The sequence below is a fragment of the Meriones unguiculatus genome, chromosome 7 (genome assembly GCF_030254825.1).
Source record: "Meriones unguiculatus strain TT.TT164.6M chromosome 7, Bangor_MerUng_6.1, whole genome shotgun sequence".
In the NCBI taxonomy this organism is placed as follows: domain Eukaryota; kingdom Metazoa; phylum Chordata; class Mammalia; order Rodentia; family Muridae; genus Meriones; species Meriones unguiculatus.
In genome coordinates this window covers 428-71877 of record NC_083355.1, presented here as the reverse complement: position 1 = coordinate 71877, position 71450 = coordinate 428, and the positions used below count along the sequence as shown (strand labels likewise).

Sequence of the window (71450 nt, the reverse complement as noted above, 5' to 3'; positions counted from 1 at the left end):
CTGAATTCTCCTTGAACTCCATGTTTTTGTGCTTTATTCTTTCCCTGGGTGCATGTTCACTTTAAAAAAATACCAACTATTGTTTTAAAAATTTTAAATCCCGACCGTTTTATTTTACCAATAAAAACTCAGGAACCAAATGCTGGGGTGAAAACCTGCTAGCTCAGAAAGGCAGAGAAAGCACCCAGCTGACCTTCCTTCTCAGCTTGGGTCATGATGGAAAAAAACCCAAAAGACTCACTAGCTCAGCTGACAGCCCGGGAGGGAAAGGCTAAAAAAACCCAAGGCCAAAGCCTTAAAAGTCAGGGAGCTGTGGAGATGAAGCTTAAGCTAAAGCCAGAGCTTGAGCTAAAAGCTCTGCTTCTGCTACATGCCGCCTTAAATACCCCTCGACTCAAAGTCCCTCCTTCTCAGCTGGTTTCTTGCTCCACCTCTTGACCTAGGATTAACTTCATTAATTATTAATTAATATTGATTAATATTAATTAATATTAAGTACAGAAAGCTCTTGGATTAAAGGTCTATGCTAGGGTTGGCTGAACTACACCATAATCACCTGTTTACAATAAACAGAAAGTTATTAGATTGAAGGTGTATGATAGGGCTCAACTACTCCAAACAAGAAACAGTGTTTTACCATTCACAATTTAGGGGTTAATAATGGGATTAAATATCCTGCAACACCCAACTCTGCTCTACCCTGGCTAATCCTGAAATTCCTTTCTGTATCAAAACGAAGTATCTATCTAGTTCTACCTGCATTTATATTCCTAAAAGACACAAAAAGAAGCAACATTCTCAAGCTGCTGTGGGTGACACCACGGGGCTGTTTCCATCCCTGCCTCCACTGATGTCTTTTCTGGGGTTCAGTCGGGATCCATTATCTGTTTTTTTTCTCTGCTCTATTCTTGGCTTGCATGTTACTCTGTATTGTTTCCTTTGCTCCCATTTTCTGTCCAAAGACACAAATAGTTAAGTGCCATTAACCCCAAATGTAGAAACACCTCAGAGTTTTCATACCACATTCCTGGGTCAGATAGAACACAATTGAGAACTTGTATGGGGTGAAGGCAAGCTACTCTTTTGCAGCCAGGATAGGCATCCTGAGACTCTGGTGAGGTGAACCAGCTCAGGAATAATTTCATTCAGAAGTAGATTGTGGAACCAAAACACTTCAAGATGATTCCAAACTCCATAAAGGTACTATCTATTCCTTTCTACCAGTTGATCCTCCATCCATCTAAAAGAATGACATTTATCTTTCCTTTTTGCTCAAAAATTTCTGATGACTTTCTATTTATTTTGAGCAACTTAAGGATTTTATAATGACTAGCAAACTACACAATCTGTCCCCAACTGCCTGTAAGTATTCTGATGTCATCTTAGACCAAGTCTGGCTTGTACATTCTGCTCCAGGGTTACTAGCTTCCTTAGAAAAACTTTAAAAACCCTGGCTATGCCTCAGAGCATCCAGCTATTTCTTTATCCAGCAATGTTCTTATGCCATATATGTACACATCCCCTGTCTTATCTCTTATAATTATTATTTATAACCAAATTATATTCAAATTAAATTATTCTCTATCCTTGAATAGGTTTACTCTTTACAAAAATCCAATAGACATTTAAAAATCCATGACAATACCTCAGTGATTTTTTTTCTTCCAAAGATGAAAAAAAAAGTTTTACTTTGCATAAAATGAAAGAATAGCTTCTTGTGTCTATCATAGCACTTATTTCATCATGTATTATCACAGTTAATACCATTTATTCATTTCTTCTGCAGAGGGCACACTCTTTTCATGTGGTGATGATCTCTTTACAATGAATGCTCCACAGTAAAACCAAGTTTCTTACATGTGTAAAACTATGGCTGTCTCATCAGTGTCTATACTGCCAATTCAATACCATTGCCCAAACTTTTGCATAGCTTTCATGACAACTAAGCACAGCTCCAACCATTGTGGACCTAGTAAAGAGTTGAGGTTTTAAGTCCTTTTGCAATTACATGGCATTATTTAGATAAAAACAGAAAGTTAAATTTCCACAAATATTCTTTAAACATCAGATAAGACCCTTAGTATGTGAAGCCACAGTGCTACTTGCACTTCAACCTGTCCTAGGTTCTCCCTGTTATGAGAGGCATGTGCTTTCTCTTTAGATGATAAGGCCTATTTGACATTTGCCTTTCCCTTATGACTTCAAATCTATTCATGTTTTTTGCTTCTTTCCCCATGCCATTACCTCTATAGAAATGTCTCCCTCTATATTATCCTTTTAACTATTTTTTTGAATTGACAATTATCCTCATCTCTAACAACTCCTGAACCACCTTAACTTAGTTATCAATTAATAATGAGCTGAAATACATTCCTCCCCTGGTGTGTGTGTATGGGGGGAGGTGTACTTTTGATACTCTTACACCTACCTTCCAAGTCTGGGATAATAGATGTATACCATACACCTGATACCTGCTGCCCAGGTCTTTTTCATGTTAGGCAAACATTCTACCAGAAGAGCTGTATCCTTAGTCCTTATCCTTATCCTTCCTAACCCTTAATATCCATTCATAGTTCTATGATGTCATCATAGTTCTATGATGTCATTCATTTAAAAAGTCCATATATTTTAATTTAAAAATTATTTAAGTTGTTCTGTGATAGTTAGTTGATATTAAAAATTAAGTAGTATTTGTATTTTTCCACTTAAACATAAATGGAAAATATTATCAAATGCTTCCTTGTTGGAGCCTTATTTTCCATTCTGATTTTGAAATAAATTGTGATTAATGACATGATTAATATATGGAATATATACGGAATCCTGATTTCTCAGAAGTCTAGAATGTTGTTTCTGTTCCTATGACTAAAAATATTTGGTGCATGGGAAGACATAATTTTGTTAGACATAAATTTAAGGCCTGGGAAATGCTCAAAAAAAGAAAGGTGTTTGCTGCCAACAATGGCCACCTGATTTTGATCCCTGGAATCCACATGGTAGAAGGAGGAAACCAACTCCCAAAAGCTGTCCTTTGATCTCCAGACTTTGGTCTTTGCACATATTATTATGTATATAAAATAAATAAGTATAAAAAATAAATTTAAAGTGATATAGTATTGTTATCTGGTTTCTACAATGTGACTTGCTATTTACTTCTTCAAACTAAAATCCAATGCAATACAAACTATTAGTCAAAAAATAGTTATAATAATTTACACACTAAAGATCAATTCTTTCTAAAATTAGAGCTAGCCATTCTTAAGTTATGGTTATGAAATCAAGCTGGCCAAAGATAAACTAAAATTTACAAACAAGTTATTTCAAGTATTCCCAACATCAAATACAATATTTCATGAAGTATGAATAATTGTATACCCTTGAGAAACATAGTTAATCGGTTTTTTTTAAAAAATGCATTCAGGTTGTTTGAAGTGTTTATTTCCAGGGCTGGGGGCTGTAGCTCAGTGATAGAGTGCTTGCCTCTCATGCACTCATCCCCCCCAAAAAGGCAATAAACAAACAACAAAAAAACATTTCACTTATCTGTAGCCTTTTTATTTCTTGGAGTATACTGTGCTTTTGGTTATTTTAATTTGGGAGATAGTACAATTGTAGTTATATACCACATTTAAATGTCATGCTATATATGAAATGAGAAATCAACCCTGGACTATGATGGTAGACAAATTTGATACAATCCAAGTATTATATCTAAATGTTTTTTCAAATTATTTCTCTCTTCTGAGTACTGTTTTCCTGCCTATTCAGGCTCATCTTTATCAGACCCTAAGAATGAGCCTTGTTAATATCTGAGTACTCTGAGATAAAAATTAACCTAATGCCTAATACCCTGAAATAAAATAACACTTGACTTCCACAATGATAAAATATGATGGTTGGCCAACAGTGAGAACTATAAATTGAAAATTCTAGAAAATAAATCATACTGTGTGAAAGATTTTATTAGGTAAGCTGATTGACCAGAACTTTTATGTATGCAAGGAGTTGGTATGTTTTAGATGAGAGTCAAATTACCTTGAGCCATCACTAATACCTTTAAGAGCTACTCATTATCCACCTTTCCATTTGACACAATATCCTTGTCACTATTGTGTTAATCCATTTGTAATATTTTAGCAGACCATTAGCTTTCAGCAACACAAAAACTAAAGATGTCATCAGACAGCATCTGAAACCAGTAACAGGTTTGTTGTAACTGTTTAGTGCTTTGTTGTAACCTGCCTACTTGCTGCTTCCAACCATGTGTTTGAAAAGAGCCCTGCAATTTTTCTTTTATTTTTTTTTTCTGTAACTATAAATACTTCACAAGACTGTTACAATGTTGTAATGTGGTATTTGGGGTAACATGAATCATGTTCCTGGGAACTAATCATTCACATTTGCCCCCAGGGAAAACTTATCTCTTATTACCTTTGATGTGAAAGGACAGAGGGTTAGAGAGAAGCAACTGTCACCTAAGAAACAACAATGATTGTCATGAAACCACCATGATTTTACAGGATTTCACCCATGGGACACCTCTTCAATAATATCTGTTCTGATTCCTTCTCCAAGAGTGTGTGTGTGCATGTTGTGTGTTTTGCAGATATGTGTGAGTGCATGTGTGGGTGTGCCTACTTGTATATTAGTGGAGAAGTGGAGGATGATATCAGCTATCTTGCTCTATCACTTTTTTTTATCTTATTCTTCTGAGGCAAAGTCTCTCTCTGAAACTGAAGCTGGTCTTGACTAGAAAGCCCAGGAAGCCCTTTGTCTTTTCTGTACCCTTTCCCAAAAGCTGTGGTTACAGACTGCATGTATTACAGAAAACGGGAGGTGTCCCAGTATGATACTGAATAATTGGGGTCTCCTCTTTGAGTGCTTACTTTCATTAACAAAAGAACTTAAAAATAGACTGAAAGAGAAGCTCATAAACTTTTTTTTTTTAAGTTTAAAAGAAACAAAACAAAACAGGGCAAGCAAGCTGAGAATATCAGCAGCCACCAACAGGAAAGGAATGTAGAAGGGAAGTAAGGAAATCCATACTATTTGAGGCAAGCTGACTAGAGGTCAGCTACAAGTCCAGCAAGGAGCAGGGCTTCGGAGAAGGTGTTAGAAGGAAGCTTGATAGACAAACAAAAGTGAACTTAGATTCTTGCCAGCATCTAAAACAAAGATACAAAAAAAGAAAAGGAAAGATTATGTTTTTCTTAGTCAGGACCCTGAAATGTGAGCAGACACAGCAGAAGCCCATGGGATTGTACTAGCATGCAGGAATTTGGGGAGGGAAAAGACATTATCTTATTAAGGGAATAATTATTATTTCCATTTCTTTAGCTTAAGGTGAACCCACTGACCCAGTGGTAGTTCAACTTTCTTTGGTAATGGGTCATTGGCTTGCCCAACTGGAATATTGCATCTCTACCTAGGACAGGGAGTTCATTCTCTTGGCTAGAATGAAATAGTTTTCTCTTTGTGGGCCTTTAATGCATAACACAATCATGTGGCCACATTTAGTTTCATATGTTTTCTGGGATCCAAACTCATGGCCAAAACTTGCTGTATTCTGTCTGTATAGCAAGCAGCCTTACCCACTAAGCCATCTCTGTAGCCTCCCAATTCTCTTGTGTTTACTGAACAGGAGCAGGAAGAGGAAAAGACAGTAACATTTCTTTTTCATGTGAGACAGAAGTAAAAAGTATTTCCCAAGGTTTAGTGGCCTTGGTGGCAGGTATATACCTGTAATCCAAGTTACTGGAAACTGGGGGTGGATTATCAGAATTCAAGGCCTGTACACACTACAGAACGCATTCAAAGCTAGCCTGGCAACCTGCTAAGACTTTTAATAAAAAATAAAACAAGTGTGGATCATGTTCTAGCACTACTTAGTAGAAGAGTGCCTTCTGCATAAGTGCAAGACTCTAAACCCAGTCCCTGGTACTGAGGAAGACAGGGCAAGAATTCAGCAATAATTACAGCAGGAACAGGGGCATAGGCATGTGACAGAAAACCGCTTGACCAGAAAAGACAGACATATGGAGGTGGTGGTAGAGACTTATTTTTTAGGGAAAAGTCTCCTATCATACTCCCTTTGGTCCTACTGAGCTGACCACCAGCAGTAGTGTGGATGAGACTGTGGAGGTTTTTTGGAATAAAACTATATTCTCTCATCTTGTCCTAATCTAATCAAGGGGCCCAAATTGTCTGGGAAGACAAAACTGCCCAGGCAAATATCCTCAGCAAATATTGGCACTGCTCATTTACTCTTTATTGGACCAGTACCCTAAAGGTAGGATAAGACAATTCTAACCCAGAAAATATAATTAGTCAGCCTGCTGCTTTGCGTGGTCTAATTTAATCTGGGCAGCTGTGCCAGGAGCTTGTATTAGCATGACACTGGGAGGTGGAGAATACAATTACCAAGCAATAGAGCAAGGAAGTAGCAAAGGGATCCTGACCAGTGTGTGCCTGCAATGGGGGATGCAGTGGGGGCAGGGTGACATAGAGGATGAGGATTCCCTTGGGAGAAGGCAAAAAGAAAGCGGCTTCTGGCCAGGGATCAATAGAGACATTAGTTTGACTTTGGAGAAATTACACGTAAGTGTGATTTCATGGTTAGGTATGTGTGCATGCTTGATGTGTGTGTGTGTGTGTGTGTGTGTGTGTGTGTGTGTTATAGTGATACTGGAGTGTCTGGAGAGGAGGATTTGTTGCTGAGAACTGATCCATTCTGCATGATGAATCTGAGTCTGAGAGTATATGGAACCTTTCTGGGTCAACCTGGAACTAGATTAAGAGTTGGTGGAGCAAGTTATGGTTGAATTGGGGCAGAAGTCTCAGATACATTTCAGTGCATGAAACTCAATGTTGAAAGCAGAGTAAGATCTGAGAGTTGCACACCTGCTATTATTCCTTTCTGTTTAAGGCAAAATAATTGTGATTTAAAGAGTACTCCTATTAGTTCACTCATACAGAGAAGCCTCCAGCTACTAATTTGCTTCCAGGGTTTACATTGTGTTGCACTCTGGCTAAGAAGCTTATGCTTATTATCATACAGAGTTTGTATAAAGCCAAACAAGGTATTAAATATTATAATCCACCCATTCAACAACTGAGAAAACTGAGGTTCAGGAAAATACAACAAAATTCTCAGTCATATAGTTAGTAAATGTTAAAGGCAGGGATTTAATCTAGGCCAGACTGATTCTAAATATGCTTACAATTACTTCTCCATTTATACATGAGGAACTGGGCCTCATAGCAAAAGAGCCATTTGCATTAGCTGTAAATTTGACTTAGTGTCAGAACTGAAAATAGACTTTCATCTCATGAGTTTGCTCTTTTGTGGGGTACCTTTTGGAAAAGAGGGAGAGTATTGCTTGCCAGAGGTAGAGCTGGATATTCAAGAAGAAACAAATGGAAATAAGGTTTCCTTACCTTTGATCTAATGCTTTCCAGAATGTAAGTGACAAGGCTATAATAGCTGTGCTATTAACTTATTTACTAGAGCAGATTTACATAGCCCCTATTTCACTCATACATTCCTTTGAGATGAATACTATTTCTGTTCCTTGTTATATGAGAAGACAAAAACTTCAAGATTCTGGAGTTTGCCCAAATTCAAATACCTGGTAAATGAAAGAAATTGTAGTACATTTACACAATGGAATACTACTCAGCAATTAAAAACAAGGAAATCATGAAATTTTCAGGCAAATGGTGGGATCTAGAAAACACCATCCTGAGTGAGGTATCCCAGGAGCAGAAAGACACACATGGTATATACTCACTTATAAGTGGATATTGGATATATAATATAGGATAATCATACTAAAATCTGTACACCTAAAGAAGTTAAGCAAGAAAGAAGACCCTGGGTAAGATGCTCAATCCTCATTCAGAAAGGCAAATGGTAGAGACATCGGAAAAGGAAAAAAAAAAAAAACAGGGAACAGGACAGGAGCCTATGACAGAGGGCTTCTGAAGGACTCTACCCAGCAAGGTATCAAAACAGATGCTGAGACTCATAACCAAACTTTGGGCAGAGTGCAGGGAATCTTAAGGGGGAGATAGAAAGACCTGAAGGGGACAGGAGCTCCACAAACAGAGCAACAGAACCAAAAAATCTGAGCACAAGGGTGTTTTCTGGGACTGATACTCCAACCAAGGACCATTCATGGAGATAACCTAGAACCCCTGCACAGATGTAGCACACAGCAGTTCAGTGTCCAAGAGGGTTCCCTAGTAATGGGAACAGGGACTGTCTTGGACATGAACTCAGTGGCTGGCTCTTTGATCACCTCCCCCTAACGGAGGAGCAGGCTTACCAAGCCACAGAGGAAGACAATGCAGCCAGTCCTGATGAGACCTGATAGACTAGGGTCAGATGGAAGGGGAGGAGGACTTCCCCTATCAGAATACTGTGGGAGGGGCATAGGAGAAGAATAGGGAGGGAGGGATTGGGAGGGGATGAGGGAGACAGCTACAGCTAGGATACAAAGTGAATAAACTGTAATTAGTAAAAAAGTAAATAAATAAATTTTTCAAAATGCAAAAAGAGGAAAAAAAGAATCAAGACTTAAATTCAAGACTCTGAGAAGCATACTGCCTCTTCCTGCATGGTGTCAACCCCACCTCTATATCCCAACAGACCTGCAAGGTTCAACTATCCTTTGAAAAGGAAAAATATACTATACTTCTAAGGTCAAAAAAAACTTTAGGTCAGGCCTATTGACCTATGATACTTGAAAAGCGGGGAGGGACCAGGCATAGTAGCACAAACATTTAATCTCAGTACTCTGGAGGTAGAGGCAGGTGGATCTTTGTAAGTTAGAGGCCAGCTATCCTGGCCAACATAGTGAGTTCCAGAGCAGCTAGGACCTATGAGGACCTAGAACCTTGCCTCAAAAAAAAAAAAGTGATATGGCTCTTAGGTACTGATTGAGAATCACATATTTTTATCCTGAGAATTAACATTTCTCATGGCTCTCAACCTGTCCCCTGTTATGTATAAACATTTATAGTAATTCTCTCTCTTTCCCTACCTGCCTCATGGATTATAAGAAAGGGCAGAGGAAGTGCCCAGTTTTTCCTTCTGCCTCATTCAATGAGATTATGCTACTCTTTTAGCTTTTTGCCAGTAGCAATTTCTCTATTGTCCTTGGGAACCACTGGGAATGAGAGGAAAACTTGGCAGCTTCCTCTACTAGAAGAAGGGGGATGCTCTCTTGGGCTTCTAAAAACAAGGCCAGCCTTAGTCCTGATAGCTCAGCTGCATAGCATCTGCCCTACACCTCTTCTCTAGGGTCTCTGCCAATCTCCAGGGCTCTGGCAAGAGAACCCAAACAGGGCACAGATGAGTCCTTTCTCCTGGAGCCTGTGGACATCACTGAACCACTGCACATAGCCTATTAGCGGGAATCCAGAACTGGCGTGAGTGTAGAGACATCTACAGAGCATGGGCAGCCTCTTAAGGGCCACATCCCTGAAGAAAATGGACAGTCCTCCTTCCAGAAGATGTTTTTCTTTTTTTTTATTCATCAATATATTTTATTTTTTATTATTATTTTAATTTTATATTAGTTTATTTACTTTACATCCCAAGAGTGCCCCTTCCTCCCCTCCTCCCAGTCTTCCCACTTCCTCTCCTACCCCCTTCACCTCTCCCTTTCCCCCCAGAAAAGGGGAGCCTCTCACCCCATATTAACCTTCCCAGAACATCAAGTTATATCAGGACTGAGCAGATCTTCCTCCCCTGAGGCCAGGCAAGGCAACCCTGCCAAGGGGAAGTGCTCCAAAAGCAGCCAATAGAGTCCATGTTAGAAACAGGCCCCACCCTCCACTCTGCCTTCTGTGGGGGTTTGTAGTCATGCTTTCTCTCTCTCCTATAAACTACATATTTTTCTTTTAAAATTGTTAAGCTTTTTTAAGTATTTTAAAGCTATATAAACACTTCATTCTTTATCAAACTTTCAACTTACAACTACTAGTTTTGGATATTTTTTATGCTCAATGAGAAATCATTAAAAATTGAGCTTATTGGGATAAAGCTAGAGCTGTTTGGAAATAGCGCTGTGAAAGGAGAGGGGAAGGAGGCAAGGAGAAAGGGAGAGAGGGAGAAAGGAAGGGAGAAAGGGAGGGAGGGAAGAAGTTTTTTATACCTCTAGCTCCTACACACCATCAGCTTTTCTTCTGCCTGAAACCCTGATACTGGGTTCAGAAAATCTTTAAACCTTGAGTCTAAGACATAAAATCTCAGTAGATTAGGTGAAAATGGGCCTATGCTTCCAAGATGAGACAACCCAATCCCTGATTAGAGATTTTGATGTTTTTCTTGTGCAAAGCACAAACTGTGCAATCCCATGCACTGAGAACTGTAGAGCTTGCTTGGTACGATGTCACATCACATTCTTCAAAACTGTCAATGTTATGAAGAATGAAGAAAGATGAAAGAATAATTCTGGACTTTAAAAGACAAGAGAAACCATGCATGGAGAGGATCTAGACCCTCTGTTCAAAGGAAGCACATAGACTGCTCAGTTTCCAAGCAGGTTCCCTAATAAGGGCTGCAGGAGCTGTCTCTAATATGAACTCAGTGGCCAGCTCTTTGATCACCTCCCCTTGTACGGGGCATGCAGCCTTGCCAGGCCACAGAGGAAGATGGTGCAGCCAGCCTTGATGAGACCTGATAAACTAGGGTCAGAAAGAAGGGGAAGAGGTCCTCCTATCAGGGGACTAGGGAAAGAGCATAGGGAGAGAAGAGGTAGGGTGGGTGGGACTGGGAGGAGACAAGGGAGGGTGCTGCAGTGGGGATACAAAGTGAATAAATTGTAACAAATAAATATTTTTTTAAAGACAAGAGAAATGAAAATTGCATGTAATACATGATCCTGACATAATTAGGGAAGTTTTGTCATGCGTGTGTAGTGTATGCATGTGTACAATATTGGCAGGGTTGTGCTCCACAGTGAGTGAATGTATGAACAAGGCTTGATATTGAGATCTTCCTCAATTGTTTCTCCGACTCATTTTTGTCTCTTGACATGCTCTTATTGAACCAGGAGCTTACTGTCTGGATTAAAATGGCTATCCTGCCTTAACAGGCCACAGAGGAAGACAATCAGGTCCTGATGAGACCTGATAGGCTAGGGTCAGATGGAAGGGGAAGAGGACCTCCCCTATCAGTGAACTTGGAGAGGGGCATGGGAAGAAATGAGAGAGGGTGAGATTGTGAGGGAATGAGGGAGGGAGCCACAGCTGGGATACAAAGTGAATAAACTGTAATTAATATAAAAAATGAAAAAAATAAATAATAAATAAAATGTCTATCCCGTTAGGTCCAAGGATCTGCCTGTCTCCACCCACAATCAGTAAGAGTGCAGGCATGAAGTGTCACGTGCAGTTTTACTAGGGTGCTGAGGATCCAAACTCCCGTCCTCATGTTTTCTCAGGAAATACTTAACCCATTGAACCATCTCTCCAGCCCAGAAAGAAAAATTTATTTAAGTCTGTAAATTAAAGTTAGATAGCGGTATTGCATCATAGTGAAATTTCCTGATTTTCATAATTATAGTTTAGATATGGAAATCACTACCTTTGTTCTAGGCTGGATGGTAAAGGGCTATAATGTCTATAGTACATTCTCAGAATGTTCAGGAAAAAGATATTAGAAAGCAAGGTATTAATATTCATAAATTATGACAGACATAGATTACAACCTCTGTAAGTTTGAAATACTTTGAAAACAACTAGATACTTCTTCCAAGTTCAGATCCTGAGACAAGGCACTGAGTTCCCTATATTTGGCCTCACATCATGTCATCTTAGAATTCACTCATTTCCCACTGACAGTGTAGCCATTTGATTTTCTCTAAATGTATCCAGCCCTTTCCATCTTAGAATGTGCTCTCACTTAGCATTCCTTTATCTAGTCAGTCTTTTTTGTGCTTCCTTACTTTAGAAATTCCGTTCATCCTTGGACATCATTAATTAAATATAAGCAATCTAAGAAAAAAAATTCCTTTAGTTGTCTATTTAGCTGCAAATATGTCCCCTCCAGTTACTCGAACTCGCTGTCCACATGCTGCCAGAAAGTTTGAGGTCAACCTAGGAAGTAGATGTCTGCTGCTACCTGGTGGTTATCAACAGTACATCAGCTCAAACTTTTTTTTTTCCTGGACTCAAATTTGTAGGAGGCAAAAATCTGATTAAATTTTTTTCATTTAAATTCATTTGTTGAACCCTATAGCCATTTAAAAGACTGTTTTAATAAGAGTTAATGGAGGTCAGTTATTATCAAGTAGTAGTCACTAATAAAATTATTATTATAAGCAAACAAACTGCAAAGAATCTCTTATTTCATTTTATCATTTTACAACTAAGAAACATAAAATCTGAATGGGAAGCAGAGCAAGGCCTGAAGAGCTGGCTCTTGTTCTTCACCCCTTCTCTGATTGCACATCAGAACTGAATGTGAGCTACAGCAAATTAGAGCACGTATGTGTAAATGGCTTTAAGGTATATAGATCACACCCATACCCATCCTTTCATGACTCTGGTCTTCAAAGACCCACAGGACAAGACACAGGGGGTGGAGGCTGGGAGTGTGCTTGGGCAGAACAATTGCCTAATCCTTACACTCAGTCTCACTTTCTCCAGCTGGAGATTCACTTCCTTCCAGGTTCTGTCCTTGCCTTTGAGGCCATCTCTCTTCTTTCCTCCTGTCTTCTGTGTCCTCTGTGCCCTCTTTCTCAAAGCTTGACAAAAAGAACTCTGAAACAAGTCTCCTCCACTGACCCCTCTCAGCAGCTCCTGCAGACATCTTCTGAGCAAAAATCAGCTGTCGTCTCATTTCCTCGAAGGAACTGATCCAAGACTGCATTCCACAACACTCCTCCCCTTCCTCCAGCTCTCCCCACCCCCAACCCCCTGCATCCATAGTGCTCTGCTAGCCTTAGAGAAGGTGATGCAGATGCCTGTTTCTGGCTGAGCATTCAACAGTCACTTATTCTTGGCACACTGACAGTTCTGAGTCTGCATTAGCTGCTTCTTCCCATTTCAGAAAGAAGCTTCTCTGATCAGCATATTTTGAAATCTTAATCTCCAAGGTGATGACATTAAAAGACAAGACATTTAGGAAATGATTAGCTTATGAGGACAGAGCCTTTGTGAATTAAATTAATACCCTTATAAAAAACAAACTCTAGAGAGTTAGCTCTCTTTTGTTATCATGTGAAGACAATAGATAGCTACACATGAACAAGGAGGCAGCAGCCCCTCACCAAACACAGAATGTACCCTGAATTTGAGCATGTGTTTTCAGCCTTCAGAAATGATGAGAAATAGATTTCTTTTGCTAATAAACCACCTAGCCTGCTGTATGACACTATTTCTAAGTCGCCCTGAACAAACATCTACTGACCCCAGATAGAGAACTGAGAACAGACCAAAGTAAGGATGCCATCAAAGTCCAACACTGTGAACCAGTGAGTTTTATTGGGTTACTTACAGGAATATTAGTGAAGAATTATTTACAGGAACAAAAATGACTCAAAGTTGGCCACATCACCAAAACCCCACCCCAGTGTGTGTGAAGCTTATGAAAGTTGAAAACCTGAAGCACACTGCACAGCCTGCAGGCAGCTGGTCAGGTCTGAAAATTTTTTTCCAAGTGGTTTCCCTGATCTCTGCCTCTTCCAGGCAACTCGGATAGTGTCAGGGTATCTCTCAACAGTTCTTAGTGCTTAGTAAGTTTGAGGCAAGAGGAAACTAGAGGGTCAGTGTCAATTTCTTGATACCTTTGAGTTGTTTGCTTCATGAGCTTTAATAAGCTTCCTTGCAGGAAGGAATGTTTCAGTGGGCTTTAGAACATTCCAGTCTTTAGAAACTTCTCTTTATGAGAAAATGTTTTATATTTTATCTCAGAGTAAATTGCCATACAACATAGCCCAAATGGACTAGGAAAGTGTCAACTCTAAATTGCCTGTTTTTCTTTCTCTCTCACCTCCTATGAGTAGTTACTTTAAGCCTTTTTTTTTCTTCTAGGTAAAGAGATCAGATTTGAAACTATTCAAGTCCATGATTTCTCCAAATAGAAGGTTGTTTGTTTTGTTGTTGTTGTTTTAGTTGGTTGAGATTTGGGGTGAGGGGTGTTTTGTTTGTTTGTTTTTGTAAACTCTCAGGGTAACTGGCTCCCATACGATTCAATCCCCAAATGGTCCTCCTCCACTGCACTACCATCTCATCCTAGGGTTGGTATAAAACACAACTTAGGATTTCAATAAGCTCGAATACTTCTGAGCTGAAGAGAGGCTGTTCATGGACCATCAGCCAATCAAACAGTGCAACTGAATACAGCCAAAGACATAAGTAGCAGTATATTGTCCAGAAAAGGCAAAGCAGGGGACAACTTTCCAAAACCCTCAGTCATACCTCAAACAAAGACAAAGCAGGGCTGGTGAGGTGACTGGGTGAGTATACCACTTATGCACAAGGTCCCATAAGGTGGCACGAGAGAACCTAAAAGTTGTAATCTAAAGGCCACATACACCTTCGGGCACACATGCCTGTACACATGGGGGGGGTGGAGGGAGGGAGAGAGAAAGAAAGAGAACAAGAAACAGAAACAAACACAAACACACCCAGTCATTCAAAAAAATTTAAGTGCTTCATTTTCCTTGAAGATGCACATTTCAAATTTGTTTATGAAAATATGCAAGAAATTAAGTTTTAAATAAACAATCTTGACCTTTAAAATTTTTGCATTTCTCCAATTTACCTGATCACAGAACAGTAAAATAAATAATAAAGAATGCTTCTCTCTTAGATACTTGTGCCCATGGAAGTGTGCATGTGTATATACTTACAGGCACTTGGAAGGTAGCCGGTATCACAGCTTTAGTGGACTTATCCTGATTTCTGAAAGAATATCTTGTGACTGACTGCTCTTCAGTTCGGCCAGACTTTGATTCATCTAGACATAGGGAAGTGCTTCCCTGTACTGAGAGGGGGGAATTCAAGAGAAGGGATAGGCTAGAAGTGTGAGAGAGTCCCACTTCTCAAGATCTTTCACTCCCAGAATAGAGAGGTAAAGACATCGGTACCTAGACAGACATATATCTCCTTGAAAGAAACTCCTGATGAGCTGCCGCTCTTTCCTTCTCCCTGTTCACAGTGTTTTCCATTGCAGCCCAATCTGGCCTAGGAGTCACTATATAGTGCTTGGCAATCTTTTTGCTTTTGCCTCCCAAGTTCTAAGATTGTAGTCAGGAGACCCCATCTGGACTGCCTCCTACTCTGGTCCTTTGGTACATATAAGAAACGAATCACTAAACATCTCGCATGAGCAGTTAAAAGAAACAGATTTCTACACAAAGTATCTTTTTTTTTTTTTTCTTTCACAGGAGCTCAGCTCTGAATGGAGCAGATGTCATGCATCTGGGCCTAGGCAGGGGGGCCCAGCTGCTAAACAGAGCAGAGTTCTAAGCATCAGCTTCCTTATCCTGAAGCAGCCTCTCTGGGCACCTGTCCTGGCTGTGCCCCAGGCCTGACCCTAACCCAACCTTCCAGATGAGCCTTAGCTCCTCAGTTTCAGACTTGTGCCTGGTCCCTTCATCTATCTTATGGGCACATCCGAGCTCAGAAATGGTTCAAACATTGCAAGTCTACAAATACTATTCAAAGGTAATGTATATTTAACTTGAAGTGAACAAGAATCTTTAATACATTTTCTGTTACCTTAATAATTTTTTGCCACATATCTTTTTAATATCTTCATTCTCCATAATCACATAATAGGTGTCAAACAATGAAGAAAAAGTATAGATGCTATAGTTTTTTTTTACTGAATAATCACTTTAATTCAATAAATTGTATAAATCTTTAATTTTAGCAGCATTCACTTATTTCATAAATATATTGAATTATTTATTAATATGATAGAAAGCTTCCACCTATTGGCTCTCTTTTGTTAGCTCACAAAACTGGAAAAAATGCCTTATTTATTTACGCAAGCAAAACATAATATTGACATACTGGATATGCTTTCAAAATTTACAAAAATAGTGTAATTACATCAGGCTTTAACTGCAGTGTTACTCTCTTAAAATACATTTTTGGTAGTAATGTAGCTACCAGAAGAATATATTTTTTTAAAAGGTTCTCTTTTGCAGACTAAAAACACTTAAAGCATATTTTGCAGTGTCTTTATTACAGTGATGTCTCAGTAGATGAAAAAAATTTGTAATGTGGCTGAGCTCATATATTTCCTGGTACTTTGATGTCATTTATTATTTTCCTCTTCTCCATCATGCAAAAACATGTGTAAAAGTCATTGCGCTAAACCCAAATGACTCAGTCTGGACTACAGTCCTTTTAGTTCCAGAGACACCAAAATATAAAAATACTAGTAAGTTGTTGTTCACATGTGTATTCTAAGGGGGCTAGAGTTATACTGAATGGAGTTAAATTTCAAAAAAAAGGTAAAAAAATTTAATAGAAACAGCAAAATTGAATTTAATAGAAACAGCAAAACTTTTTAATAGGAACAGCAAAACTGAATGACCACAGCACTTGCTAACTTGCATTTTACATTTCAAAATGTCTACCAATTACATTTTTATTTATTCAGTGAAATTCACCATGGCATTTGATGTATAAAAAGAATATTTTTCCTTTATTCATACATTTTAAATCTACATTCCATCACTTTTTATTGTAAATGAGATTTATTTTTATTAAAGTTAATTAAAAGGTAAATCAGGCTTATATGTAAGGTGTTTTTCTTCTTTCATTTTTAAGAGAAACTCTCTCTGTATTGCTAACTTTAAGTTCACAATGCTTTGGCCTCAGTCTCCTATTGTTGTATTACAGGAGAGTCACATCATCCCCAGCCAGTTTTCATCACTGTTAAAAAGAGGAAAAAGTCATGACTTTACTGCCGGTTTGACATTGTGCTCCTTCAACTCCCTGTTGAAACAATTCTTTTATAGCTCCATCCCTTCAAATATAGACACACTAACAAAGTAGTGTTTCTAAAATTCATCTTCAATAAAATAAACAGCAAAATAAAAGACAAAATACACATGTATTTGGCATTTACATATTGCACAATTGTATATGCATTCACGTCTATTTTAATATTCATATTAGGATGCATTCTAAAGTACTTATATTTTGCAAGTCATATATATGTGTATGTAAGTGTAAGCCAGGTCTGGTGACTCATGTTTTTAATTCTACCACTTGGGAAGCTTCAGCCAAGAATTGCCAAGAGTTTGAGGTCATTCTGACAGTGAGTTTCAGACAAGTTTGGATTGTAGTGTAAGATCTTGTCTTTAAAACAATGTACATATTTGTTCACATATTTTATATCAAAAGAATGTCAGGTATTTACTTACATGTTGTATATGCTATATGAAGATTTTGTGTATTGTGGCATAAAGTGTGAAGCCACTGGCACACACATACAAAAAAGATGCTATAGATTTTAAAGCCAAGAATATCTTAGTGTATTATTTCTCTTTGTTAGACAAGGACATTGACATTCAATAAAATAAATCAATTGGCATATACTTATATTTAAATCAGTCAGAGGATGGAGGCTGCCGATGGAAGATGGAGACTAGTTGTGAGAGACAGTGAGACCTGACTGAGCCAGAAGATAAGCACAGAGAAACACTCTAGAAAGCACAGTCTTGAGCTTCATGTTTCAGCAATTGATTGTAGAAGGAGAAAACATTTTTTTTCTTAAAAAAAAAATCAAGTAGTAATTTTCTTTTTTATTAAACAAGAGCTCTAAAAATTATTTGTGAAAAGGCTTGTTTAAATGGGACATAGCTGAACAAATTAAAACATTTCATTTTAGAAATATTAAGACTAGCTATGATCACTGAGCACTTTCTTTGGGATGTGCATAATGAACATTATAGATGGCTTTCTCCCTCTATCTTTGAAACCACTCCTTCAGGAAAACCATCCCCATTTTGTAGCCAGGAATACCAAGGCCTGTAGCTGTTAACATGTCTATAACTATAGAGTCACTAAGAGCTGGACTGTCACTCCAAAGCCTGACCTTCTAGTAATGAAACTGTATATCAGTGTTAACAAAATGTTAACATTTTGGCCAGAACTATTATTATTATTATTATTATTATTATTATTATTATTATTTAACAACTACATGCTTTCAAAGCCATCCAGTATCTTTGTCTTTGAGAAACTAAACACCAATATCAGTATCCTAGCTCTGTGAAAGCTAAAATTTCTTCATATGTTTTCATATGATATTAGATATGGCTAAGCTCCATGTCCAAAACGTATAAAAACTTAGTTAAAGAAAATAATGAATTCTATCAACTTACAAGTTTTTTTCTCACAAGCATGAATTTTATTTATTTATTTATCTATTTACTTATTCACTTTTTTGTTTATCTATTATTTGTTCATTTTATTTATCTATTTATTTATTTATTCACTTTACGTCCTGCTCATAGTCTCCTCCCTTCTCACCTCTCAGTCCCACCCTCCCTTCCTTCCTCTCCCCCATCCCCCTCTCTATTCCTCAGAAAAGGGGAGTCCCCCTTCCCATCCACCCAGCTCATCAAGTCATATCACGGCTGAGCATGTCCTCTTCCCCTATGGCCTGGCAAGGCAGTCCCTTCAGGGGGGAGTAATTGAGAAGCTGGCAAGAGAGTCCATGTCAGAGAGAACCTCCACTCTCCTTACTAGGGAATGCATATGTGGCCTGAGCTACTCAGTTACATCTTTGTAGGGACCTTAGGTCCTGTCTATGCAAGGTCTTTGGTTGGTGCTTCAGTCTCAGTAGGCCCTCTTGGCCCTGGTCAGTTGTCTCTGTTGGTCTTCTTGTGAAGATCCTGTCACCTTCAGGTCTTTTTCTCCTGCCCCCTCCCCCATTTTTCCACAAAGTTTCCTATGCCTTGCCCAATTTTTGGTTGTGACTCTCAGCATCTGTTTCAAGGAGCTACTGGATGGAGCCTCTCACAGGACAACTCTGCTTGACTTCTGTCTGCAAGCATAGCAGAATATCATTAATACTGTTAGGGGTTGGTTCTCTCCCATAGGGTGGGTCTTGGGTTGGGCCAAATAGAGGAATTATAGCAGAGACTGAGGAAAGGTCCAACCCAAGAAACTTAGAGTTTATATAAAATTTAAGAATGTCTAAAATTTTACAGATAATTTGTAGATGAAAAAAAGACTATTAATGAAGAAAAGGGAATGCCAGGTTTATATTTTTACATCCATATGAGTTATTGATCAGTAGGGCCCAGAGGTACCTATACAGGCTATTGCATTACTTTTATTTACCCACTATAACTATATGGTAATATCCTATTGCAGAAGACACCACATACGTTAGTTGCAAGATACAGAAAACTCAATCAATGGACCCAGAATCTCCCTGATGGCAGGCATTCAAAATTCTGGAAGGTTCTGTGAAAGTTAATAGGAATTAAAAGGCATCAGTGATCTTATTCAGCATAGACCCTGCATGATATAATATTAACCTTCCAGGCAGATGTGTCCATTTGGTACAATAATAACAAAACTACTTATGGGATTAATTAACTGTTCTCTTGATTGGATCTGATGTCTTCTCCAAAACTCATGGCCTAGGTAAATCATAATCTTCATGGGAGAAGTATTGATGACGTTGTTTGTCTAAATGACTAAGTTATCAAATGCCTTCTAAATATTTATAGACTAGTGCTGCTCCCAACCTTAGTCAGAGAAGCTTCTTAATTGTTCAGTTAGTAGTTGTTAATGCAGAGGTACATCACTGTTCAAAATGCCGAGATAATGAACTGTGAGTGTTCAGCTATAAAGGAACATCTGTATCAGTCTCCATCCCAAAGCTCAGGGAACTTCATTGAAGAGGGAAAGAATGTAGAACCAGAGGATGTGGGTGGGGCTGGAGAGATGGCTCAGTGGTTAAGAGCACTAGCTGCTTCTCCAAAGGACCTGGGTTCAATCCCCAGTAACCACACAGCAGCTCACAACTGTCTATAATACCAGTTCCATGGGTTCTGACACCTTCATACCAATGTACCAAGGATGTAGAGGAATGGTATGAAATACTGTCTTATGGACTGTTACACACATGAACCTAATACAGCAGTCATTACCAATGCAAGATTTATAGACAAAACCAAAACAGCTAAAAATTCCAGCATAGACTGGGGCCAGGATTCCCAGGGCCCCACCCCTAGCTGAAGAGCTGTTTAGCAATTGATGGCTGCTGAAGGGGGAGAGTCACTTTTCTTTAGGAGTGTGACACTACTTGGACTACTTAGTGGTCTAAAAATAAATGATAAAAGGAAAATATGAAGTTGAAAGTTCTATGTTGTAGGGTGGTCTTGTGAGGAGCTGGAGGGTGGGAAATGAAGGGTGGATATGATTCATATAGAATGAGTAAATGCATGACATTTTCAAGAATAAACTGAAGGAAAAAAGATGAAAAGAATAAACTAAAGAAAAAAGATAAAAATAAAATCCCACAGTGTTACAGCTGTACTTAAATTGTATATGGCTGTTTAAGGAGGTTGCCCTATTGGAATTTGAAATAAAACTTAAGGCCATATTAAAAAAGAAACTGTCTTTTCTTTTTTAAATCTACAATCTTAAAATTAAAAGAGAATGTACAAGTGGAACATGTACATGCAGTTACATTTAGCATATGAGAGGAGTACTTTGTACAATTCTTATTCTGGTAAGTGCTTATAAGTGTGCAGGGAATCACGGAGCTGTCTTGGCCTAGCTGCCTTGAGAGGCGTGCATCATAGGTTTTTCAGGTAAGAGTCTATAGCTCCTGGGACATAATGTGCCTTCCAGTTCCTGAAAGACTAATGTACTCCCTCAGAAAGTGAAGCATTCAGGTCTCTTTCTACACCCCCTCCCGCTTGGAAGTCTAATTGACAGGACAATTAGTCTTAGACATTAATCTTTTGTACCCTGTTATAGCTTGCAAACATCATTGTATCCTGATAACTACAATTGTATTGATCATGGCAACTTCCATCATATTCTGTTTCTGATAAAGGTATAAAAAATCAGATTGCTCTTAATAAAATTGCCACCACCTCAGTTGTGCTGTGGCTCCTCCATCCTGGCCTGATATATCTCATTGAGGCATGCCTAGTAAGTAAGCACAGGTGTTTACATAAGTGTAATGCTTCATTTCAATTGTCAGTTTGATGAGACTTGGAGTCATGTAGGAAACAAGCCTCTGGGCATGCCTGCAGATGGTTATCTTGATAGATTATTGAGGTTGGAAGACCCACCCACTGTGTGCAGTACCTTTACCTGGATTGAGATTCTGGACTATCAAAGACACAAAGAAGAAAGCCCAACAGGAGATGCTAAAACTGTGATGGAGGATGGTTAGTGCTAAATGATACTCAGGATGAAAGTAAAAGAGGGAAACTCTTCTAGAGTTCAATAAGGACCCGTGAAACTGAAAAACAGCAAACTAAAGACAGATTCAGGGTACAACAGACTTTAAAAGATACAACTCTTCAAAATGTATTGGAAAAGTAGTTATTTCCTAGAATAAAGAAACCTGAAGTAGGTTTAAGCATAATAAGCAAAGTATTAAGAAATGAACAGGACCAGTATGATGGCTCAGTGAGTAAAGGTGCCTTCTAATAAGCCTGATGACCTGAGTTCAAACTCCAGAATCTATATAGAAGAAGGAGAAGATGATTCCTTAAAACTGTCCTTTAAACTTCACATGCAGGCTTGTGACATGAGCATGCACAAGCATGAGCACACACACAGGGGTGGGAGAGAATGCATGCACACACACACAAATAAATTTAGTTAAAAATTTAAAAGAAATTAATGCATAAAGATTGATTTCTCTAATAGTATATAAGAAGCTCCTGAGGAATTTACCTGAATGTGAAAGAGTTATGAAAAGCCCGAGTAGGGAGAAGTCCTCTTCTTTGGGATGATTGTGAGTAGATTTTTATGGAGAGATAAGTCTCATTTTTAAATCCTTTTCCATTTGGCTACAGGAGTAGATTCTAACTACTTCTAACTATACTGGAGGAAGACTTCTCCAGATTTCCATCATCCAATGGACGATACCCCTCCCTAAGTGGTAAATGGAACAGCACGGCAGGCAGCCCTCTCAGAAGATAGCTTCCCCGCCTATAGGGCAATAAATGCTTTGTTCTTCAGTCTCCTAGGCTAGAGCAGAGGATGTGGCTGGCTAGGAGGCGGGGACAGTTCAGATGCATGTGTAGATGTGTGTGTGTGGTCTCACATCCGCTTCCTCTTTTGAGCTGACAGTCACAGTCTGTGATATGAACTATCTCACTGTCCTTGCCTCTGGCACCACTCTTGAGAGGGGCTCAGCCCTATTTTGAGAACTTTCTTACCTCTGGTAAGTGTAGCTTTTATTTCGGTTTTAGGGTGGGGCTGATATAGAACTATAGATAGTAATAGAGAGAAGGATATGGGTCTGGGGAAAAAAATCTAGCTTCCAAGGAAAGAAATGTGTCAGGAAACAAACTCCCATTCCAGTCCCCAATTCTACAGCCTCATCATGGGACCGATTGAACAAAACTGTCTCTTTCCTGGCTACCTCCTGGCCAACAGATATGATTGTTCTAGAGTTGTGAATCATGGCCTCATTTGATGAACTGAATTACTATTCACAAAATTTCATCTTCTCATGAGAGTCCTTCTTGGCATCTTGCTGAACTCACATGTGTGGTCATTTCATTCTATTTCCAACTACAAAAAGTTCTGAAGGAGAAAAGCTTTCTGGTTTGATGACAAGTCCTGTTCTAGTGTCCATATCTCTGAATTTGGGAATAACTGAATCTGGCCTGACCTTGCTCTCTTTATATTTTAATTTTTAATTTTTTTAATTATTACAATTTATTCACTTTGTATCCCAGCTGTAGCCACCTCCCTTGTCACCTCACAGCCCCACCCTACCTCTTCTCTCATGCCCCTCCCCAGTCCACTGATTGGGAAGGTCCTCCTCCCCTTCCATCTGACCCAGCCTATCAGGACTGGCTGCATCATCTTCCTCTGTGGCCTGGTACAGCTGTACTCCCCCAGGGGGAGGTGATCAAAGAGGCAGCCACTGAGATCATGTCAGAGACAGCCCCTGCTCCCCTTACTAGGGAACCCACTTGGAGGCTGAGCTGCCACGGCTATAGCTGAGCAAGGGGTCTAGGTTATCTCCCTGCATGGTCCTTGGTTGGAGTATCAGTCTTTGCAAAGACCCCTGGGCCCAGATTTTTTGGTTCTTGTTGTTCTCCTTGTAGAACTCCTGTCCCCTCCAGGTCATTCTGTCTCCCCCTTTCCTTCATAAGATTCCCTGCACTCTGCCCAGAGTTTGGCTATGAGTCTCAGTATCTGCTTTGATACCCTGCTGGGTAAGCCTTTCAGAGGTCCTCTGTGGAAGGCTCCTGTCCTGTTCCCTGTAGTCTACTTCCAATGTTTATCCTGTTTGCCCTTCTGAATGAGGATTAAGCATCTTCCCTAGGGTCCTCCTTGTTGTTTAGCTTCTTTAGGACTATAGCTTTTAGTATGTTTATCCTATATTGTATGGCTAATATCCACTTAAAACTGAGTATATACCATGTGTGTGTTTCTGCTTCTGGGATACCTCACTGAGGATGATCTTTTCTAGATCCCACCATTTGCCTGATTTCCTTGTTTTTAATTGCTGAGTAGTATTCCATTGTGTAAATGTACCACAATTTCTGTATCCATTCCTCTGTTGAGGGTCATTTCCAGATTCTGGCTATTACAAATAAAGCTGCCACAAACATGGTTGAGCAAATGTCCTTGTAGTATACTTGAGCCTCTTTTGGACATATGCCTAGGAGTGGTATAGCTGGATCATGAGGTAGCGCTATTCCTAATTGTCTGAGAAAACACCAGATTAATTTCCAAAGTGGTTGTACAAGTTTACATTCCCACCAGCAATGGAGGAGAGTTCCCCTTTCTCCACAACCTCTCCAGCATGTGTTGTCACTTGAGTTTTTGATCTTAGCCATTCTGATGGTTGTAAGGTGAAATCTCAGGGTCGTTTTGATTTGCATCTCCCTGATGGCTAAGGATGTTGAGCATTTCATTAAGTGTTTCTCTGCCATTCGGTATTCCTCTATTGAGGATTCTGTTTAGCTCCATACCCCATTTTTTAATTGGATTACTTGATTTGTTGGTGTTTAACTTCTTGAGTTCTTTATATATTCTGGATATTAGCCCTCTGTCAGATATAGGGTTAGTGAAGATCCTTTCCCAGTCTGTAGGCTGTCATTTTGTTCTGATGACAGGACCTTGTTCTTTTTAAACAAGATCTTTTTCTTTAGAATCTCCAGGGAAAGATGTGGAGATAAAGTATAGTGAGGTATGTGAAAGTTATTATGTAGGAGAATTTACAGAGTTGAAAACAACAGACCAGATTACTAAAGATCCATGGTTTACATTTTGTGAAGACTAGATATTTTGTTCCATCTCTCAGCTAGATATGTTGACTTCTCAGTGGCCTATGTAATACTGAGGCTGGAGTCTCCAACACCCTTTGTTTCAGAGTAACCACCCATCTGTATTGCTTGGGAGGCATGGAAATAACATTCACACTGGGGTTTTCCCACAACCTTGTGCATTTCAAAGTTCATCCGTGGGTGGAAGAGGCAAGGTAGATTTAGGGCAGAGGCCAACCAAGATAAAAGTGTACTGTAAACGTTTACCAATATAATAAGTACCTAGAAACAATACCCAAGGAAATACTTGTGAATTTGTATATTAAAAAAAACATCCTTAATGAGAGGTTTTGTACAATTCAGAGGGATTAGTGGTTGGAGCCTTTCAAATTGTGTGCCCAGTCTTCTGATTCAGCAGATGTTCAGCTTGAGTGGTAAGAGACATGGATATGTATTCTCCTGTAACATGAACCACTGGTGAAAAGAGGAGAGGCCAGGTTTATTGGCTGTCTGCTACTGAGAATGTTATTATAAATAGCCAGATTAAGCTATAGTAAGAGGGACAGTAACAGAGCCAACAAGTGATTTCTTCTTCGCAGGCACTCATACCATTTAGAGGCTGTTTATAACTATACTAATAATGTTCTCTTAGCTCCTTTGACCCTCTGAAAGTTAAGATATTTTCCTACGATGAAGTATTATATAGTTGTGGAGAGACAACACAGTCCTTTTAGGTTCAAGGTCTGAGATTCAGATTCTAATAGACAATGAAGAGAAAGTTTGGTCTTGGTCCATGTCATGACTCAAGCTTCACTCTGAGCCACAGTAGGGGAAAAGATGCAAGCATTTATATCTACTTGCAGAATAACAGCTGTTTTTATTTCAACCTAGGAATCAGGGAAAGTGACTAATCCAAAACACACAGTACTGTACCCAGCCCATACCCAGGCCCAGTGAGAATGGCCAAAACACAGATATGGGCTGAGAAAAGAATTCTGTCAAATAAGCTGAGAGATGAGAACAGTATGTATGTATAATGTGTAATAAAAAGTGGGAAAATGAGAGCTGGAATGAAATAACTTTATGATCTTAAAAATAAGACATTGAATTAATGATATCAATATACAGGAATCTCTCAGTAGTCAAGAAATCTCTTTATTCATCCTAAAGAAGTCTGAATAAAGCCATGTGTAATTAGCCAGGATGAGCTCTTTTCTTATCTTGGTAGCCTACCCAGATTTCTTTAAAATGGCATCTCTCACACACCAACAGCACAGAATGACTTCTTCCAAATATATGACTTTAATATCCCTCAGAGTCATTTATAAACCTTCCATAAAATTCACTCACATCTGAATGTTGAAAGGAATGACAAGAAAAGAATGTAGATGGTTTACTTTTGGTATTCAGCTAAACTTGTTTGTTGGGGAAAAAGCATAAAAAGAGAAAGACAAAGAAATTGTAACTTCTTTAGTAAATATACTTTATTAAAGTCATATTTACTAAATAACACCCTATTTTTCCGCACTCTAAATAAAGACTGAAGTGCTGAAAGGCATGAAAAAGGAAAGACAAAGAAGTTACATTGTGTAGTTTCTACTCTTTATCTATTTTCCAGCCCCTGAAACAGGCCATAGATATCTCAGAATGCTCCAACATCATAGGGACAAGTTTTTTGTTTTTGTTTTTGTTTGTTTTTTGCTTTTTGTTGTTGTTGTTGTAGATTTTGTAGGGGGTTTGGGGTTTTTGTTGATTTTTTATTTTGTTTTGTTTTTGTTTATTTTTTGTTTTTGTTTTTCAAGGCAGGGTTTCTCTGTGTAGCTTTGGATGTCTTGGACTCAATTTGTAGACCAGGCTGGCCTTGAACTCACATCAATATGCCTGCCTCTGCCTTCCTGAGTGCTAGGAATAAAGGTATGCATCACCATGCCTGGCCATATGGATAAGTTTTGCTCTGGTGGTCTTCTTAGTGCCACACTGGGGATTAGAAACCATGAAGAAAATTACCATTGATCTAGAAGGAATGTGGTAGCCTATTGTAGGTTTTGGACACATAGTACTGAAGAAAGTCAAGTTGGCTTGAAGTTCAGTTTGTCATATCTGCAGAGAAATGTTATATGCTCTGGGTTTTCCCCAGCCTTGTATAAGGCAATGCCTGGGCTGTAGATGCAGAAATTCTGTTGGGCCACATCATGGAAACTCTGTTTCCTTTTTCTCTTTTCTAATGCTTAATATCACTCTTAGTCCCAATTCACAAGTATTGCTTGGGACATAAGTAACATACAAACAGAAGAATATAAACAACATACAAACATACAGAGTCCTGTCTGGCCTGTCTGTGGAAGGAGGTCCAGAGCACTGAAGACTCATCTAGAATCCAAGAGTGGTAGGAAGAAGGCTGTGATAGAGGGAAGAAAGAACACATTTGGGATGCAAACTTGTGAGTCTTATTTTCCATCCTTCTTTCTTTCCCTCCCTCTCTTCCTCCTTCCATCGCTCATCTCTCCTTACCCCTTCTTATCTCTGTCTAGTTTTCTCTACTCTAAAATGAGTGGCCAGGATTAGATTTCTCTCTGATCTCCCTGGACATTATATAAGGATAGGTATTATTGAGCTAAAGAGATGGTTTAATGGGTAAAAACAAATGAGGATCTGAATTCAGATCTCATGTAAAAGCAAGAGATGGTGGTGGTGCAATCTGTTATTAATGCTGAAGTAATAGTGATAAAAGAATTCCAAGGGCTCACTGTCCAGCTAGCCTAGCAAATCAGTGTATCCCAAATTTAGTGAGAAACTATTTCAGAGACTGATAGAAGAAAATACCAAATATGAACCTCGGGCCTCTACAGGTGCACATATGGGTCAATGTACATGTAAATATATAACACACACTCCCATGCACATGTGCATGCTTACAAACATGGGTGCACACACATACACATAAATAAATAAATAAATAAATAAATAAATAAATAAATAAATAAATAATGAGCATTTTTTTTCTCATGATTCATCTCTGCCTAATGTGAACACCCCTTTCTAACATCCTGATATGGCACACTCTAGTGTACTCTGGTGATCACTCTCTTTCTCCCTTCTTATTCTTAAAACTATCTTACTTTTAGAGACTAGCTTATATTGAGAGAAATTAATAACAAGCTTGCATATTATTTATTTTATAATACCCAATTTTAATCTTCAACAACCCAACATGTGTGGCAATTATCTGTTTGCACACTGAAAACACTTAGATACAGAAAGGTTGAGTAGTTTTGCCAAGGACTCACATGAGTAAGTGGACAGACTATGACTTTAAATAGGTATACTCTGAGTCCAAGGCCCAAGTTCTGTCAACATTTTTTCTTTCCCTGAGTTTCCAAATAAAACTCTGAAGAAAAAAAAAAAAACCATTGCCTGTGTTACTAGGAGTTTAGAAACATCCCTGTGTTGAGCCTCATAATAAACATAACTGATATTTGTCAGCTTCACTGTGATAAACCCATTTGTTATATTTTAATTGTATTATTATTATTAACTAACATTTATTTGCTTGTGCCCTGGCTGTAACCCCCTCCCTCATCTCCACCCAGTTCCACCCTCCTTCCCTCTTCCCCTTTCCCTCCCCTCATTCACTGATAGGGGAGCTCCTCCTCCCCTTCCATCTGACCCTAGACTAACAAGCCTCATCAGGACTGTCTGGATTCTCTTTCTCTGTGACCTTATAAGGCCACCCCACCAGTGGGAGGTGATCAAAAAGCAGGCAACTGAGTTCATTCCAGAGACTGCTCCTGCTCTCTTTACTAGGAGACCCTCATCTGTTATATTTAAATATTGAGATAGGTGAGGAGAAACTGGGATGAGTAGAGTGAGGAGAAACTGTAACCAGGATACATTATATGAAAAGGGTCTATTTTATCAACACATGAAAAGAAGGAGGAGGTAGCAGCCCCTTGGCACATCGTTAATATATATCCCATCACAGAGAAATGCATCGACCACAATTTTCAATTTCAAATAAAAATTAAAACTCTCGCTTTGGAAAATAGATATATTCACAGCAAATTTGTGATAGGTACTCATTGATCCAGGCCCTCTGCGGGCAACACAACTTACCCCAGATGCTCATGCTCTTCCCACAAGGTTTTCCAGACTGTTCCAGAAAGCAGTAATTCAGGAACTAGACCTGTGCCAAGCCTGGCCTTACACCATGCCATGTCATGGGGCTCAAGGGAGATCTTTCAAAGGGTAGTCCAACTAACACAGACATGCTACACACTTCTTGACTATGATGAGAGCACACATAGTAGTTGATCAGAGAAATGACATGAATGTGAATAGTAATTTATATTTTTAAGCTTTTAGTTAGTATTATTATCATTATTGTTGTGTGTATGTATATGGTTGTGTGTGTTGGGGGTAAATCAGAGGGAAACTTGTAAGAGTCAGTTTTCTCCTTTCAGCTTGGTTTCAGTGATTGATTAAACTCAGGTTGTCAAGCTAGTGTAGCAGGCATTCTGATCTTACCCTGGTCAGTCAGTGTTCTTTGCACTATACCGTGTTCCAATATATTGTGAGAATACATTTCTGTCTGATACTCTTGTTGGTACTAGAGCATTTGAAGAAAACACTTCCATCTCCCTATTAGACAGTCTCCCTCCAAAAACCTCCAAAGCAGCATCTTGCCATCTCTGTACCCATCTGTCGTTTTTCTATAACACACTCACTGCTGGTGTGTTTATCTGATATCATTTTCCACTTCCTCCAGACTTCCAGAAACAATACTTAGTTTCTTATCTCCCAGTAGTATATTTTCATCCTGTTACCATAAACCAGAACCTTTATTTACATCTGTTCTCCAATATTGCTACCCATTCTTACAACAGTTCCATTAATACCTTGTGAACAGTTCATGATGACTCAAACATGACAAAGATTAGGGAAATTTATTTTCTATTTTAATTCCCACACCAATGAGCCACATTAGGGAAGGTTGGTTCCTTTGCATCTTCTCTCTTGAGATCACTGGTGTGGCAGTGGGTGGGGGTGGGTGTATCATGACTTGTAAGCCACTAGGCTCCCGTGGGGCATAGTCATCTAAGAAACACCATTCATTTAGAGTAATTATTTAGCCAACAATGTGTTTGATTCTGTTTTAGACATTATAAACACAGCAGTAGACAATCCAGACAAAACCCTCCAACTTTGAAGCTTGTGTTTCAATTAAAAAGTAAATAAAATGTGAGAGAAATTAATAAAAGTATAACATATGTTTATGATAATAACCAGAAAGAAAGTTAAGCAGGGAAGTCCCACAGGGACAGAGTTAAGGCCAACTGCAGAAGCCACATCTGGCTTCCTGGAGGAAATGGACTGAGAATAGATTGGGGGCTTTGTGGGTTGAGTGCAGCAAATATTTAGGGTAAAAAAAGGAGAGAAAAAAATGTGCAAGACAAACCAGGTCTGAAAAGAGGTGGAGAAGAATTTAACTTATTTGAATGAGAGAAATAAAGATGAATAAAGATGAATTTGAATAAAGATGTGAGAAACATAAAATCAAGTCATATCAAAAAGAGTGCTGAGAAACTTTACCTACCATCCCAGTCAGGGAGTCAAGTCTAACAAGGTGTTTCCAGATGTTTTTGGTACTGACAGTAGGGTGTCAGAGCACTGTGAGGCAGCCCTCTGACCCTTCCTCCTTGTGTCCCTCCTCTCTTTCTCTGCCCTTTCTTTTTCTCCTCCTTCCATCTCCCTTTTTCTCCTCTTCCTCACTCTTTGCTTCCTCCATTCCTTCCCTCTCTCTTCCAACTCCCTCAACCTCCATCAGTCTCTCCACTTCTCCCTCCTCTGTCTCTCCCTCCTCCAATCTTGCTTTTCTTCCCTTGTTTCTTTCTGTTTTATGTTTCCCTAACCACCAAAAATGTACTTGGGCACCAAGGATTCCCTGTGATTTATGTGAGGAAATTAAAGAAATAAGCAAGTCAGCTTTTGGCATTTTCTTTTTTGGACTGACTGGAAGTAGTTTATTAAATATTTTGGAAGGCAGGACTAGAAAAACACACTCTAATTGAGGCTTTCCAGACACTTTTTCTGAATTCTTTCTGGAGGCAGCCTCATCCTCTATCACCTAATGCCAGTAAATCTCCTTTGGTGACCGTCTTTGTAGCTTCATTTGATCTGAGCTTAGTTAAATGGTTGAATATTCCCTGAAAGGCAAAAGGCAATGCAGTGCATAACAGTTTCACACTGCTAACAGCTACCTTCCCCAGAAAAGAAATCCTGGACGGCCTGAAGTGAAGAGGCCTAGATTAGACAGCCAAAATTATAGATCGTGTTTTCTCAATATACATCTTGTCTGTAGCAAGACAAAGCAACTAAAACAATTTTATTGTACTAGAAGAACATTTTGTGTACAGGATGTTCTTTGAAAAAAATAGCTCTTTTAGTGCCTAAGTCTTTGAATGTTTCACTAATGATTTTGATTTTGAGCCTTAGTCTCTTGAAATTCCTATAGTTTTCCCTGACTTCAACAATTCAAAATACAATTTTAAAGATGAAACTCTGCATGGCAGCTCCATGGAATGGAAACACAAGACCTGAAAGTCTTGTGAAACTCTAACTCACTCAGTAGGGATGTGGGTGTGGCTGAGTGCATATTAGCTCCTGTCTTTCAAGCTCTATCTGGACAGCTGAATAATTTTCCCCCTTTATTCTTCTCAGATTCTGTGCATAGAGGCATTTTATATTGGGGGTGGGGTGGGGGAATGAAGAGGTGTCAAATGAACTACCAACATGTGGAATGACAACTGCATTTGACAGACTGAGTAAGTAACTCATAGTCAATGTGGAAATACAAGTCAACAAATTAGAAAGTGACCATCTGAAAAGTGTGGTCTGATAATTGCTTAAAGGCACTAAGTTCAGTGTCTCCTTGTTTCTATTACATTTTTTTTTCTTTTCCTGGAAAAAAATTCCATGTGTTTCCTAATATATAAAACAGAAAACCAAACAAATCCAGAAGGAAAAAAAAAATAGCAAAAAGCACTACAGGTGTGGTTACGCCTCTTTTTTGGAAATTTGGCCTTCTTAAAAGTTGTCAATTTTAGGGGGCTGGAGAGATGGCTCAGAAGTTAAGATCACTTGCTGCTAATCCAAAGGTCCTGAGTTCAATCCCCAGCAACCATGGTGGCTCACAACCATCTACAATGAGGTCGGGTACCCTCTTCAGGTGTGCAGGCATACATGCAGACAGAACACTGTATAAATAATAAATAAATCTTAAAAAAAAAGTTGCCAATTCTAAACTTTTAAAAAGCTATCTCCATGAGGATTAAATAAAGCATATTTTATACAGTGTAAATTTAAAGATTTTGGAGGGTTTTTTTTTTCCATTTATTAATGGAGGTGGGGGCAGAGATTAATGGCAGGCCTCAAATTCACAGACTCTGCCTGCCTCTGTCTTCCTGAGTGCTGGGATTAAATTGTGGGCCACCAACCTGGCTATCTTCACCTTATTTTTTGAGTTAGAGTTTCTCACTGAACCTGAAGCTAATTGATTTGACTAGGTTGTCTAGCCAATGAGCAAACTCCAGAGATTGATCCTCCAAGTTCTGGATTAGAGACCTACTCCTGTACTTGGTTTATATGTGGGTGCTAGGGATCTGAACTCAGGTCCTTATACTTGTGTGCCAAGCACATAACTGGCTGAGGCAGCTCCCCAGATCCTCAGATATTTTAGTTTTAATTGTAGATACTGAGAGGCAAAATTACTAAAAAGTACACAATTCTTTTTTTATTAAATTTTTATTTTTTTATATTAGTTACAGTTTATTTACTTTGTATCCCAGCTGTAGCCCCCTCCCTCATCCCCTCCTAATCCCACTATACCACCCTCATCTCCTCCCTGCCCCTCTCTGAATCCACTGATTGGGGAGGTCCTGCTCCCCTTCCATCTAACCCTAGCTTATTAGGTCTCTTCAGGACTGGCTGCAATGGCCTAGCAAGGCTGCTCCTCCCCCCTGGGGGGGGGGTAGGTCAAAGAGCCAGCCATTGAATTCATGTCAGAAATAGTCCCCATTTGGACACTGAGCTGCCATGGGCTACATCTGAGCAGGGGTTCTAGGTTATATCCATGCATGGTCCTTGGTTGGAGAAACAGTCTCAGAAAAGACCCATGTGCTCTGATATATTTAGTCGTTGTGGAGCTCCTGTCCTCTCCAGGTCATACTAACTCCCCCTTCTTGCATATGATTCCCTGCACTCTGCCCAAGATTTGGTTATGAGTCTCAGCATCTGCTTTGATACACTGCTAGGTAGTCTTTCAGAGGCCCTCTGTCCCGTTACTTGTTTTCTCCTACTGCCAATGTCCATCCCATTTGTCTTTCTAAGTGAAGATTGATCATTTTACCCTGGGTTTTCATTCTTGTTTATCTTCTTTAAGTGAACATATTTTAGTAGGTTTATCCTCTTATAGGTCTAGTGTCCACTTATAAGTGAGTATATACCGTGTGTGTCTTTTTGCTTCTGGGATACCTCACTGAGGATGATCTTTTCTAGATCTCACCATTTGCCTGAAAATTTCATGATTTCCTTGTTTTTAATTGCTAAGTAGTATTCCATTGTGCAAATGTACCACAATTTCTGTATCCATTCCTCAACTGAGGGGCATCTGGGTTGTTTTCAGCTTCTGGCTATTATGAATAAAGCTGCCACAAACATGGTTGAGCAAACGTCCTTGAGCATTTTTGGATATATGCCTAGGAGTGGTATAGCTGGATCTGGAGGAAGCCTTATTCCTAATTGTCTGAGAAGGTACCAGATTGATTTCCAAAGTGGTTGTACAAGTTTACATTCCCACCAGCAATGGAGGAGAGTTCCCCTTTCTCCACAACCTCTCCAGCATGTGTTGTCACTTGAGTTTTTGATCTTAGCCATTCTGATGGTTGTAAGGTGAAATCTCAGGGTCGTTTTGATTTGCATCTCCCTGATGGCTAAGGATGTTGAGCATTTCTTTACATGTTTCTCTGTCATTCTATATTCCTCTACAGAGAATTCTGTTTAGCTCCATACCCCATTTTTTAATTGGATTGCTTTTGTTGCTTTTTAACTTCTTTAGTTCTTTATATATTCTGGATATTAGCCCTCTGTCAGATATAGGGTTGGTGAAGATCCTTTCCCAGTCTATAGGATGTCATTTTGTTCTGATGACAGTGTCTTTTGCTTTACAGAAGCTTTTCAGTTTCATGAGGTCCCATTTATTGATTGTTGCTCTTAGAGCCTATGCTGTTGATATTCTGTTCAGGAAGTTGTCTCCTGTGCCAATGAGTTCTAGACTCTTCTCCACTTTTTCTTCTAACAAGTTTAGTTTGTCTCGTTTTATGTTGAGGTCTTTGATCGACTTGGACTTTAGTTTTGTAAAGGGTGATAAATATGGATCTATTTGCATTTTTCTGCATGTAGATATCCAGTTGGACCAGCACCATTTGTTGAAGATGCTGCCTTTTTTCCATTAAATGATTTTGGCTTCTTTGTCAAAAATCAAGTATTCATAGGTGTGTGGGTTTACTTCTGGGTCTTCTATTCAATTCCATTGATCCACCATTCTGTTTCGATGCCATACCGTGCAGTTTTTATTACTCTTGCTCTGTAATACAGCTTTAGATCAGGGATGGAGATACTTCCAGACAATCTGTTTTTGTACAGGATCGTTTTGGAAATTCTGAGTTTTTTGTTTCTCCATATGAAGTTGAGAATTTTTCTTTCAAGGTCTGTAAAGAATTGTATTGGTGAGGGCCTTCAAAAGGCTCTATACTGTAGGGTAGATACTATCAAAGCAGATACTGATACTTATGGCCAACCTTTGGACAGAGTGCAGGGAACTTTATGAAAGAAGTAGGAAATAGACCTAGAGAGGACAGGAGCTCCACAAGGAGAGCAAAAGAACCAAAAAATCTGGGCACAGGGGTCTTTTCTGAGACTGATACTCTAACCAAGGTCCATGCATGGAGATAACCTAGAACCCCTGCACAGATGTAGCCCATGGCAGTTCAGTGTCCAAGTGGGTTCCATAGTAATGGGAACAGGGACTGTCTCTGACATGAACTGATTGGCCTGCTCTTCGATCACCTCCCCTGAGGGGGGAGTAGCCTTGCCAGGATACAGAGGAAGACAATGCAGCCACTCCTGATGAGACCTGATAGACTGGTCAGAAGGAAGTGGAGGAAGACCTCCCCTATCAATGTACTGAGGGAGGGGCATGGGTGGAGAAGAGGGAGGGAGGGTAGGATTGGGAGAAGAGAAGGGAGGAAGCTAAAGGGAGATACAAAGTGAATAAATTGAAATTAATAAAAATTAAAATTAAAAAAAGTGGAAAAATTGTGTTGGTATTTTGATGGTAATTGCATTGAATCTGTAGATTGCTTTTGGCAGAATAGCCATTTTCACTATGTTAATCCTACTGATCCATGAGCATGGGAGATCTTTCCATCTTCTGATATCTTCTTCAATTTCTTTCTTCAGAGACTTGCAGTTTTTTTCAAACAGGTCTTTCACTTGCTTAGTTAGAGTCACACCAAGATACTTAATGTTATTAGTGGCTGTTGTGAAGGGTGTTGTTTCCCTAATTTCTTTCTCAGCCCTTTTGTCTTCGGTATACAGGAGGGCTTCTGATAATTTTGAGTTAATTTTGTGTCCAGCCACTTTGCTGAAGCTTTTCATCAGCTGAAGGAGTTCTCTGGTTGAATTTTAGGGGCCTCTCATGTATACTATCATATCATCTGTGAATACTGAAACTTTGACCTCTTCCTTTCCAATTTGTATCCCCTTGATCTCCTTTAGTTGTCTTATTGCTCTAGTTAGGACTTCAAGTACTATGTTGAAGAGATATGGAGAGAGTGGGCAGCCTTGCCTTGTTCCTGATTTTAGTGGGATTGATTTAAGTTTCTCTCTGTTGAGTTTTAGGATGGCTATAGGCTTGCTGTATAATGTCTTTACTATGTTTAGGCATGTGCCCTGTATCCCTGATCTCTTCAAGACTTTAAACATGAATGGGTATTGGATTTTGTCAAATGCCTTTTTGGCATCTAAGGAGATGATAATGTGGTTTTTCTCCTTCAGTTTGTTTGTATGGTGGGTTACATTGATGGATTTCTGTATGTTGAACAAACCCCTGCATGCCTGAGGTGAAGCCTACTTGGTCACGGGGGATGATATCTTTTATGTGTCCTGGATTTGGTTTGCAAGTATTTTATTGAGTATTTTTGCATCGATGTTCATAAGAGAGATAGGTCTGAAGTTCTCTTTTTTTTTGGGGGGGGTCTTTGATTTAGGTATCAAGGTGACTGTGGCTTCATAGAATGAGTTTGGTAATATTCCTTCTGTTTCTATTTTGTGAAATAGTTTGAAGAGAATTGGAGCTAGCACTTCTTTGAAGGTATGGTAGAATTCTGTGCTGAAACCATCTGGCCCAGGGCTTTTTTTTTTTTTTTTTTTTTTTTGGAAAGGAGACTGTTAATGACTGCTTCAATTTCCTTGGGGGATATAGGACTATTCAGTCTTTCTACCTGATCTTGACTTAATTTTGATAGATGGAATCTATGAAGAAAATTGTCCATTTCCTTTAGATTTTCAAATTTTGTGGCGTATATGCTTTCGTAGTATGACCTAATAATTGTTTGGATTTGCTCAGTATCTGCAGTTATGTCGCCCTTTTTAGTTCTGATTTTGTTAATTTGGATAGTTTCTCTCTGCCTTTTAGTTAATTTGGCTAAGGATTTATCTATCTTGTTGATTTTCTCAAAGAAAACAATTATTTTAAACAGGGTCTCTATTGAACTATGGCTTATATTGATCTGCCTCAACCTTCTGAGTACCAGAGCTACAGGTATGCCTACTAAGGAAAGTGTTTCCTAACAGAGCATTTTACCGACTACAACAAGAAGAGATACTTTAAGTCAAAAAGTTTCCTTGGTGGTCCCTAACTTCTGTGATATTTGAAGTTTTAGGTTTATTGACTTGAAGACTTGACCTGCTACTTAGATTTTTCAGGCATTCCCTTTTGTGGTGATGGTGGGTGGGTTGAAGCAGCAAATGGCTAAGCATCATTTCTTTCCTGATTAGGCAGAGAACAGGTTCTTTGTACAGACAGAAGATTAGAGAGTCACCTGGAGAGGAGTAGATATGAAGAGAGGGTAAAAGAATTTCTCCATATTTCAATCCTCAGGAGGGGATCAGTATGGTAGGAAAGTGACAGGGAACAATGGAGACATCAGTGCTGAGCCCCACATCCTGGGAGAAAAGAAGAACCTGGCTACGACAGAGTCATAACTGGCAAACCCAGGTCCTAGAAGAGGCAGCTACAGCTACCCTGCAGGATGCATTGGATCCGGAGCCTTCCAGCCTGGATAATGTTTTCCCGGAAGGTAAGAAGTTGCTGAACATCACACAGATGACCACTGTGTCTTGAATAGATCTGCACAGGATGCAGAGTGGCTTCTGTTTAGAGTAGGACCTCACTAAGGCTCAATGAGTGTAAGGGAGAGGTATAGTGTAATATGATACATGAATTATGTGAAGAGGAGACAGGCATATGATTAGGAAACAGAAAGGGACACCTTTGCAACATCCTAGAAACTTCTGTAAAAGTCAAATGAACAGGGTTTATCTGTGAATTAAGTTTGTGCAACAGGAGTACATCTAGTCTATGCCCAGATCCATGCTGCAACTCTGACACAAGTGACCTTTGAGAAGTCTCTCTGAAGATTTCCTTGTTCAATGAAGCACTTGTTTCCAAAAAACCCACATTATTTGATGTTGAAAGAGAAACACCGGAGATGTAGTCTGAAACAAAAGCTTTTGGAGCAATAAAACCACTCTTACTTGTTTGTTAGGAGATAAAAGCACAAGGCCATTACTTTTCTAATTTGTTTCTTTCTCACTTTCTTTTTCATTTTTTATTTTTGGAAAAGGAACCATCCCTATTCCCAAACTTTAGAAAAAGAAAGCAGAAAGCATAGTAGCCTGGACACTGGAAAGAGAGGCAGAGAGGAGAGACATGTTCATCATCTTTATATATGAGTACATTCCTTTCATATCTCTCCCCACACACCATGAGTAAAAAGAGTCATGCTGTGGCTTTTTTAAGGACAACTTTCAGGTTGTCTGAGTTATATAGGAAAGTGTGGTTTTCTTCAGTGCCTACAATCACCTAGTGTCTGCTTTTTCTAGGGAATCCAATCAGTAAGATTGAGAACTGGCTGCATGGCTGTGGGTAAGTGCTCAAAAGCAAAGATGTGCCTGGCTGTGATGATGGACATGGTTCCTGTGAATTCAGAGACAAGGAAAAGAATGAGCATTGGTTTGGTGTGCAGGCATGATGAAAAGACTTGGAACTTGGGTCAGCTGGTGTTCCAGGCTGTAGTTCAAATGCAACTTGGGGCTGAGATGAAGTTCAGTAGGAAGGTTGAGAATCTAGGAGAGATCTGGACTAGAGCTAAGAGTACATGGAACTCTGCATCTGCTCAGGATCAAAGGGATGAGTGGCAGCCCCTTCCCATTGCCTTTCTGAATTCTGACGGCAGTTTTACATGGTGTGACAAAAAAAGGGGGAGATGGAGGTGGACCATTACTCCTCATGAGCAGAACACAGGAGGGCTCAGGGGCTTCAAAACCATGAAGAGTTCAGAGACTTTAAAGTATAATACAGCTTTTCTTGAAAATATTTTTAAAATAAGGCTCCCCTGAAAGGCAGTGCTAAGAAGTAATTATTTTGTGTTTTTTCCATTTATTTACAAAGGGTACTGTATTTCTTACCCTAATCTTAGTCAAAACTCATTGACTTTAATGTCCTTGTTTTTAATAGCTAAGTAGTATTCGATTGTGTAAATGTGCCACATTAGCCTTTATATAAGTGAATTGAAGCAGGAGATTACAAAAAGTATTGTGTTCCTCTAATTCTGACATGTGAAACTGGATGTTGCCAGATTTAAAAAAAGGGGGGGGGAACAAAAGAAAGAAGAAATAAACACACATGGAAGGAAGGATTGGCTGAGTTAATAGCCTTATGTTCTTGTCTAATCTCTTCAATCCCTGCTGAATAATGATTTAATTATGCATTTTTAGATATCTGTTTTAGGGTTACAATTTCTGTGATGAAATACCATTACTAAAGCAATTTGGGGAGGAAAAGATTTTGTGTTTTTGTTTTTGTTTTTGTTTTTTAGCTAATACTGTTACATCATGGTTCACCATCAAAATAATCAAGACAGGAACTCAAACAGGGCAGGAACCTGGAGGCAGAAGCTGATGTAGAGGCCATGAAGAAGTGTAACTTACTGACTTGCTCCTCATGTCTTGCTCAGCCTGCTTTCTTATAACACCCAGAATAAGAGGTAGCACCACCCATAGTGGGCTGGGACTTCCCCCATCAATCACTAATTAAGAAAATGCTCTACAGGTTTGCCTCCAGCCTGATCTTATGAAGGCAATTTTTTAAATTGAAGCTTCCTCCTCTCTGATGACTCTAGCTTATGTCAAGTTGACATAAAACTAGTGAGTAAAGTATCTAATTTTCTGAATGGCCTAAAGTGATGACAAGTAATATTTAATGTATGGTGTTTTGTTTTGTTTTGTTTTTACTTCAAGTGCACTGGAACACAGCTGAAATGAGTGAACTTCCAGAAACAAAGATTGTAAGCTCTACAAGTTACTCAAGTTCTAAAAATATAATAAACAAACCCTAAACTAAAGCTTAGGATGAAAATGTGACATGGCAAGTGAAAGCCTCCAAGATTTGAACATTATTATCATGTTACTACTTAAGCAACTGTAAGCAAATAAGCAAGTAAGCAAATAACTGAAAGTCTTTATGTCTTAAACTCCATAGTTGAAAGTAGCAGGCCAACAAACTTGTCAAAAGTTCAGTGATGTGACACATGTGTAAATGCTGTGGCTTTGTGATCATGTGTAAGTGATATTGAGGTGATGTGAACATGTGCTCCCAACTGCTTTGGAGTCTGGGGAAGAAGGATCATTTGAGTCTAAGACTTCAAGGCCAGCCTTGGATATATTGTAGAACTCTATTGAAAAATATAAAATAAGAGAAGAAGCTTAATAATTTTTAGGAACTTAACAAGAAAGTCTCCCTATCTATTGGCCTATTTATTTACATATGTTTATTGACCAGAAAAAGCATGCTCATCCATTTATGGATAGTGGTAGAAACTACTAGGGAGAAATAAAGTTGAAAGAATGGAAGCTAAATAATACATCAATTATATTTTTAATAATTTGATTGTTGCATATTATTTATTTCTTCTTTAATAAACGTCAAAATGTTTGCACACATAAAAATCGGCTGCCAGATACCAGTTTATCTGTCATAATTTTTTTCTGTGTTTTAAAACATTTTTAACATACCACATAGAAGCCAGTAAATATGCTTACCTTTGTTCTTGAAGGACAACTGCTAATACATTGAAAATATTTTCAAATTTGTCTATTTTTTATTCTCCTTTATATCTCTGCACTACATTCATGCACTGTTTGTGGATGTTTTAGTTAACAACGAGCTGTGTATGGTCCCCTAAAGCTAATCATCAGATAACATGTACGTAGAGCCCACATACTCACTGTAAAGTCTTTTGTTCCCAGGCTCAGTGCAGGGTGATTCTCAAAAACAGACAGTAAAATGCCTTCTAAGGTACAACCTGAGAACTATAGGATAAGTGTATTATATCTAAGTACTAGTAATAAAGTTTCTTTTGCAGAAATTAGGAGTTTAAACAGTGTCACTTTAATATAAATTTTATTGAAATGTAGCATACATATTAGTAGCATTTTTATTTTTACCTTAAAGTGTATTAAAGTTGCAAATCAAAACAACCCTTAGATTTCACCTTAGACCCATCAGAATGGCTAAGATCAAAAACTCAAGTGACAACACATGCTGGAGATTGCCAGTTATGAGTTCATTTCCATAGTTAAATATCTAAGATACTTCCAGAGTCCTCAGGTGAAGTACATTGCTGGACACAAACAAAAGGTTGACTTAATACTATCCCCATCAGATGCCCTTGAGCCTTTTTCTTTGCTAACTTAACTTTACCAATACTTCTTCACTCTGTCTGAGACTACATTCAAAGCATCAGTCATTGCTTCCATTCTAAAAATGTAGGGAAAGCAAGTACTGCAAAACTCAAAACATATCAGTGCTTCAAATAGGCTTAGATGATAATAAAAATCAAGGCATCAAAATTCTCTTTTGGGGTTCTTATTTTCACTCAAAAAGGAATTTAAAAATAGACTCAGAAGGAAGCTTAAGTCCCATTTTCTTAGAGTTTGAGGTAAAATGGCAAGCATGCTATAAATCATGGCAGCTGCTGGGTAGATGAAGTTAGAAAAGAAAAATTAATGCCTTTTAAGAGTTATTTCTTTTATTTTTGAGATTATAAGATATTTATATCATTTCTCCTTCCCTCTTTTTTCCAAACTATCACATATAACCCTCCTTCCTCTCACTCAAATTCACAGCCTATTTTTACATTAATTGTTGTTACATGCATATATTTAATATAAATGTAAGAATATATATATATTTTAAATATAATCACATCAGTCTGTAATGTTATTTGGATGCATGTTTTCAGAGCTGATCTTTGATATTGGATGACCATTTGGTATGTTCTTCCTTCGAATAAACTATTTTTCCTACTCTCAGCATTTCTTAGTTGTTGTAGTTCTTTGCATAGGGTTAAGTCTCATGGGCTTTTCTCCATCCACTTTGGTATGTCTATTGGAGTTGTCCTTGTTCAGCTCGTGTTTAGACAGTCATACTGGTGAGACTTTATGTGTGTAGCTTCTGACATTCCTAGGAGACACAGTCTCCACAGTCTCTCTCCTTGTTCCTCTAGCTCTTACAATCTCTGTGCTCCATCCCTGAGCCTTAGTTGTGTTGCAGATATATAATTTGGGACTGTGCTCCAACATTCTGCATTTTTATTGGTTGCAGTTTTCTGCAAAAGTCTCCATCTTTTGCAAAAAGAAGTTTCCTTGACAATTACACTATTCTGTGAATATAAAGGCAAATACTTAAGGTGTAATTAGGGATTATGTTGGTTATAGGTTCTCTTCCACAGTCTGTGACTTCACTAACCCTGGGTAGTTTTAGATTTTACTAGCCTTGGATAGGTTTCTAGTATCAAACATGATTTCCCTCTTGTTGAAGAGATCTCAAATCAAATTTGAGATCTATTGGATACTGCTGAGATATGTGTGTCACTATTACACCTTTAGGGTTATCCTGCAGTTGAATGTTGGTTACTATGCATTCTTTGGAAACTTGCTTGGCACCTTCCTGTACCATGAAAGCTAGTCCTCAGGGAGAAGGCTTTCATGTCAGTTCCAGCTCAAGGGCCTCTGGGCTCTCTATCTGAAGTAGCTGGTTTCTCCAGCAGTTAGGATTTACCTTATATCTCTGAGCAGGAGGAAACCAAGGTCAATAGCAATAGTTTGTAATATTTTGGGAGTCTCATGGACAGCTTTGTCCAAAAACTCAAAAGAGGGCTTCTCATGCCTGGTGTTGGAGTCTTTGTTAGATGGTCTTTTGCTCATGAAGGGAGCATTTTATACATAGACCTGTATGTATTATCATTTTTAAGATGTTTTAAGACCATCTGTTGTTGATTATTAATTTTTAATATTGATTTATCTTTCAGTTAAGCAGTGGTTATTCCTAAATCAGCTATATACCCAAATCACCACACAGAGACTAGGATTTACTTAATTAACCTAGAGCACAATGCTGGGCAATGATTGCTCCATCTTAAACCTCCAAGCCTGCATAGCTTCCTCCCATTCAGATTTTCCAACATTATACTTGCTTTTAGTCATAGCTGAGGTCTGATGCATCTCTCCTCATGGTTCCAAGTCCTGTCCTGCTGATCTCTGCTCTCCCACTCCTCCTGCTTGCTTTCTTTTCCTCCCCTCCGGACCAGGATGTCCCACTCTATTCTCTCCATTGCACAGCATTGGCTGGTTGTTTTATTGAAAATACAGAGAACAAATGGTGGCATGTTTACATAAACTTGAGACAGGTGATGCTTAGAATAAGTATCACAATGAAATGTCCAGATTGAAACCAGATAGTGGGGTAGAGAAATCAGCATTTGAATGAAAAGGGTAAATTGTATATATTCCACAAGAACATTGTATACATTCCACAACAACCATCCCTTAGCATGTCCTCAGGTGAATCAGGAAGAATTAACTTTCCATTACTAAGCCCCAAAGAAGCCTTGATACCTCTGTCTTTTGATATAGCAATTTAGATCCTAAGAAAAAGCAGTTATGGCATTTCCCTTTCTAGGGTTACTGGGAAAAGTGGAAGTCTAAAACTAATTATGAGGAAAGGGTTATCTTCTATGGTCTCCAAAGGTAGTAATGCCTGAAGTAATACTTAAAAATAAAATGATAAGATAAGACATAGTTTAGGCAGAAAAATTCAAGAGTCATGAAAAGGAGAATAATGCTGTTCCTTTTTTTTTTTCCTTTTTTTTCTAGTTTCTACTCTGTCCTAGTATTTCTGATTTTCATATACATTCAGCTTTCTGTGTAGCAAGAACCAATTTTGTATTCTGAAAGACTCCAACCTGTGTTATTTCTTCCAGGAAGTGACTGTAAAAATTAGGCATTTTCCCCATTGACTAGTGTTGGAGACAAATTAAATAATGACCATCAGGTGCACAACAGATTTTATATGAAAGAGGTTTATTAGATGGAGATGAAGAGAGAGAGAGAGAAGGGAGAGCAGGACATAATAGGGGGAAAGAGAGAGGGGTGCCCAACAGAGGAAGGGGAGAGGGCAGGGAGCCAAGAGAGGCCAAGAGGGAGCAAGAGGCAAGAGAGCAAGAGGCAAGAGAGAAACCACATGTTAGGTTGCTCCCTTTAAGGGGCAAGGTAACCATGCCTTCCACGTGTGGACACCTGGATGATGACATTATAGGTTGCTAGGCAACCCAGAAGGCGGTACCTAAGTACTAGTACTTAGATGTTAGGTGCCTAACAACTAGTACTTAATTGGAATTAGACTTGACAAGTCACTGAATACATATGTTGCATTGTTGATTACAGAAGTTGCACTGCTACTTAGAAAAAGTGATTTTTTTTTTAAAGAAAGAATGTTTTGGAATTAAGGTTTTTGTAACCTAAAATTTTTCACATTTTTCTTCTGTTAATAATTATATTATCACCCAAAGAAGCTAAGCAAGAAGAAGGACCCTGGGTAAGATGATCAGTCCTCACTCAGAAAGGCAAATGGGGTGGACATTGAAGAGGGTGGAAACAGGAAACAGGACAGGAGGCTGCCACAGAGGGCCTCTGAAAGACTCAAAGCAGATGCTGAGACTCATAACCAAACTTTGGGCAGAGTGCAGGGAATCTTATGAAGGAAGGGAGAGATAGAAAGACCTGGAAGGAATAGGAGCTCCACAAGGAGAGCAACAGAACCAAAAAATCTGGGCACAGGGGTCTTTTCTGAGACTGATACTCCAACCAAGGACCATTCATGGACATAACCTAGAACCCCTGCTCAGATGTAGCCCATGGCAGCTCAGTGTCCAAGTGGGTTCCTAAGTATTGGGAACAGGGACTGTCTCTGACATGAACTCAGTGACTGGCTCTTTGATCACCTCCTCCTGATGGGGGAGCAGCCTTACCAGGCCACAGGGGAAGACAATGCAGCCAGTCCTGATAAGACTTGATAGGCTAGGGTCAGATGGAAGGGAGGAGGACCTCCCCTATCAGCGGACTTGGAGAGGGGCATGGCAGGAGATGAGGGAGGGAGGCTGGATTGGGAGGGAATGAAGGAGGAGGCTACAGCTGGGATACAAAGTGAATAAACTGTAATTAATATAAAAATTAAAAAATAATTGTATTATTGTGTAATTTAATATGTAAATTTTGAGACGCCAAGACTGAATCCCAAGTGCTCTGATCCCAGCTCAAGGTCTTTTATTGGTTAATTTGCTCGTCTTGTTCTGCCCAGTTCACGAACCCCAAAAGACCAGGAATAAACAGACTCCGCTGTAAATACATGAGGTTCTTGTTATTGTAAATTACAAGCTGCAGCTTGGGCCCACACACTCCCACTGCTGAAGCGGTAGGAGCCGAGTGCCCTGCATCCAGGTTAGTTGGGTGATTTAAAGATTCTGGTCCATCCCAGCATGCCCAAGGCAGGGGCGATCCCTGCCTGGCAAGCATCTATTGGTCAAAATGCTATATTTTGAATCGATTGGCTATAGGAAGGTTCCCAGACCATAATGACCTGGTGTCCCTCCCTAGGGGGATGGTCCAGTTTCCTAGCAACTGTATCTCTAGTGGGTGGGGAAAGAATGCAGTGAGGTGGCTCTTCCCCTCAGGGCATTACTAGACTTCTTTACGTACCTACTTCAGGTCTTAATAATAGCTGCTAATTTATCTTTTGGTATCTCATTCTATTTCAAACAAAAAAATTATTTTGTTTGTAAAACTGTTGCTGCTTCCTACTATCTATTATACTGATTTCCTTTTGTTTTTCTTGTCAAGATGGTGAATGGGTGATAAACTACCATTACAAAATCTCAAAATATGTAGCCAGGATGCAGTTTCTTCTGTTTTCTGAAGGATGTGGTATTCTAGCAAGAACATGAATTATAGAAAAGTGAAGAGATATGGGTAGATGCAGTGAATTGACGAAAGCCCGAGACATTGACATTTGTTTATGTTATATGGAAATTATGATATCAGAAATTATCAAAGTCTAACTTTTAAATCACTAGGAAGTGATGGAAATAATGGTATCAAAAAACTCTGTCTTACACATGGTATGTACTCACTTACAAGTGGATTTTAGCTATATAGTACAAGATAAACATACTTCAAGGCACAGACCCAAAGAGGATCCAAGGGAGGATGCAAAAATCTTACTCAGAAGGGGAAATATAATAGACAGAGGTAATGGTTGAAGAGTGGAAACAAGGTAGGAGAGGAAACACAGAGAGATATGAAGGTGGAGATCAGACCTGGTGAGAGAATCTGTGGGTGAGGACATCTCTCTGACAAACTTGAGACCTAAATCAGGGTAGGCTCCTGAAGGATATGAGAGGGGCTCTAGCAGAGACTCCTAGTAGCAGGGACCATAGAGATGGAAGAGGACACTCTCTAACTAGACAAGTAGAGGGAGGGGAACACCAACCCACCTACAAAAACTGCAACTCAAAATTCACCCTGCCTACAAGATGTGCGGGGATAAAGAGAGAGCAGACATAGCAGAGACTGAGGGAAGGTCTAACCGATGCCTAACCCAATCCATGACCTGCCCCACAGGAGAGAACCAACTCCTGATACTATTAATGATACTCTACTATGCTTGCAGACAGGAGTCAAGCAGAGTTGTTCTCTGAGAGGCTCCACCCAGCAGCACCTCAAAACAGATGCTGAGACTCACAACCAAACATTGGGAGAGGCATAGAGCCCTGTGGAAAAGGGGGGGAGGGGCAGAGGAAGAAAAGAACCTGGAGGAGGTGATAAGAGCTTCACAAGAAGACCAACAGAGAAGACTAACCAAGGCCAAGAAGGGCCTACCAAGGCTGAAGTACCAACTAAGGACCTTGCATGCACTGGACCTAGGCCCCCTATGAAGATGGCAGCTCAGGCCTCATGTGTGCTCCCTAGTAAGCGGAGCCAAGGCTCTCTCTGACATGGACTCTCTTGCCAGCTTCTCAATTACTTTTCCCTGGAGAGACTGCCTTGTCAGGACACAGGGAAAGAGGACACACTCAACCCTTATATGACTGGGATGTGTGAGAAGGAGTGCTCCAATTTTCTGAGAAATAGGGAAGAGGGATGCGGAAGAGGGAGAGAGGATAGGACTGGGAGGTGAGGAGGGATGGGCTATGACCAGGATGTAAAGTGAATTATTAATTATTTTTTAAAGCTGTCTTATTAACATATTCCTCAGTTTTGCTTCTGTTTTGTTTTGTTTGTTTGTTTTTCCTATTTTGATAAAAGCTGATGAACCATTGCAAAACCACCTTCAGGCAATGCTGCCATAACAACAGTAGCACATTTAGAAATACAACACATTCCAATCTCAGATCCTCATGACTACGTCTATGAACCTGTCAGTAAATTAACCACAGTCTAATTGTCTGCAATACAAAAGCAAATTCAGTAGTGCTGATTTTCACTGGAAAAATTATGTCACCATGTGGGAGTTATTTGAAGAAAAGCAGTTGGAAAACCTAATTATATTTTTGGTTTTAGAGACACTGAAGGGGGACTTTCTGAAGAAGCAGGACAATCCAACTATAATGGTGAGCTGTTCTATTTTCTTTTCTACTTGGATGCTGTACCTCTCTCTCTCTCAGTGTGTGTGTGTGTGTGTGTGTGTGTGTGTGTGTGTGTGCTTCCGTGTGTGTTTATATATCCACATTTATGTATCTTTTGGGAATATGAGTGTCTTTAGTTTCTGAAAACTGCCATTTATTTGTTATAGAGCAGTCTAGAAAGTACAAAAAGAAGTTCTACCTAACAGCACATGTTCCCTAATACTTATTGATTACCTGTTGGTGGTTGCTTTGCTAATAGCTACTATTAGAGAATAACCTTGTAAACTATATGCATTTGCTTGTCCCTGAGTGTGGTATGTACCTTCATGTGTTAACTACTTGGCAAGGGTTGTGTACATGATTATGTGCAACAAAGTACACAGATAACTTATAAATGGATGTATATAATGTTGAATCAAAACATGACTTTGATTGCTGATGTAAAGCTGGGGGAGGTTTGTGAACACGTAGCTATCTAGCATGTTTGTATAGTTATGTGAGTGCAAGATCATGATTAGATGTTCAAGTGTGCAGTTTGTATTTTCTCTCTCTCTCTCTCTCTCTCTCTCTCTCTCTCTGTGTGTGTGTGTGTGTGTGTGTGTGTGTGTGTGTGTGTTGTGTTCTGGCTTTATTTTCTGCAACTTTTGTGTGATTTTTTTGGTAGGGTACTCTAATCATGGGACAAGTTTTGAAGATGACTTGAGTCTTGGAGCAGATGGTGAGTGGCACAGCTGAATGATATTGGGATTAGTAAAGAAGGATAGCATGGTATGATTTAAGACTACAATAGAAAAAAAACTTAAATAATCAGGGTCTTTCTGGGATCCTATTTAGATGGAAAGAATAGTTTGGTTTTCTTGTTTGTTTTGACATAAGATAAACACAGAAAGTACCCCCTGTACTTTCTGTTAATATTTAGAAATATTTCTTTATCTACTAATTATGATTCCTGGCAGTCTTTTCATAGTACTTGGAGACAATATCAGAGTACCTTAATATTTATCTCCATGACTCTTTTCTCTATTAAGAGCCCAAAGAACCAAAGAAGTTTGAGAGCTTCTTCCTCCTCTTTCTCCTACTTCATCTTTATGTTGGGTATCAGACCCAGTGGTCCATCCTGCTAGGCAATTGCTCTATCACTGAGCTACATCCTCACCCCTGAGAAGTGGTTTTAAGTGGCATATTTTGCTGCAGAAGGATATGAGATTAAATAAAAGATAGAAGCACTGTCTTTTCCCAGTGTCTCCAGATACTCGTAAGATGGGCAGCTATGTAATGGGTAAACCATGTGACAGGCAGGAAAGAGATGCTAAAGACTGGAGTGATCCTGACCCCAGGTCAGAGGCTCTTAACTAGACCTCAGTTACGGATCAGAAGTTCAGACTGCAGGCCAGGTGTCCTCTAACATGTCTGCTGCACTTTTTAAGCTGTGTTTAGTGATATTTATCTGTACCACTGAGGGAAACAGTGGAGCAACTTTATGGATAGAGAAACAGCATGGGTGCTATCTATTTTCCTTTCTAACTTGTTTTTGGCTTGTTTTGTTTCTATCCAGCCACAGTACTGTCCATCAATGGAAACTTCTTCTCTAGGTAAGTATAAAGTGTAGACAATTTGAATGATGTCACCCAAGGATACAATGGACTGGTGGAAGTTACATAGTCAGAAACTTTAAGCAAAGAGCTAAAAATAAACAGTAAAGAGGAAGGCTTTCTAACCAGCAAAGGAAGACATAGTCTAGGCTTCCTCAGCACAGGAAAAATATGCCCAGTAGGGGAAGCTTGAGGCCAGAGTGTAGATTAGAAACTGGAGTTGAATGACATCAAGTTTCATCTCTTTAGGAATTCCCTCCAGACACCCAGGCCTTGCCAGTTACTTGATCTTGGCTGCAGTTTGGCTTCCAGCAACATGACTGGTGGAACCAACAAAACCACTTCAAGGTAAGTAGTAAGTTTTGGAAGCTTAGGTTCATTGAGGGATAAGAGAGTGTGGCTCTGCATACTGGAGCTTATATGCATTTTCTATTTACAAGCAATAAATGTGATGATGTTTATTCCAAGATGAGGAACAGATGAAGAGGAACCTTTTCAGAAATGGATGCTATGTATGAAGCACAGGAACCTCCTTCCACTGAGATATAGTAATATCATGGTACCTAGGCCTATAATAGGTGTTCAATAAACAGTGTGTATTTTTTTTTAAGCAATACAAAGTTTCGTTCAGTCCAAGCATTAATTGTTTGGAACTTGCAAAGCTGAAGCAGAGTTTGTCTTGAGGGTCTTGACTATTCCACGTAATGGACAATATTCACATGCAAATAAATATAAAGCAAGATAGAAAGTGATAGTATTAGTGGGCTATAATGAGAATGTCAGAAATTTGAGGACAAAATTTTCATGTAACTAACCCTGCCTACATGGAATTCAATTAAATGGGAATTATGAAAGTACTATTCAGGTGTTGTATTAGTCAGAGCTCTCTAGAGTAATTGAACTTATAGAATGAATCTATCCCTATATATAGAAGGGGTATTTATTAGAATCACAGACTGTGGTTCAACTAATCCAACAATGGCTGTCTGTGATTTAAAAGTCCAATAATCAAGTAGTTGCTCAGTCAGGAGGCAGGATGTCTCAGCTGGTCTCTAGTATATTCTGGAATACTAAAGAAGTCAGCTCTAATGCCATTGAAGGAATAGACTTGCTAAGGAGGCAAGAGCAAGCTGACAAAGAACTAAAGTTTCCTTCTTCCATGTCCTTATATAGGTTTCCAGTAGAAGGTAGGGCCCAGATTAGAGGTGGGTTTTCCCAACTCAAAAAGTCTGGATTAAAGGTGTGTCTTCATACCTCAAAGAACTGGATTAGAAGCAGATCTTCCCACTACAAATTAAGCAAAAATTGCTTACTTGATGATGTAGCCCTTCGTTTTTAGGCTTTAGTTAATTGCAGATGTAATCAAGTTGACAGCCAAGAATAGCTCTCACAGGTGCTTAGGTGTTTTAAATTATTTTATTTTTGAGATTGTAATATAATTACATCATTTCACCTTCTCTTTCCTCCCTATAAATCCTCCTAGATACCCTTCCTTGCTCTCTTTCAAATTCATGTTACCTTTTTTTAAATTAACTGTGTGTGTGTGCCTTAATGCAAATAAAACCTGCTCAGTCTGTATAATATTACTTCTATGTATGTTTTCAGGGCTGACCATTTGATATTTGTTAACCAATTAGTATGCACATCCCTGTAGAAGATTATTTCTCCTACTCTCAGAATTCATTAGTTGCCTGTGCTTCTTTGAGTAGGATTGAGGTCTCATGGATTTTTCTTTATCCACTTACAATTTTTCTTCTCCACCTCAAGCCTTAGGTGTAGATATCGTGTTGTAGACATAGCAGATATATATGAGCTCCAAAACTTTGCATTTTGATTAATTGTAGTTTTCTGTAAATAATCTCCATTTGTTGCAAAGAGAAATTCTGTGATGAGACACAAAGACTGCACTTATTTGTGCATATAAAGCTAAATATTTATAATTCAGTTAGGAATTGTGCTAGTTTAGCAAGATAATTCTAACACTGAGTCATGGTTGTGATCAAGAAAATCATACATCGCAACTCACAGATAAGAAAATTTACAATGATGGAGATAAAAGGAGCATGGACATGGCAATACAAGGATAGGTTCAGGCACTTCACTGTCCACCAGGTAATTAATATGATGGCCCCAATTTTGACTATAACATCCTAGCATCTTTTTTAGAAAAGAATGATAATGACAGCCCAAGCCTTAAATAATCCAGACACCCTGCTCCCATTGTTCAAACACAGTTATTAAACACAGGTGTCAAGTAGATTCAGTATGGTGCCAGAATAAGTGTGTGCAGGATGGGGTGGGAAGGGGTAGTACTTGGTCTTTTGTGAAACATCATTTATCCAGATGAACAAAGTGCTAGAAAGGGGGATACCTTTCTAAACCAGGTACTAAATGTACCTAATTTCAGAGTTAGAATACAATAAGATCTGCTGTCTTTACACACTAATTTTTAGCTGTCTCACACATTTTCTAAGGCAAGTAAAGTGACAGATACACTTCAAAGCACCTGAAAGAGCCAGATCTATCACAGTATGCAGTTGGGAACTTACAAGTTAGCAATGCAGGCTTATTTCTTTGACTCTGTATTGCTCTTCATTATCAAAGTATTTCCATATTTCTTTAAATTTGTTTTCAGTTGTAGAAGCAGTTCAAAGCACTATGCTAATATTTGTTTTATAAACAGATCTGGAATCTGTATCTGCCTCAGATACAGAAATTAGGTTCAAATAGTGAAAGCTCTTTTCAAAGTCACAATAAATTGTAGAGAAATGCTTAGGAAAAAAATGCTAATATTGATACTATTATTAAATATTGTCCTAGTCCCTGTTCTATTACTGTGAAGAGATACCATGAGCAAAGCAATTCTTATAAAAGAAAACATTTACATGAGGGCTTGCTTATAGTTTCAAAGATGTGTTCTATTATAGTCGTGTTGTAAAGCCTTGCATCATGCATAGTGCTGGAGCAGTAGTCTAGAGTTACATCCTTATCCACAGGCTGAGAGAGAGAGAGAGCCTAGGCTTGGCATGGGTTTTGAAAACTCAAAGCCCACCTCCAGTGACATACTTCCTCTAACAAGGCCACACCTCCTAATTCTTCTAATCTTTTCAAATAGTAATACTCCCTGGTGTCTACATGTATATGAGACAATGGGGGCCATCCTTATTCAAAAGACCACAGATATTATGAATTCACATATGTCTCCAAGTTGGCCTTTGTACCAAAATTTCTTCTTTTCAGCATCTCAGAGATTTTGGACCAGGTACAAGAAGATGCAGAAGATGTTCTCTTCAGCCTGGGCTTTGGTCATGAGGACCACAAAGACACATCTCGTATCCCTGCAAGATTTTTTACCAACCCTTCTCAGGCCAAAGGCATTGACTTTCAGCTCTTCCTGAAGTCTCAGGTGCAAAGGATTGAGATGGAGGATCCCTGCCTGATGCTAGCCAGTGAGTGTTACTTCAGATCCATCCATATTCTTCCTTTCATCTGCAACAGTTCCATACTCTATTTTTTGTTAACTTTGTCCTTTGTTCCATTTTCATTTATATTTTTCTAAAATGAAGCACTTAATGTCTGCTTTTTTTTTTTTTCTCTCTCTTGAAAAAACAATCTTTAAGAAACTGGTGCCATTACTATTTTGCTTAGGTATAATCGTACTTCTGGCTAATTTATTGGGTTCTTTTTCCTACCATCCTTCTCCATCCTAATTCTTTCCAATGTCCCAATACTAGGTAAGAGAGAAAGAAGCTTAGAGGGGAAAAGAGTGTGTCAATATAATTAGACTACTGCCTGCTGATTAGGGGTGTCAAGGTCCTTGGAGCAAGTTTGATCTTCAGGATATAAAATTTCTTCTTCTCCTCATCTCTTTACTCATAACCACTTGACAAACGGCAACAACAGCAACCAACAGGAGCAGGGTGAACAGCAGCCTGGATCCTCAAGGGCTCTGGCATTTACATACTCTCTGAAGAGCTCCCAGATTCCAAACATGAACTCTCTTCAGCTGGCAGAATTACACCCCTGCCAGAGAATGAGACAAATTATAGTTAGCTGCTGTGGATTATCTGAAGCAGGCCCAAATCCCACATATGAGATTAAAACAAAGCCAATATATTTTTCATTTATTTATTATGTATACAATGCTTTGCCTGGATGTACACCTGCTCACCAGAAGAGGGCACCAGATCTCATTTTAGATGGTTGTGAGCCACCATGCGGTTGATGGGAATTGAATTTAAGGCCTTTGGAAGAACAGATAGTATTCTGAACCTCTGAGCCATCTTCCAGCCCCCATAACTGGGTTTTTAATGGAACCAAAATTTTCACTGTACTTAGATCTTTTGTACTTCAGCTGAACCAAATCAGCACAAAATTCTTTTATCCTATCCCATTTTAAAATCTCTTTGTTGGATTATTTACTGGTGATAGAAAGTCTGAAAGTCAAGAAAGAGATCTAAAAAGGAGGATCATCAGTGAATAACCTGTTATGTCTCTCTGAAATTAGAGCTTTGAGGAAGCTTTTGAGTGGACATGTTAAACATATAATTTGCCAATGAACTCCTAGAGTCATCATCCTTATTTTTTATATTTAGGCCGGTTTAAGCAGGTGCAAACCCTGGCTGTCGCTGCTGATGCTTTCTTCTGTCTGTACTCCTATGTGTCTAAGACACCTATCCAAAAGTTTACACCGTCTAACATGTTCTGGAATTGTGACTCAACTGATGTGCCATCCGTCAGGATTCTGGCTCCAGAGCCTGATTCCTATTCACCCAGAGAACGTCTCCAGAAAGCAATCTCTAAAATGTGCCTGTATACAGGTTCTCAAGATTGGCTGTCATCATCTCACAACCCCAAAATGAGCAGTTTGAACCAAGTTGTGTGGGAAGTGATGGACAGAGTGAAAGGAGAGAAGCTAGGTCTCCAGCAAGGACTTGGACATGGGCAAGCCCCTCAAGAAGAGTCTGTCCCCCCAGCACAAAATACAAAACTGTCCACTTCTTCATTTCCATGCGTTTTCTGCCCTAGAGAAGAAACATGGGGAGACTTGTGCCATGCCCATATTCTAGCCAGAGCAGGTCCACAGTACAACACAGACTCTACACAGATAACGAGAGAGCTACAGGCCATTAATGAGAAGCCCCATTCAGCTGAGAATGAGAGTCCATGGGAAAGAAAAAGCAAAGCAAGAAAGAAATTATTTCAAAGGACTCCCTTGGAAAAGAAGATTAAGTCACTAAACCTGTCTATCATCCAGCAGAAATGAAAACAGAGCCAAGCCAGACATGAGCTGCACCAATCTTTAACTCAGCACTTTCAGGGTGATTCTGATTTGGAACAGGTGTTACAGAAGTGAGGGAGAGGCTGGATACGAATAGCTCTGAATTCTTTCCCAGAAGATAAAAGAACAATGATCTTAAGCAAAGCAAATCTATTGTCTTATTTCCATTGGACAAAAACCCCACAACTTGAGAACATTTAGAATTTTTTGTTAAGTGTGTTAATACAAATGTAGAAAGAGAAAGAGCCATAGGTTCTTAAAAGATTTTAGTTTCTTATGTAACATACCCGCACTGATTTTTTAATGTTTTTCATGTAAGTGAAATTGAAAAAGCTACTCATTATTTAATAAAATGTATCTTTTATACACATAGGTAACCATTAAGATCCAGAAGTCCTGGTTCCAAACCTAAGAGTCTTATCCATTTAGCTCTGGATGAAGCTTTTTCCAAATCCACACTTTCTTCCCTTTTCTTTCTATAGCTGGATAGATTTGGAATCATAAAGGATTTTGCACACATTTGTGTGAATACTGAAAGCTGCATAGCTAAGCACCATAGCCACTTCCTACTGACATGGAGAGGACAGTTCTTGCAAGAACAGACACCAATGAAGGTCTCTACAAACAACTTAGGGTCATTTGACAAGCAGATTTTGTGATCCTTGGTAACCAGTTTCTGAGAAGGGATAGTTCAGGCTTCAGATACTGCCCCATCTACAGATGCCTGTTCCCCCCTCTCCCATGGTCTGTCTAAAACTTAGAATTCCTTTACCTTGAAATAACATACCTCTCCCCTGAAGATGCTACTTCCATCAAATGTCAGAATCATTTGGAAAAGCTCTCAAATCCTTGCCACACAGAAAAGCTATAATCATTTACAATAAAAGTCACATGCATGTTACCACTCATTGACTGATTATACAAGTCATACTTGACTATCAGGTGTCTGTCAGAGGAGACAAAGGCATTCCTTTGGAATGCATTCAGCCCCAATCCTCCTTTTCAACTCCTGTCTACCCTATACCTTTCCTTGCTCTTATCTCCAATTGGTTCTGTCTGAAGTCTGGTGGGATCCTGTACACAAGTACAGAACAGCAAAGAAGAGAAGGGCATCCACTGGCCCAGCAGAGCCAGGCATCCTCACTTCTACTTCCCTTGTAGAAGACTTAAGAAGTAAGTGGGCCTGTGTGCCAGGTAGTGTTTCAATATGTCTATGCATTTATCCTTTCCCAATGAGAATTTACGAATATCCACTGTGGAGATCCCCACATAGTACACTTGTTTTACTAGTATAGCACAGAACAAATAGCTGATTATTTTTTTTTTTAAATTCCACAGATGGAGCTAGAGTGGTGCTCAGACTTAAGCATATATCAAAATAGCCAGAAAGACTTGTTAAAATGCAAATGGCTGGGCCTCAGTTCAAGGTTTCTAGTTCAGGAAGCTGAACAGAAATCACCATTCAAATGCTGTTGTCCTAGGGGACATTCTGCAGAACCTTAGCATTCAGAATGTGTCCCACTAACAGAAGTTTGTGCTAAAAATAGAGAATCCAAGGGTCCCATCAGACATAATTAATTACAATTTGGTCACTTCTCTACTAGGATAACAAAGAAATATCATTAGGGGTACACATTTTGTTTGCAAATCTGTCTCAAAAGAGAGAAGGAGAAATGGATTTATGAGGTATCTGATGCCTTCATCTTGAATGTCTGATGGATGAACCTACTGTGGGTTGTTTCATCTTCCAATATCCAGCCTGAATTTCTTACATGGAAATGTAATGAAAGCCAAAGCTGCAATAAGTTCAGTAAATTGCACAAGATCCCCTTCACAGTTGTTATATGTAACAATCTATCCTGTATTCAAAAGTATGGAAAGCAGACTATTTAATGAAGTGGCAAAACCATGCAGTACAAACACATGTGGGATTGGAAGGTTTCAAGCAGCTTTTTTAAAGATTTATTTTATTATATATACAGTATTCTGACTGCATGTATGCTTGTAGGCCAGAAGAGAGTACCAAATCTCATTATAGATGATTATGAGCCACCATGTGGTTGCTGGGAATTGAACCCAAGACCTTTAGAAGAAGAGCCAATGCTCTTAACCTCTGAGCCATCTCTTCAGCCCCTTGAGCATATTTTTAAACAATCCATCACAAACAGAAGAAAAAAAAAAAAAACCACTAGCATTATTGAAATCCTTTGTTCTTCATATCTTAAAGATTCACCAGAAGTAAATTCTCATTCAAAAGGCTATTCAAACAGAATATCAAACAGGCATGTCATATAGAAATTTAAAAGGAAGTTAACCTCTAGACTCATTGAATTGAAGTAGAAAACATAAAGTATATTCCAGATCCTGGCTGCCTTACCAAGCATCTGCTTCTTTGTTGTTTGTCAACCAGATGTTAGCTTCATACAAGAAAACATCAGATGTCCCACAAATACCAGTTCCCCTCAGAGAATTCAAAAGTATCAGAATTGTCTGGCAAAGATATGTATTTTAACTATATGAATAGATCTTATTTTCTGTCAACATAGCAGGAGAGATGATGGTTAGACATTCGATATTATATTCTGCATCCTACATGTGTATTTTTTAAACTCTAACATATCTACAATTAGGATGAATCTTAATATATCACTAGCCAAATGTTCCTATTAATTAATATGTGTTCACATGCAACATCAAATCATTATGAATCTTATAAGAGATAACCAAATGCAGTAACTTTAGAAAAAATGTTCTTAGAATTTCAAGATGAAAACAAAATATTTTAAATATTTCTTTCCTATGATTAAGTGGGAGAACAGAAATAAATACATAATGGAAATAAACACAGTCTTTGTTTCAGTTTTGGAATCTTGGTGCTTCCAAAGTCTTTCTCATGTCTTTTTACCTTTGCTTTTATTGAAAATAGATTTTTTTAAAATAAATCATATCCCAAATACGATTTCCCCTTCTTGTTCTTCACCACCTCTCTTCCCATATGGATCCACATTCTTTCTGTCTCTCATTAAAAAAAAAAGCAGGCATTTAGTGAATAATATTAAAATATAATATAATAAGATAAAATAAAAACAAACACGCCAGAATAGGACAAAACAAACAACCAAACAAAAAGAGCCCAAGAAAAGCCACAAAGAACAGATGTAGTTGCAGAGACCCATTTGTTCTCACAATCAGGAATCCCTTAAAAACACAAAACCAGGAGCCATAAGACATATACAAAGAAACTGAGAGAGAGAGAGAACTTAAAAAGAAAAAAAAAAGATAAAATTGAAAAAAAAAAAAAAAAGAGGCCCAATATGACATTATACGACAAGGAACCTCAAAAGATGCCACTGAGTTTTATTTTGTTTCATTTTGTTTTTCTGTTGGCCATCTATTGCTGTGCATGTGGCCTACCCTTAAGAGTAGTTTGTTTTCTTATTGAGATGTTTTCAAAAGAAACATAAATTACCACTCTCAGCCTGTGTCTATCATTAAGAAATCACAAGTTGAGTCAAAAATTGCTCAGTGCTTCCAAGATTGACACCTATGTGCTAACTGTAGACCGAGATATACTGAGTAAACCTCCCCCTATCTCTTTAAGGGCATAAGGATGGGTAAGATACGCTAGCAATATTCACTGTGTTCAGCTGAAGAATCTTCATTGTCTAGAGACACCCAGCCTCTTTAGGGTAACAGGACTTAGAATCCACCCCTCCATGCCAACTTACCACAAAAAAACAAAACAAAACAAAACAAAAACAACTCTTAAGGACTTTATCTTGCTGGAAAAAAAAAACTTAAATTTTTCTTTTCTCTTTCTCTTTCTCATTTCTTTTTACAAATAATTCACCTGTATAAGCAAATGCCATTTTGAAATTAGCACATGGGCCTCTTTTCTGCTAAAAGAGGACCCACTCTTTCCTTGCTATCACTGGCAGCAGTTTTCTTTTCTCTTGCTTTCCTTTTTAATATATGCCAAGGAACCGCATGGGCATGAATAGCTCCTGTCATTCTCCATAATTTATACTGTGATTAAAGATCTAAAATCCACCACCATTCCTATTCATGCCATTCTACTGAAATGGAAAGAACTCACATTAGTAAAATGTAAAGGTTCTCACATCAGTAAAAGGCAGAGCCAAGGGACAGAGTTAATGTTCGATGTGCTGATGTTCCCTCCTAGCAGGTCTCAGGTAGCTCCCTGTGCCTTTGCTAGAGAGGGTAAGTGAAAGTAGAAGCATGATTGGCAAGGCTACCATAGAACACTATATCCCCAAATGATAGATACCTCAAAGTATGATTTTTTTGTGTGTGTTTGTTGGAACTTAAATGATCTGGGGAACTTATAGTATTTGTTTTCAATTTACCGTTTTGATGTATGATAATAAAACAATAATAAACACATACCATGATTATTCTATGTCATATAGTATTCTTAGCTCTTAGCTGTTTAAAATCATTCAATTCTTATGTTATGAATTTTATTTATTTTCTCTTAACTAGATAGATGATGAATCTGGATAGAAAACTCTCACATGCAAAGGGTCAGGGGAGGATTGAAAATAAATAGAGGCATGGTGAGAATGTGATTATTATTTTCCCATCTTGTTTACAATTCTTATCAATGATTTTGCTGTTGTTTTGTTTTCCCCCTCTGTTGGAATAATTATTTCAAAAAATTGACTTTCTGTGCTCCATGAAAATCTTTCTACAAAGTTATATAAGAAAGAGCTTATTTACTTACTTGTATTAAGCATCAAATTAGAACATTATAAGCCTCACAACAACAAATCCTTCAAAGAAACTATAAGACAAAAAGCAATCTTCTTTTATATAACCCTGGATTTACATCCAATCACAGCCACAGTGTCTAAGTAAACAATAAATGTTCCTCAGGTAAAGAGATCCCAGAGTCATTTAGAAATTGGAGTGATCATCTGTGTTTATTATTGGCTTATTCCAAGTGAACAACAAACCATTGTATTTTAAATATAGAATGTGCTTTGCAAATAGGAAGAGAGTGCCTAAGTTAGATTCTCATGTCCTGTGCAGACTGAGGTCTTTATTATCAAGGATATGGGTCCTAAGGCATTTTCCATTTATTTTTTCATCAAGTTATTTGTTTTGTTTTACACTATTAGTTGAAGAACCTTATATAGTTTAAGATAGTCATTTTCTACACATGCCTGCTAACTGTTACAAAAACTTATTTAATATTACTAATCTGCAGGGAAATGTAAACAAAAGTCACAATGAAATATCTTAACTTGCTATGTAATTATGTTTTGAAAATATGTGTTCAAAAGTATGTGGTGTAATTAGAACACTTGTATGCTAGAGAAAATGCTGAGAAAGAAATTAGAGAAACAACACCCTTCACAATAGCCACTAATAACATTAAGTACTTTGGTGTGACTCTAACGAAGCAAGTGAAACAACTGTATGAAAAAAAAACTTCAAGTCTCTGAAGAAAGAAATTGAAGAAGATATCAGAAGATAGGAAGATCTCCCATGCTCATGGATGGGTAAGATTAACATAGTGAAAATGGCCATTCTACCAAAAGCATTTTACAGATTCAATGCAGTTTTGATCAAAATATCAACAAAATTCTTACAGAACTTGAAAGAAGAATTCTCAATTTCATATGGAAAACAAAAAACCTAGAGTTGCTAAAACAATCCTCTACAGAGGTACCTCCATCCCTGATCTCTAGCTGTACTACAGAGCAACAGTAATAAACAGACTACAAAGAAACTGGAAAGAAAAAGACTGAATCAGTGAAGTTGGGTTCATTTTCAGGATCTGGTTTGGGTTCCGATGGTTGGGGTTAGGGTTAAGGTTGGGTTCGGGTTAGGGTTCGGGTTCGGGTTCGGGTTCGGGTTAGGGTTAGGGTTAGGGTTAGGGTTAGGGTTAGGGTTAGGGTTAGGGTTAGGGTTAGGGTTAGGGTTAGGGTTAGGGTTAGGGTTAGGGTTAGGGTTAGGGTTAGGGTTAGGGTTAGGGTTAGGGTTAGGGTTAGGGTTAGGGTTAGGGTTAGGGTTAGGGTTAGGGTTAGGGTTAGGGTTAGGGTTAGGGTTAGGGTTAGGGTTAGGGTTAGGGTTAGGGTTAGGGTTAGGGTTAGGGTTAGGGTTAGGGTTAGGGTTAGGGTTAGGGTTAGGGTTAGGGTTAGGGTTAGGGTTAGGGTTAGGGTTAGGGTTAGGGTTAGGGTTAGGGTTAGGGTTAGGGTTAGGGTTAGGGTTAGGGTTAGGGTTAGGGTTAGGGTTAGGGTTAGGGTTAGGGTTAGGGTTAGGGTTAGGGTTAGGGTTAGGGTTAGGGTTAGGGTTAGGGTTAGGGTTAGGGTTAGGGTTAGGGTTAGGGTTAGGGTTAGGGTTAGGGTTAGGGTTAGGGTTAGGGTTAGGGTTAGGGTTAGGGTTAGGGTTAGGGTTAGGGTTAGGGTTAGGGTTAGGGTTAGGGTTAGGGTTAGGGTTAGGGTTAGGGTTAGGGTTAGGGTTAGGGTTAGGGTTAGGGTTAGGGTTAGGGTTAGGGTTAGGGTTAGGGTTAGGGTTAGGGTTAGGGTTAGGGTTAGGGTTAGGGTTAGGGTTAGGGTTAGGGTTAGGGTTAGGGTTAGGGTTAGGGTTAGGGTTAGGGTTAGGGTTAGGGTTAGGGTTAGGGTTAGGGTTAGGGTTAGGGTTAGGGTTAGGGTTAGGGTTAGGGTTAGGGTTAGGGTTAGGGTTAGGGTTAGGGTTAGGGTTAGGGTTAGGGTTAGGGTTAGGGTTAGGGTTAGGGTTAGGGTTAGGGTTAGGGTTAGGGTTAGGGTTAGGGTTAGGGTTAGGGTTAGGGTTAGGGTTAGGGTTAGGGTTAGGGTTAGGGTTAGGGTTAGGGTTAGGGTTAGGGTTAGGGTTAGGGTTAGGGTTAGGGTTAGGGTTAGGGTTAGGGTTAGGGTTAGGGTTAGGGTTAGGGTTAGGGTTAGGGTTAGGGTTAGGGTTAGGGTTAGGGTTAGGGTTAGGGTTAGGGTTAGGGTTAGGGTTAGGGTTAGGGTTAGGGTTAGGGTTAGGGTTAGGGTTAGGGTTAGGGTTAGGGTTAGGGTTAGGGTTAGGGTTAGGGTTAGGGTTAGGGTTAGGGTTAGGGTTAGGGTTAGGGTTAGGGTTAGGGTTAGGGTTAGGGTTAGGGTTAGGGTTAGGGTTAGGGTTAGGGTTAGGGTTAGGGTTAGGGTTAGGGTTAGGGTTAGGGTTAGGGTTAGGGTTAGGGTTAGGGTTAGGGTTAGGGTTAGGGTTAGGGTTAGGGTTAGGGTTAGGGTTAGGGTTAGGGTTAGGGTTAGGGTTAGGGTTAGGGTTAGGGTTAGGGTTAGGGTTAGGGTTAGGGTTAGGGTTAGGGTTAGGGTTAGGGTTAGGGTTAGGGTTAGGGTTAGGGTTAGGGTTAGGGTTAGGGTTAGGGTTAGGGTTAGGGTTAGGGTTAGGGTTAGGGTTAGGGTTAGGGTTAGGGTTAGGGTTAGGGTTAGGGTTAGGGTTAGGGTTAGGGTTAGGGTTAGGGTTAGGGTTAGGGTTAGGGTTAGGGTTAGGGTTAGGGTTAGGGTTAGGGTTAGGGTTAGGGTTAGGGTTAGGGTTAGGGTTAGGGTTAGGGTTAGGGTTAGGGTTAGGGTTAGGGTTAGGGTTAGGGTTAGGGTTAGGGTTAGGGTTAGGGTTAGGGTTAGGGTTAGGGTTAGGGTTAGGGTTAGGGTTAGGGTTAGGGTTAGGGTTAGGGTTAGGGTTAGGGTTAGGGTTAGGGTTAGGGTTAGGGTTAGGGTTAGGGTTAGGGTTAGGGTTAGGGTTAGGGTTAGGGTTAGGGTTAGGGTTAGGGTTAGGGTTAGGGTTAGGGTTAGGGTTAGGGTTAGGGTTAGGGTTAGGGTTAGGGTTAGGGTTAGGGTTAGGGTTAGGGTTAGGGTTAGGGTTAGGGTTAGGGTTAGGGTTAGGGTTAGGGTTAGGGTTAGGGTTAGGGTTAGGGTTAGGGTTAGGGTTAGGGTTAGGGTTAGGGTTAGGGTTAGGGTTAGGGTTAGGGTTAGGGTTAGGGTTAGGGTTAGGGTTAGGGTTAGGGTTAGGGTTAGGGTTAGGGTTAGGGTTAGGGTTAGGGTTAGGGTTAGGGTTAGGGTTAGGGTTAGGGTTAGGGTTAGGGTTAGGGTTAGGGTTAGGGTTAGGGTTAGGGTTAGGGTTAGGGTTAGGGTTAGGGTTAGGGTTAGGGTTAGGGTTAGGGTTAGGGTTAGGGTTAGGGTTAGGGTTAGGGTTAGGGTTAGGGTTAGGGTTAGGGTTAGGGTTAGGGTTAGGGTTAGGGTTAGGGTTAGGGTTAGGGTTAGGGTTAGGGTTAGGGTTAGGGTTAGGGTTAGGGTTAGGGTTAGGGTTAGGGTTAGGGTTAGGGTTAGGGTTAGGGTTAGGGTTAGGGTTAGGGTTAGGGTTAGGGTTAGGGTTAGGGTTAGGGTTAGGGTTAGGGTTAGGGTTAGGGTTAGGGTTAGGGTTAGGGTTAGGGTTAGGGTTAGGGTTAGGGTTAGGGTTAGGGTTAGGGTTAGGGTTAGGGTTAGGGTTAGGGTTAGGGTTAGGGTTAGGGTTAGGGTTAGGGTTAGGGTTAGGGTTAGGGTTAGGGTTAGGGTTAGGGTTAGGGTTAGGGTTAGGGTTAGGGTTAGGGTTAGGGTTAGGGTTAGGGTTAGGGTTAGGGTTAGGGTTAGGGTTAGGGTTAGGGTTAGGGTTAGGGTTAGGGTTAGGGTTAGGGTTAGGGTTAGGGTTAGGGTTAGGGTTAGGGTTAGGGTTAGGGTTAGGGTTAGGGTTAGGGTTAGGGTTAGGGTTAGGGTTAGGGTTAGGGTTAGGGTTAGGGTTAGGGTTAGGGTTAGGGTTAGGGTTAGGGTTAGGGTTAGGGTTAGGGTTAGGGTTAGGGTTAGGGTTAGGGTTAGGGTTAGGGTTAGGGTTAGGGTTAGGGTTAGGGTTAGGGTTAGGGTTAGGGTTAGGGTTAGGGTTAGGGTTAGGGTTAGGGTTAGGGTTAGGGTTAGGGTTAGGGTTAGGGTTAGGGTTAGGGTTAGGGTTAGGGTTAGGGTTAGGGTTAGGGTTAGGGTTAGGGTTAGGGTTAGGGTTAGGGTTAGGGTTAGGGTTAGGGTTAGGGTTAGGGTTAGGGTTAGGGTTAGGGTTAGGGTTAGGGTTAGGGTTAGGGTTAGGGTTAGGGTTAGGGTTAGGGTTAGGGTTAGGGTTAGGGTTAGGGTTAGGGTTAGGGTTAGGGTTAGGGTTAGGGTTAGGGTTAGGGTTAGGGTTAGGGTTAGGGTTAGGGTTAGGGTTAGGGTTAGGGTTAGGGTTAGGGTTAGGGTTAGGGTTAGGGTTAGGGTTAGGGTTAGGGTTAGGGTTAGGGTTAGGGTTAGGGTTAGGGTTAGGGTTAGGGTTAGGGTTAGGGTTAGGGTTAGGGTTAGGGTTAGGGTTAGGGTTAGGGTTAGGGTTAGGGTTAGGGTTAGGGTTAGGGTTAGGGTTAGGGTTAGGGTTAGGGTTAGGGTTAGGGTTAGGGTTAGGGTTAGGGTTAGGGTTAGGGTTAGGGTTAGGGTTAGGGTTAGGGTTAGGGTTAGGGTTAGGGTTAGGGTTAGGGTTAGGGTTAGGGTTAGGGTTAGGGTTAGGGTTAGGGTTAGGGTTAGGGTTAGGGTTAGGGTTAGGGTTAGGGTTAGGGTTAGGGTTAGGGTTAGGGTTAGGGTTAGGGTTAGGGTTAGGGTTAGGGTTAGGGTTAGGGTTAGGGTTAGGGTTAGGGTTAGGGTTAGGGTTAGGGTTAGGGTTAGGGTTAGGGTTAGGGTTAGGGTTAGGGTTAGGGTTAGGGTTAGGGTTAGGGTTAGGGTTAGGGTTAGGGTTAGGGTTAGGGTTAGGGTTAGGGTTAGGGTTAGGGTTAGGGTTAGGGTTAGGGTTAGGGTTAGGGTTAGGGTTAGGGTTAGGGTTAGGGTTAGGGTTAGGGTTAGGGTTAGGGTTAGGGTTAGGGTTAGGGTTAGGGTTAGGGTTAGGGTTAGGGTTAGGGTTAGGGTTAGGGTTAGGGTTAGGGTTAGGGTTAGGGTTAGGGTTAGGGTTAGGGTTAGGGTTAGGGTTAGGGTTAGGGTTAGGGTTAGGGTTAGGGTTAGGGTTAGGGTTAGGGTTAGGGTTAGGGTTAGGGTTAGGGTTAGGGTTAGGGTTAGGGTTAGGGTTAGGGTTAGGGTTAGGGTTAGGGTTAGGGTTAGGGTTAGGGTTAGGGTTAGGGTTAGGGTTAGGGTTAGGGTTAGGGTTAGGGTTAGGGTTAGGGTTAGGGTTAGGGTTAGGGTTAGGGTTAGGGTTAGGGTTAGGGTTAGGGTTAGGGTTAGGGTTAGGGTTAGGGTTAGGGTTAGGGTTAGGGTTAGGGTTAGGGTTAGGGTTAGGGTTAGGGTTAGGGTTAGGGTTAGGGTTAGGGTTAGGGTTAGGGTTAGGGTTAGGGTTAGGGTTAGGGTTAGGGTTAGGGTTAGGGTTAGGGTTAGGGTTAGGGTTAGGGTTAGGGTTAGGGTTAGGGTTAGGGTTAGGGTTAGGGTTAGGGTTAGGGTTAGGGTTAGGGTTAGGGTTAGGGTTAGGGTTAGGGTTAGGGTTAGGGTTAGGGTTAGGGTTAGGGTTAGGGTTAGGGTTAGGGTTAGGGTTAGGGTTAGGGTTAGGGTTAGGGTTAGGGTTAGGGTTAGGGTTAGGGTTAGGGTTAGGGTTAGGGTTAGGGTTAGGGTTAGGGTTAGGGTTAGGGTTAGGGTTAGGGTTAGGGTTAGGGTTAGGGTTAGGGTTAGGGTTAGGGTTAGGGTTAGGGTTAGGGTTAGGGTTAGGGTTAGGGTTAGGGTTAGGGTTAGGGTTAGGGTTAGGGTTAGGGTTAGGGTTAGGGTTAGGGTTAGGGTTAGGGTTAGGGTTAGGGTTAGGGTTAGGGTTAGGGTTAGGGTTAGGGTTAGGGTTAGGGTTAGGGTTAGGGTTAGGGTTAGGGTTAGGGTTAGGGTTAGGGTTAGGGTTAGGGTTAGGGTTAGGGTTAGGGTTAGGGTTAGGGTTAGGGTTAGGGTTAGGGTTAGGGTTAGGGTTAGGGTTAGGGTTAGGGTTAGGGTTAGGGTTAGGGTTAGGGTTAGGGTTAGGGTTAGGGTTAGGGTTAGGGTTAGGGTTAGGGTTAGGGTTAGGGTTAGGGTTAGGGTTAGGGTTAGGGTTAGGGTTAGGGTTAGGGTTAGGGTTAGGGTTAGGGTTAGGGTTAGGGTTAGGGTTAGGGTTAGGGTTAGGGTTAGGGTTAGGGTTAGGGTTAGGGTTAGGGTTAGGGTTAGGGTTAGGGTTAGGGTTAGGGTTAGGGTTAGGGTTAGGGTTAGGGTTAGGGTTAGGGTTAGGGTTAGGGTTAGGGTTAGGGTTAGGGTTAGGGTTAGGGTTAGGGTTAGGGTTAGGGTTAGGGTTAGGGTTAGGGTTAGGGTTAGGGTTAGGGTTAGGGTTAGGGTTAGGGTTAGGGTTAGGGTTAGGGTTAGGGTTAGGGTTAGGGTTAGGGTTAGGGTTAGGGTTAGGGTTAGGGTTAGGGTTAGGGTTAGGGTTAGGGTTAGGGTTAGGGTTAGGGTTAGGGTTAGGGTTAGGGTTAGGGTTAGGGTTAGGGTTAGGGTTAGGGTTAGGGTTAGGGTTAGGGTTAGGGTTAGGGTTAGGGTTAGGGTTAGGGTTAGGGTTAGGGTTAGGGTTAGGGTTAGGGTTAGGGTTAGGGTTAGGGTTAGGGTTAGGGTTAGGGTTAGGGTTAGGGTTAGGGTTAGGGTTAGGGTTAGGGTTAGGGTTAGGGTTAGGGTTAGGGTTAGGGTTAGGGTTAGGGTTAGGGTTAGGGTTAGGGTTAGGGTTAGGGTTAGGGTTAGGGTTAGGGTTAGGGTTAGGGTTAGGGTTAGGGTTAGGGTTAGGGTTAGGGTTAGGGTTAGGGTTAGGGTTAGGGTTAGGGTTAGGGTTAGGGTTAGGGTTAGGGTTAGGGTTAGGGTTAGGGTTAGGGTTAGGGTTAGGGTTAGGGTTAGGGTTAGGGTTAGGGTTAGGGTTAGGGTTAGGGTTAGGGTTAGGGTTAGGGTTAGGGTTAGGGTTAGGGTTAGGGTTAGGGTTAGGGTTAGGGTTAGGGTTAGGGTTAGGGTTAGGGTTAGGGTTAGGGTTAGGGTTAGGGTTAGGGTTAGGGTTAGGGTTAGGGTTAGGGTTAGGGTTAGGGTTAGGGTTAGGGTTAGGGTTAGGGTTAGGGTTAGGGTTAGGGTTAGGGTTAGGGTTAGGGTTAGGGTTAGGGTTAGGGTTAGGGTTAGGGTTAGGGTTAGGGTTAGGGTTAGGGTTAGGGTTAGGGTTAGGGTTAGGGTTAGGGTTAGGGTTAGGGTTAGGGTTAGGGTTAGGGTTAGGGTTAGGGTTAGGGTTAGGGTTAGGGTTAGGGTTAGGGTTAGGGTTAGGGTTAGGGTTAGGGTTAGGGTTAGGGTTAGGGTTAGGGTTAGGGTTAGGGTTAGGGTTAGGGTTAGGGTTAGGGTTAGGGTTAGGGTTAGGGTTAGGGTTAGGGTTAGGGTTAGGGTTAGGGTTAGGGTTAGGGTTAGGGTTAGGGTTAGGGTTAGGGTTAGGGTTAGGGTTAGGGTTAGGGTTAGGGTTAGGGTTAGGGTTAGGGTTAGGGTTAGGGTTAGGGTTAGGGTTAGGGTTAGGGTTAGGGTTAGGGTTAGGGTTAGGGTTAGGGTTAGGGTTAGGGTTAGGGTTAGGGTTAGGGTTAGGGTTAGGGTTAGGGTTAGGGTTAGGGTTAGGGTTAGGGTTAGGGTTAGGGTTAGGGTTAGGGTTAGGGTTAGGGTTAGGGTTAGGGTTAGGGTTAGGGTTAGGGTTAGGGTTAGGGTTAGGGTTAGGGTTAGGGTTAGGGTTAGGGTTAGGGTTAGGGTTAGGGTTAGGGTTAGGGTTAGGGTTAGGGTTAGGGTTAGGGTTAGGGTTAGGGTTAGGGTTAGGGTTAGGGTTAGGGTTAGGGTTAGGGTTAGGGTTAGGGTTAGGGTTAGGGTTAGGGTTAGGGTTAGGGTTAGGGTTAGGGTTAGGGTTAGGGTTAGGGTTAGGGTTAGGGTTAGGGTTAGGGTTAGGGTTAGGGTTAGGGTTAGGGTTAGGGTTAGGGTTAGGGTTAGGGTTAGGGTTAGGGTTAGGGTTAGGGTTAGGGTTAGGGTTAGGGTTAGGGTTAGGGTTAGGGTTAGGGTTAGGGTTAGGGTTAGGGTTAGGGTTAGGGTTAGGGTTAGGGTTAGGGTTAGGGTTAGGGTTAGGGTTAGGGTTAGGGTTAGGGTTAGGGTTAGGGTTAGGGTTAGGGTTAGGGTTAGGGTTAGGGTTAGGGTTAGGGTTAGGGTTAGGGTTAGGGTTAGGGTTAGGGTTAGGGTTAGGGTTAGGGTTAGGGTTAGGGTTAGGGTTAGGGTTAGGGTTAGGGTTAGGGTTAGGGTTAGGGTTAGGGTTAGGGTTAGGGTTAGGGTTAGGGTTAGGGTTAGGGTTAGGGTTAGGGTTAGGGTTAGGGTTAGGGTTAGGGTTAGGGTTAGGGTTAGGGTTAGGGTTAGGGTTAGGGTTAGGGTTAGGGTTAGGGTTAGGGTTAGGGTTAGGGTTAGGGTTAGGGTTAGGGTTAGGGTTAGGGTTAGGGTTAGGGTTAGGGTTAGGGTTAGGGTTAGGGTTAGGGTTAGGGTTAGGGTTAGGGTTAGGGTTAGGGTTAGGGTTAGGGTTAGGGTTAGGGTTAGGGTTAGGGTTAGGGTTAGGGTTAGGGTTAGGGTTAGGGTTAGGGTTAGGGTTAGGGTTAGGGTTAGGGTTAGGGTTAGGGTTAGGGTTAGGGTTAGGGTTAGGGTTAGGGTTAGGGTTAGGGTTAGGGTTAGGGTTAGGGTTAGGGTTAGGGTTAGGGTTAGGGTTAGGGTTAGGGTTAGGGTTAGGGTTAGGGTTAGGGTTAGGGTTAGGGTTAGGGTTAGGGTTAGGGTTAGGGTTAGGGTTAGGGTTAGGGTTAGGGTTAGGGTTAGGGTTAGGGTTAGGGTTAGGGTTAGGGTTAGGGTTAGGGTTAGGGTTAGGGTTAGGGTTAGGGTTAGGGTTAGGGTTAGGGTTAGGGTTAGGGTTAGGGTTAGGGTTAGGGTTAGGGTTAGGGTTAGGGTTAGGGTTAGGGTTAGGGTTAGGGTTAGGGTTAGGGTTAGGGTTAGGGTTAGGGTTAGGGTTAGGGTTAGGGTTAGGGTTAGGGTTAGGGTTAGGGTTAGGGTTAGGGTTAGGGTTAGGGTTAGGGTTAGGGTTAGGGTTAGGGTTAGGGTTAGGGTTAGGGTTAGGGTTAGGGTTAGGGTTAGGGTTAGGGTTAGGGTTAGGGTTAGGGTTAGGGTTAGGGTTAGGGTTAGGGTTAGGGTTAGGGTTAGGGTTAGGGTTAGGGTTAGGGTTAGGGTTAGGGTTAGGGTTAGGGTTAGGGTTAGGGTTAGGGTTAGGGTTAGGGTTAGGGTTAGGGTTAGGGTTAGGGTTAGGGTTAGGGTTAGGGTTAGGGTTAGGGTTAGGGTTAGGGTTAGGGTTAGGGTTAGGGTTAGGGTTAGGGTTAGGGTTAGGGTTAGGGTTAGGGTTAGGGTTAGGGTTAGGGTTAGGGTTAGGGTTAGGGTTAGGGTTAGGGTTAGGGTTAGGGTTAGGGTTAGGGTTAGGGTTAGGGTTAGGGTTAGGGTTAGGGTTAGGGTTAGGGTTAGGGTTAGGGTTAGGGTTAGGGTTAGGGTTAGGGTTAGGGTTAGGGTTAGGGTTAGGGTTAGGGTTAGGGTTAGGGTTAGGGTTAGGGTTAGGGTTAGGGTTAGGGTTAGGGTTAGGGTTAGGGTTAGGGTTAGGGTTAGGGTTAGGGTTAGGGTTAGGGTTAGGGTTAGGGTTAGGGTTAGGGTTAGGGTTAGGGTTAGGGTTAGGGTTAGGGTTAGGGTTAGGGTTAGGGTTAGGGTTAGGGTTAGGGTTAGGGTTAGGGTTAGGGTTAGGGTTAGGGTTAGGGTTAGGGTTAGGGTTAGGGTTAGGGTTAGGGTTAGGGTTAGGGTTAGGGTTAGGGTTAGGGTTAGGGTTAGGGTTAGGGTTAGGGTTAGGGTTAGGGTTAGGGTTAGGGTTAGGGTTAGGGTTAGGGTTAGGGTTAGGGTTAGGGTTAGGGTTAGGGTTAGGGTTAGGGTTAGGGTTAGGGTTAGGGTTAGGGTTAGGGTTAGGGTTAGGGTTAGGGTTAGGGTTAGGGTTAGGGTTAGGGTTAGGGTTAGGGTTAGGGTTAGGGTTAGGGTTAGGGTTAGGGTTAGGGTTAGGGTTAGGGTTAGGGTTAGGGTTAGGGTTAGGGTTAGGGTTAGGGTTAGGGTTAGGGTTAGGGTTAGGGTTAGGGTTAGGGTTAGGGTTAGGGTTAGGGTTAGGGTTAGGGTTAGGGTTAGGGTTAGGGTTAGGGTTAGGGTTAGGGTTAGGGTTAGGGTTAGGGTTAGGGTTAGGGTTAGGGTTAGGGTTAGGGTTAGGGTTAGGGTTAGGGTTAGGGTTAGGGTTAGGGTTAGGGTTAGGGTTAGGGTTAGGGTTAGGGTTAGGGTTAGGGTTAGGGTTAGGGTTAGGGTTAGGGTTAGGGTTAGGGTTAGGGTTAGGGTTAGGGTTAGGGTTAGGGTTAGGGTTAGGGTTAGGGTTAGGGTTAGGGTTAGGGTTAGGGTTAGGGTTAGGGTTAGGGTTAGGGTTAGGGTTAGGGTTAGGGTTAGGGTTAGGGTTAGGGTTAGGGTTAGGGTTAGGGTTAGGGTTAGGGTTAGGGTTAGGGTTAGGGTTAGGGTTAGGGTTAGGGTTAGGGTTAGGGTTAGGGTTAGGGTTAGGGTTAGGGTTAGGGTTAGGGTTAGGGTTAGGGTTAGGGTTAGGGTTAGGGTTAGGGTTAGGGTTAGGGTTAGGGTTAGGGTTAGGGTTAGGGTTAGGGTTAGGGTTAGGGTTAGGGTTAGGGTTAGGGTTAGGGTTAGGGTTAGGGTTAGGGTTAGGGTTAGGGTTAGGGTTAGGGTTAGGGTTAGGGTTAGGGTTAGGGTTAGGGTTAGGGTTAGGGTTAGGGTTAGGGTTAGGGTTAGGGTTAGGGTTAGGGTTAGGGTTAGGGTTAGGGTTAGGGTTAGGGTTAGGGTTAGGGTTAGGGTTAGGGTTAGGGTTAGGGTTAGGGTTAGGGTTAGGGTTAGGGTTAGGGTTAGGGTTAGGGTTAGGGTTAGGGTTAGGGTTAGGGTTAGGGTTAGGGTTAGGGTTAGGGTTAGGGTTAGGGTTAGGGTTAGGGTTAGGGTTAGGGTTAGGGTTAGGGTTAGGGTTAGGGTTAGGGTTAGGGTTAGGGTTAGGGTTAGGGTTAGGGTTAGGGTTAGGGTTAGGGTTAGGGTTAGGGTTAGGGTTAGGGTTAGGGTTAGGGTTAGGGTTAGGGTTAGGGTTAGGGTTAGGGTTAGGGTTAGGGTTAGGGTTAGGGTTAGGGTTAGGGTTAGGGTTAGGGTTAGGGTTAGGGTTAGGGTTAGGGTTAGGGTTAGGGTTAGGGTTAGGGTTAGGGTTAGGGTTAGGGTTAGGGTTAGGGTTAGGGTTAGGGTTAGGGTTAGGGTTAGGGTTAGGGTTAGGGTTAGGGTTAGGGTTAGGGTTAGGGTTAGGGTTAGGGTTAGGGTTAGGGTTAGGGTTAGGGTTAGGGTTAGGGTTAGGGTTAGGGTTAGGGTTAGGGTTAGGGTTAGGGTTAGGGTTAGGGTTAGGGTTAGGGTTAGGGTTAGGGTTAGGGTTAGGGTTAGGGTTAGGGTTAGGGTTAGGGTTAGGGTTAGGGTTAGGGTTAGGGTTAGGGTTAGGGTTAGGGTTAGGGTTAGGGTTAGGGTTAGGGTTAGGGTTAGGGTTAGGGTTAGGGTTAGGGTTAGGGTTAGGGTTAGGGTTAGGGTTAGGGTTAGGGTTAGGGTTAGGGTTAGGGTTAGGGTTAGGGTTAGGGTTAGGGTTAGGGTTAGGGTTAGGGGTTAGGGTTAGGGTTAGGGTTAGGGGTTAGGGTTAGGGTTAGGGTTAGGGTTAGGGTTAGGGTTAGGGTTAGGGTTAGGGTTAGGGTTAGGGTTAGGGTTAGGGTTAGGGTTAGGGTTAGGGTTAGGGTTAGGGTTAGGGTTAGGGTTAGGGTTAGGGTTAGGGTTAGGGTTAGGGTTAGGGTTAGGGTTAGGGTTAGGGTTAGGGTTAGGGTTAGGGTTAGGGTTAGGGTTAGGGTTAGGGTTAGGGTTAGGGTTAGGGTTAGGGTTAGGGTTAGGGTTAGGGTTAGGGTTAGGGTTAGGGTTAGGGTTAGGGTTAGGGTAGGGTTAGGGTGTAGGGTTAGGGTTAGGGTTAGGGTTAGGGTTAGGGTTAGGGTTAGGGTTAGGGTTAGGGTTAGGGGTTAGGGTTAGGGTTGGTTGGGTTAGGGTTAGGGTTAGGGTTAGGGTTAGGGTTAGGGTTAGGGTTAGGGTTAGGGTTAGGGTTAGGGTTAGGGTTAGGGTTAGGGTTAGGGTTAGGGTTAGGGTTAGGGTTAGGGTTAGGGTTAGGGTTAGGGTTAGGGTTAGGGTGTAGGGTTAGGGTTAGGGTTAGGGTTAGGGTTAGGGTTAGGGTTAGGGTTAGGGTTAGGGTTAGGGTTAGGGTTAGGGTTAGGGTTAGGGTTAGGGTTAGGGTTAGGGTTAGGGTTAGGGTTAGGGTTAGGGTTAGGGTTAGGGTTAGGGTTAGGGTTAGGGTTAGGGTTAGGGTTAGGGTTAGGGTTAGGGTTAGGGTTAGGGTTAGGGTTAGGGTTAGGGTTAGGGTTAGGGTTAGGGTTAGGGTTAGGGTTAGGGTTAGGGTTAGGGTTAGGGTTAGGGTTAGGGTTAGGGTTAGGGTTAGGGTTAGGGTTAGGGTTAGGGTTAGGGTTAGGGTTAGGGTTAGG

At 40.6% G+C, this 71450-nt stretch overlaps 1 protein-coding gene across 1 annotated transcript; it reads left to right on the top strand.

Moving 5' to 3' along the window:
• Positions 1-22316: 22316 nt before the first annotated feature.
• Tespa1 (thymocyte expressed, positive selection associated 1) lies at positions 22317-54668 on the top strand. The gene is made up of 9 exons (XM_021664369.2): positions 22317-22402; positions 36682-36880; positions 37686-37728; positions 46758-46807; positions 47487-47540; positions 48378-48414; positions 48664-48762; positions 51655-51863; positions 53010-54668. The coding sequence occupies exons 2-9, from the start codon at positions 36718-36720 to the stop codon at positions 53678-53680; spliced, it is 1326 nt and encodes a 441-aa protein (XP_021520044.2). The 5' UTR covers positions 22317-22402; positions 36682-36717; the 3' UTR covers positions 53681-54668.
• Positions 54669-71450: the final 16782 nt, after the last annotated feature.

Coding starts and splice junctions, on each gene's coding strand:
- Tespa1 (XM_021664369.2), top strand. CDS start 36,718: ATGGAGACATCAGTGCTGAGCCCCACATCCTGGGAGAAAAGAAGAACC. Junction 36,881..37,685: donor GGATAATGTTTTCCCGGAAG/GTAAGAAGTTGC, acceptor TGCTTTTTCTAG/GGAATCCAATCAGTAAGATT. Junction 51,864..53,009: donor TCCCTGCCTGATGCTAGCCA/GTGAGTGTTACT, acceptor TTTTATATTTAG/GCCGGTTTAAGCAGGTGCAA.